Source organism: Coffea arabica, chromosome 3e (assembly GCF_036785885.1).
Source record: "Coffea arabica cultivar ET-39 chromosome 3e, Coffea Arabica ET-39 HiFi, whole genome shotgun sequence".
In the NCBI taxonomy this organism is placed as follows: domain Eukaryota; kingdom Viridiplantae; phylum Streptophyta; class Magnoliopsida; order Gentianales; family Rubiaceae; genus Coffea; species Coffea arabica.
Genome location: NC_092315.1, coordinates 41,373,425 through 41,445,513, shown reverse-complemented (window position 1 = coordinate 41,445,513; position 72,089 = coordinate 41,373,425). Strand labels below are relative to the sequence as shown.

General features: G+C 33.6%; 4 protein-coding genes and 1 non-coding gene across 27 annotated transcripts; 2 read left to right on the top strand and 3 right to left on the bottom strand.

Moving 5' to 3' along the window:
* Window positions 1–3,936: 3,936 nt before the first annotated feature.
* LOC113737068 (L-type lectin-domain containing receptor kinase IV.1-like) lies at window positions 3,937–6,182 on the bottom strand. The gene has a single exon (XM_027264315.2). The coding sequence runs from the start codon at window positions 6,119–6,121 to the stop codon at window positions 4,058–4,060; it is 2,064 nt and encodes a 687-aa protein (XP_027120116.1). The 5' UTR covers window positions 6,122–6,182; the 3' UTR covers window positions 3,937–4,057.
* Window positions 6,183–7,687: 1,505 nt separating this feature from the next.
* Window positions 7,688–15,780, bottom strand: LOC113737069 (uncharacterized). Of its 23 annotated transcripts, none has more exons than XM_072083448.1 (10): window positions 15,530–15,780; window positions 15,185–15,232; window positions 14,600–14,664; window positions 13,465–13,726; window positions 12,302–13,009; window positions 11,006–11,079; window positions 9,835–10,165; window positions 8,953–9,723; window positions 8,758–8,831; window positions 7,688–8,051 (listed from the first exon to the last, which is right to left on the bottom strand). In XM_072083448.1, the coding sequence occupies exons 1-4, from the start codon at window positions 15,567–15,569 to the stop codon at window positions 13,472–13,474; spliced, it is 408 nt and encodes a 135-aa protein (XP_071939549.1). In that variant the 5' UTR covers window positions 15,570–15,780; the 3' UTR covers window positions 7,688–8,051; window positions 8,758–8,831; window positions 8,953–9,723; window positions 9,835–10,165; window positions 11,006–11,079; window positions 12,302–13,009; window positions 13,465–13,471. The 23 variants fall into 23 exon arrangements, with proteins under 23 accessions (XP_071939549.1, XP_071939553.1, XP_071939547.1 ...); XM_072083452.1 differs by having other exon boundaries at window positions 7,688–8,001; XM_072083446.1 differs by having other exon boundaries at window positions 7,688–8,831; window positions 8,953–9,069; window positions 9,193–9,723.
* A 20,471-nt stretch (window positions 15,781–36,251) lies between these two features.
* Window positions 36,252–38,585, top strand: LOC113736857 (L-type lectin-domain containing receptor kinase IV.1-like). Its single transcript, XM_027264031.2, has one exon. It carries the CDS (start codon window positions 36,420–36,422, stop codon window positions 38,454–38,456), a length of 2,037 nt encoding a protein of 678 aa, XP_027119832.1. The 5' UTR covers window positions 36,252–36,419; the 3' UTR covers window positions 38,457–38,585.
* A 13,577-nt stretch (window positions 38,586–52,162) lies between these two features.
* LOC140038509 (uncharacterized) lies at window positions 52,163–56,662 on the bottom strand. Its single transcript, XM_072083887.1, has 5 exons — window positions 55,949–56,662; window positions 54,757–55,834; window positions 53,426–53,520; window positions 53,207–53,241; window positions 52,163–52,808 (listed from the first exon to the last, which is right to left on the bottom strand). Exons 1-5 carry the CDS (start codon window positions 56,660–56,662, stop codon window positions 52,163–52,165), a joined length of 2,568 nt encoding a protein of 855 aa, XP_071939988.1.
* Window positions 56,663–56,861: 199 nt separating this feature from the next.
* On the top strand, window positions 56,862–56,968 carry LOC113738307 (small nucleolar RNA R71). The gene has a single exon (XR_003460093.1). It is a non-coding gene; the product is annotated as a small nucleolar RNA R71 (small nucleolar RNA).
* The last annotated feature ends 15,121 nt before the right edge of the window (window positions 56,969–72,089 follow it).

Below are 72,089 nucleotides of genomic sequence, written 5' to 3'. Positions count from 1 at the left end.
TCATGACATCAACTTCCACTTTTAGATTGTTTGGATAGGATAGGAAATATCGAACCTGTAATAGAAAACTAAAACAATTATCATGGAGTCAATCACGTGCACATCATGACATCATGTAGACCTTTAAAAACAACTTGATCCGTTATCTTATCAATTTAAGCTCTTATTTCTACAAAATAAAGTTAATATCGGACTTTTAATAGAAAATTATAGAACCTTAATGGATACGGTAACGCACATAGCATGTGTACCATTAAAATAAAGAGGAGCAGAATTAAAAAAAAAATCCATAAGTTTCGCTCAGAATTCTGTCAATTTCCATCTCCTAACTTTCCCACATCCTTACTTAGAGCCCTTAACTCATAAATCTTCACTAATCTTGGAATATAAGAACGATTGATGTTGTAATCGTAGGACTAAAGCAGCAAGTGATTTTTGTCTATCCCATTAGCTCTACAGTTTCACATTCATAATTTTTGTACCACTGATATTTGATGGAAATTATTAATGAAGAGCTCTAATTAAGGATATAGGTAAAATCGGAGAGCAAAATCCATGGAATTGCTATTGGTGCTTGCGTATGCGGACTAGACTCCTCTCTGTTGCACTGGAGAGAATTTTTCTACAATTGTACCCCAATAAAATTGATTTGAAAAATGTTTTAAAAAAATTCACACCATTCATAATATGTTTCATCATTTTTATTAGCTAGACATAAAATTTTGTAACAATTTGACTAATTTTATCATCTAATTAATAATTAAAAAATTTTCTTACACTTTTGGTCCATTTTTCACTGTTCAATTTTTTTGTACAAATTGAATGTCAAAATATTCTCAAAATTATATCATTTTTTAGTATGTTGATCTAGACATCGAAAGTAAAATAATTACATAATCGGATGAATTTAAAAAAATTATAGTAATTTGGATATAAATAATTGGAAAGAAATCCAATGGAGAGAATCCTAACCCTTCTGTATGCATGTGTTTTTTCATTTTTTTAAATTCAAATCCTTTGTGTTCAAGAGTACACATACTGTATAACGGGACTGACTTCTTGGATTGATTTCATTTTGTGAAAAATGATGGTTAAATTGGTAGGCGGTCATATCTTATGGACCAAATTAGACAGATCTCAAAGATAAAGGATCAAAAATGATCATTTTGAATGATACACATATCCATTTGGTTTTATCAATCCAAGGAGTCAATAACGTGACATATCCATTTAATTTTATCATCCAGAATTCAAAAAAAAAAAAAAATCAATTGCAAGTCATAAGGAGAAAAGAAAAAATAATAAACATTATATAGGTTAATTTTTCAGATTAACTATTAAAATCAAGAAAAAAAATAAAAGGTTTGAGTTCAATTTGCTGGAGACCATATGAATCTGATACTTATTGTGGTGCTATAAATGATAAACATAGTTTCCATTGATTGCAGTCATATCTGGCTAAAATCACATTGCAGCTGGATCAAGGGATTTTACAATTGCCAATGATAATTGCAAACTCCAATCTGTGGCCTAATCTCAGTGGTGAAGCTACGATATTTTGTTTCGTATGTGTACCAAAAATTATATTTTTACTAATGTAATTTTATAGTTTTGGCTTGTATGTTGATTTCTTTTATTTTTTTTACGCTTAATCATCCAATCTCTGATCTAATTGCCCTCAAAGGAAAAGTTTTAAGTCAAATTTCTATATCAGCAAGTCATCTTGTATCATTATATTATTGTAACAAAACAATAGTAAAGGCAAGGGTATGAAACTTTTATGGAAGTTGTATGTCTACTGATAAATCGAAATATGCAATGGCTGTATACTGATATAACTACTCAGTTTTATCTTCTCATTCTTACAATCCTATGGGGAAAAAAATATAATTTGACTATTCTCCAGTATCACACTTTGAAGAGCAATCATAATTCAAAGTGCAAATCAAAAGTACACATATAATACTACTAATAGATGTAAATATTGTTTATATGTAGGATGCAGCGGGTTGGGTATTCTCGAAATTCCTTCTTACCAAACTCTAACCCGCTTATCTAAGTTTTTTATCAAACTTTATCAGGTAACTTTATGGGTTTTAATTACTTTTACCAAACCCTCTTACGCACGGATTCAGATTACCCATTGGGAACCTTCTATTTATTAATCTAAATAGTTTAAAGAAAAAGAAAATTATCTTTTATCAAACTAAATTAATTTATACATCATGGTAAATCAATGCACTATATTGAGTCTTAAATTTGGACAGAGCCATAGAACTTGCATATCAAAAAATGAAGAGTTAAATCAACATTCTTCCATTTTTAATCACAATTGTCTCCATTTGAGAATTCCAGCTAAATCATGCCTCTAGCTATTACAATTTCAACAAATATCGAAAAGAAGATTTAGACAATTGTTCACAAGGTCATTTCCAAATAATGAGTTTTATATAAAACATGGCACAAAACACTTCACAAGACAAATATGGAAAACAAAAATACAAACTAAAGAAAAGAAGAGGGTTATGGGTTGTGTAACGAGTTGGTTTAAAGTTATGTGCAATTATACTATAAAATTGAGACCGAAGAATATATATAGGGTATCGGGTATTGGGGTATCAAACCCTCTCAGGTTATCTATCTGTAATCTTTCATCAATACCAATCTCTAATGAATAATCCATTAGTCATTTAATTGAATTAACTATCGGATCGAGTATCCACGGGTATTAGGTTTTACCCTACCCATTGCCATTCCTATTTATATGTTTACAGAGAGAACAATTCAAGACATGCAAATCTTATTTGTTTAAACTTAACATATAGAAGATCACATATATAGAACCAAGTGCTTGAATTGAAAATCTCATACCCTAAAACTGAAGTGATTATTTGAATCTCGTACCCTAAAGCTGAAAATTATAATGAAATGATTATTTGAAAGGTGTACACAGTTTAAGTTTGAATTAATTTTTCTTGACGTAATAGATAAAGTTTTAACAAGTTAATATGTAATGCTAAAATGATTAATAACAAGTTGTATCTTATAGATCAATTAACTAACTAGCAAGGTTAAAAATATTTAAAGAACAAAAGTTCAAATTTGGTGGTGTTGGGGGAGGGGGGGGGGGTGGGAGCATCGAGAGAAAGACTCTTAATAAAAATTTCCAAAATCTCTAACAGGCTAATGGAAATTTTTCAGAACTCGGGAGCAGCTCACTCCTAGGCTCCTAGCTTAGACATTGCTTAAGCAACCAGCCTATGGCCAACAATTGTAGAAACCCTCGAGCCCTAACAAGCTCATCACTAATTTGAATGTACCCCTTGGAGGAGAAACGAGTTGGTTGGCTCAAAGAAGAGAATTTAAGTAAGAAAATTCGGCTTCAAATCTTTCCACTCACAGTATAATAATGAAAAAAAAAAAGTTTAAACATTTGTTACAAAGCATGTCATGTTCCTATGTCTTACGGATCACGGAAGCTGTAGACAACTCTTTGTTTCATTTACTAAGGATGCGTTTGATAAAACTGAAGTTTAAAATTTGAATCTATTAAATTATTGAATTGTTAAACATTAAATCTAATACATTTAAATGTATATCATATTTAGTGATAAATGAATAATTATCACTTAATTTTGGAAACAAATTTTATCCAAAAAATTCAATATCACTTAATAAATTTAAATATTTAATTTTTCATTATCAAACGATTTAAATATATTAAGATTTGAATTTATTAAATTTAAAAATTAAATTAAATTATCGTACAGACTTAGAAAAGTCTTCGGGCCATAAGATTCCGAAAACTTGAGGCATGAAAGAAATGTTGCAGGTCCACTCCCAGGTCGTCAAATCTCGAAAATATCTTCCCCCACTCAAAGGCCTCGCTCTCGGTCCTGTTAATCCAGTATCCCCTGGTACAAACCACAAAACATGTTCTAGCATCTGATACAAAATTTAGTGCTCATATGTCAGAAAAATGCATTCAACAAAATAATTACTGTAGTAGAAGCGCTTTTTTCCTTTTTCTTTTTTCTTTTTTTTTAAATTTACAAAATCAGAATGATGAGCATCTTAAGTGCCGACCACCAGAGAGAGTAGAGTCTGCCACAGAATGTGAAAAACGTTTGTCTGTGGAAAAAGCAAATGACGATAAAATGTCTTCAAAGCCAGCAGGATGGGCGAAGCCAAGACCAACAGCAGAAACGCCCATGGCTAGTGATGATAAATCTGGCAAGGCAACTGATCCCTCCAAGTACAACAGAATTTGCCTCATACTCGGCCTAATCTTTGGTTCTGAATGAGAGCATAACAAGCCTAGTTTCAACACCAAGTCTGCTTCCTCTTTCACAAACTCAGTACCCAACTTTTGATCAACCGCCTGGAGAATATTGCCTGCTTTCCAGCACGAAAATACCCAATCAACCAAAATGACCTCTTCTGGTGCTGCTTGGGGTTCTATTGGCCTTCTTCCGCAGGCAACCTCCAGCAAAAAGGCCCCAAAAGCATATACATCAGTGCTTGTTGTGGCCCTCCCTGTCCTGCTATGCTCAGGAGCAAGGTAGCCAAGAGATCCCGCTACATGGGTGGATTGAGGGAGGGTTCCATGATCGTATAGCCTTGCCAGGCCGAAATCTCCTAATCTTCCATTCAGTTCACTATCTAACAATACATTACTTGCTTTCGCATCTCGGTGGATCACTACTTGCTCCCATTCTTCGTGTAGATAGAATAATCCGGATGCTACACCTTTGGTGACTCGCAATCTTTGGCTCCAGCTGAGGATATACTTGGGTTGGTTGTACAAAAACTTGTCTAGACTACCATTGGACATGAACTCGTATACCAAAAGTAACTCTCCTTTACGCCGACAATAACCCAAGAGTGGTACTAAATTTCTATGGCGTAAGCGACCAATACTGACGATTTCTGCAATAAATTCTCTCATTCCCTGTCTTGCTTGATGAGAGACCTTCTTGATAGCAACCTCAACCTTGCTTGTTGGCAGAACGCCTTTGTAGACCCTTCCAAATCCGCCTTCCCCCAACATCTCCTTTTCTCTGAACCCCTTGGTGGCAATGTATAAATCTTTATACTTGAACCTGTGAGGTCCATAAGCAAGCTCCCATTCTTCCAGCACTTCTGCAAACTTCCACTTCCTGCTTAGATAATAAGCTACTCCGGATATTAGTATTAACAAGAAAAGCATGCAAATCAGGGGCAATCCCACAGTGAAAATTTCAGATACTTTCTTATGTCCAAACCGAGGTAGCTTGGGGAGCCGAGAGAGATCAAGAGCCTGCGCAACGCCATTCATCCTGAAGCTCCATCCAAGTATAAAATGAGATGATCCTATGTCGCGTGGACTAGTGGCTGCAGAAAAGCCAACATACATGCTTTGCTGAAAAATTGGCGAAAGATCATATGTCAAAGACAAAAGAGGAGTATGTGGTTTAGATGCCGCTACTGGAGCTAATGTAACATCGATTCTCCTCGCCACCCCGTCGTATTCGACCCAAAGTTGCATCTCTTGACCGCTGCTAAGAGTTAAGTTGTCAAATAAATTCTTGTTATTAGCCTGGTAACTTGCTGGCTGGGATACCTTGGAGGTCATAGAGTTAATATCAATACCAACATGGTTGTCATTGATATCTTCAAAATCTGGGTTTTGGATAGTGTCAAGCTCCACCGCAAAAACGTGATTTGTTCGATTTCCATCGGTGCTTGTGTTGAAGAGGCCGAGGAAACGAGTGGAGGGCCCTTCTGCAAGGCCTCTTGTTGGCGCAATCACGAAAGCCATTCCCGGACCAGGCATGCCTGGTACTTCAGCCACGATAGCAAACACAAATTGGGTGGAAAAGGAGAAAGCTGAACTATTAGATTTTGTCTTGAATTTGAGGGGATTAGGATAGAAGGCGTGCCCCGTTTGTAATTTGGTGGTGTTGGTTATCCTTAGGAGGCCATTTTTGGTGACCGTGGCTAATCCATCCAGACTTAGATTTGATGATTGAAATCCTTGATAGATGAACCCAAAATCGTTAGAAGCTGCTGCACCAACACCAACTCCTATGTGAACTACTACAAAATTGGCTAAGATAGCTGTTACTAGTTTGGATGACATGACTAAAGACTTGGATGCCAATTGCCAAATCCTTCTCAATTTTGTAGCCTATTTATCTTATTATCTAGCGTTGTAATAATGTCTCACACACCTTCTTGTTACGACAAGAAGTTTACTTAGTTTCCAACGTGCGTCAAGCAAACGTTAATTGTCTTAAAAGCCTTAGTCAAAGCTACATGACTCTACGCCATGTAGCTTTAATTAATCTTGGACCTACAACCTTCCAAGACTAGACCGAAGACTTTGTTAGCAGAAGTCGACGAATTGTCCAACACTGGACCGGACCGGGAGTAAGTGCGGTCTTACGTAATGGTTGGTGAAGTTTGCAGTCATGATTTGATTATTCATGCATAGAAGGTTACTAGTGGCTGGCCCAGCCTGCGTTTTACACCAACCATTATTGTGTTTCAGCATTGCTTATTTAATTGAAAAAACAAAAAAAAGGAATCCTTAGCATCCGGTTCCCTCACCTGCAATTATTGTACGCGCAAAAGCCCATCAGTCCTCTGAACTAGAGTCACAGCAATAGGACACCAAACAAGGAAAAAGTTTTATTCCAAGATTTTTGCTTTATACAGAATCCCTTGTGGAAGAGATCAAATAATAAATATGTCTGTGCAGGTTCACAGATTCTCGCAGCCAATTGTAACCAAGCTTCCTAAAGAGGAGGAGACACTCGAAGACGTGCAAAGCATCGTACTTTAGTCTAAACTAGGTGGTAACATCGCGCTATGCGCGGTGGTATACATGCCCAGTTAACGTTTAGCTAGTAATATAGGGGAGAATGAAAATTAGCAGCACAAAATGGAGCTATATTATATAGGAATATGAGCGAAAAATCAGTTGTACTGGAAAGGTGTAATTATACGGGCATTGTAAATATGTAAAGCAAACAAAATAATATATCACCGTATAATGCTGCCTTACATTTTTTATGTACACAAAAAGCTGTGACTTTGTAGCTCAAAATGAAAAAAAAAAAAAACAGCCCAATGTAGTATTGCATCAAGGCTTGGCCTTGTTATTAGAATGTGATACAACCAATCACCTGTTTTCGTAATTACATATCAACCTTAGTGAGATAAACTGCATTTGACCAAAAACGAAGGAGGATTACTAATGCAGGATGTATCCTGTCAATACATCAATAGCATAGGGGATGGTCAACTACTTAACACACACAAAAAAAGGAAAAAGGAAGTTACACAAGCCTGGATGCAATTCTACCCTTGATCATTGGATGGACGTCAACAGCTAGAATCCCATAAAAGGAAAGATGAGTGCATGAGATAATGTACATTTATGAAACTTGAGACCAGTAGACCGCAGTTCAGAGGTTCTCATCACATATCAAACCTGTTCCGGAAGAAAAAAAAATGCAGAGTGTAGTGTTGCATCAAGGCTTTTCCTTGTTATTAGAATCTTACACTTCAAACTAATCCAAGGACCAAAAAACACATTACTGTGTAGTACAATAACCAAAAAGGTTTTCATTAGCCTGTAACTTCAAGAAATTCGATGAAAAGAAACTCTGCTTACATATCACCTTTAGTGGGATAAATTGCATTTGACCAAAAAAGGAGGAGGATTATTAATATAGGCCACAATTCTATCCTCTGAATACATCAGTAGCAAAAGGAATGGAAACTCTTGGTACAAAATAACTGACCAAGTTGTACAAGATTTCAAACCAAACAAAAATATCATGATAACACCATCCACGTGAGATATAAAGCATCAAGAGCTGATATACATTTATAGTAGGTAATACAGAGATCACATAGCTACTGTTAGTGCAAAATCTAGTATCCAGGGTCATACGGTTCCAGGCTTTGATCTTGATAATGCTTCAAGGATGGCCGATTCTGCTTCCTACATAACTAAACACGTAGTTTTGCTAATCAGATGGCAGAAGCATTCTTGAGTGGTACTGCAAAAATCCACTTTATACGGTTAAATATTAGCAGCAATTACCATATTTTCCAAAAGTATATCATAGTTTTTTTTTTCTTTTATCATTAGCCCTCCCATTTTAAGCTAACTTTTTTCACTTACAGGAACATCAACATCTGTGTCTATCTATGCACCTATATGCCAGACAAGCTTTTTCCATATAATTATCCCTGAAGGCAAAAGTATGGGGCAAAGGTTTTTGTACAATTCATAGGTTGGGGCATACTGCACCAGTGTAGCCAAATAATAAATGAACAATCTTCAATTACAATATAAAACATGCAATAACTACAAATACACAATTTTCCATTACATTATTATATACACAATACAGACACCGTTGTAAAAAAAATTTCCATTCATAGAGATAGTTATATATATTAAAACGAAAGGTGAAATAAAAAAGGTTACAATCAGCACTTTAAAAGTAGTAGAAGGCCATTATTTGCTTTATTATATGTCGATAAATTTAATACCTAATTCCATCATGAAGAGCCCGGTGTCCATCTAATTTAATGCTAAATAAGGACACAAAGAAACCGTTTGCAAGTTAAATAGCAGAAAAGATAATCAACAGAAACTTAATCATTTTCTCTTAATCAACAGAGGTATCTACTAATTATTAGTATACAAGCACATCCATTTGACTAAGATATTTTGCTAAATAAAGTGTAACAGCTTACCTGTCCAAAGCTGAACTATGCTAAAAGCCCAAAGCTTGGGCTTAGACTGACTGATACAAAACAAAGCATTACCCCTATAAAATTCAACCCAAAAAGTGAACAACAATAAATATGAGCAAAAATAGATTGTTCATATGCAAAATGGAAACAAATAGAAAAAAAGAAGGTTATAAAATGTTACACAGAAATAATTACCAAGTTTTTAGCCAAAGACATTGTGCTTTGAACAACCCATGAATCCAAAACAACCAAAAAAATACACCAAGCAATTTTCCCATACATAATAGAAAATCACATAAGTTTGTACAGGTGCTGTAGAAGGCCAGGGAAAAAAGAACAAATAAGTAACAGGAGAACTATTAAAAATGCGTGTAAAAAAATAGTGAAAAAACTGAGATCTGGAAGAATGAAACTGAAAGAAGCAAAATCACATACAATTTTTCTTGATAATGATCTTCTCTTGACAGCCTCGGTCTCTCAAGAAAGCATGGACAGAAAATCAGATTTCCTTGTTTTTGGATTTAATTCTTCCAACCATACTCCTTGTTTTGGAGAGCGAGAAGGGATCGGCGAGAGAAGAGACGGCAACCCTTTGGGATTTGAAGGAGATGATGTCGAGATAGGGTTTCTGGAACTACTACGTGGGTCCAAAAAACTTATAAAATTTGTTAGTAAATCCTTTTTAATGTTTTTTGGGCAAGAGCAAAATCAAGATACAATTTCTTATAAAGGCATTAGATCGGGAAAAGTTCCAAGAAACTTTCTAAAATTTATTAAATCCTTTTTAATGCTTTTTGGCCAATAGCAAAATCAAGATACAAATATGTCAAAAAAAGGAAGAATACAAGGCAAAAAAAAGGGGAAAAAAGGAGCAAAGCTAACCAAGTGTTTTAGAACCCAATTAAAAAAAAGGGAAAAAATCTCAGAGTCTCACAAGAATGCTGGAAAAGATTCGAAAATTTTCACCTGCAATATCAAAAATATATACCAATTAGATTAGATTAGATTAGACAACTAAAGCTAAAAAGAAACACAAAAGGCTAGAGAAATTTAGGGAGGGAAAGGAAAAAAAAATACCATCTGTTTTGGTCCTGATGTTGCCGATTATGGAGAAGAAAAGAGATAGAAGGGCTTTGGGGACATTTAGGAAAATGAAGAAGAAAATAGAGAGATGGGCTTAGAGAGAGAGGAGAATGGCGATGAACAAGGAAAAGAAATGGGAGAGCAAGTGACCTTCTTCAATCAATCACATCTGCGTTTAAAAAGAATGAAAAAGTAAATGAAATGGGAACCTAAGAAAGGCTTGGACGAACACTCTCCAACCAATCACATGTTGCGGCGTCAGCAACACAAGCACCCTCTTGAGGCATTGCATTCCCCCTTTTATATACATGTTGAAGAAAACAAGCTATGAACCAAAATTTGAATACATCAATACATTGAAACTGCATATAAGCAAGCTAACAAATGAATTTCAAATCAAATATTAAATAATGTGCAATAAATGAAAATTTTCATAAAAATTTAAAGACTACAAAATTACAAGGATCTCATGGTAAAAGAAACATAAATTAAACAACAATACATCAAAAGACTAAACATACCTAATTAAGGAGAAAAAGGCTAAACATACAACAAACTTAAGTAGCATTAAAACTGGTGAGAATAATCCAAGCAGATTCCCTCCTGGTGAGACGTGTCTTTGGTCAATTTAGGATAAAAGTGAAAGGCAAGCCACCACTATCAACTGTCATCTCTAGTCATCCAGCTAAAGCAAATAAGAAAAGCATTATAGAAGCGCGTCTTAGCGAAGAGCTCGGCGAGACAGAGGCTTTGGACTAAACAAAGTAAAAAGAAGGAAACAATTGTACATGCCTTAGTAAAATGTAGCGTTTGAATGACCTAAAACGCACAAACAAAACCACATAAAAGTTGTTGCATTCTGGAAATATAAGCTGGACAAATATATATGAGACCCAAATTCATGCCTTAGTACAAGAAGTCACGAATGAAGTGGAAGGGAGGCATCCAACCTCTCAAGTGAATACAAAGATTTCTAGCCTCGAAGACTTAAAATCTTGGGGTTCTTGAGGCCTAAGTAAACACTTATAATCCAAAATAATACTCTCCGTCCCTTGGGTATGGCGAAACCTCCAAGATTTTAATCCACTTTTAATTTAAGAAAAAAAAGCCACTGAGATGTCAAAGTGAAACACAAGAAAAAGAACGATTGAATAACAAAGCATACCTGTTAACACCAGCTATTACTTCTCGAAGGAGTGCAGAAGAGAGGTTTACCAAATGCAGTGTTTGAAGAAGTACCTAAATCCACAAATAAAAACACATAAAAGTTTTGCATTTTGGAAATATAAGCTACTAACAGATGCAAGACTCAACAATTTAGAAATATCCTAAAAGTTGTGTACGAATCAGAATTGTTCACTTTAGTAAAGAAGCATTTTTCATGTGAGATTTTAAAGTAAATAAAACAGAATAACAAAACCACTAAACAAAAATAGGTTACGGCACATAAGTTGCCATCTTCACAGACAATTAAATACAAATTTATACACAATACACATCAAGTAGTCAGGACAACCCATCATTTACAAGCAATAATAGGCCCCTAAAGAATTATAGAATGACAGGTTTGACAAACAAAGCAAGGAAAGGGGAAAATGTATAAACAACAAATTATCCCAAAACTATATGCAAGCAAAGGAAAAAGAAGAATTAAAAAAATCCACAATATCATATAAAAATAAACGGCATTTGATTATGCAGGGAGCAAACAAAGAATGGAAGGTTGTTAGAAAACAAATTTAAGAAAATAAAATCAAGCTTCTAAATGCAGAAAGAATTCAGTTAAGATTTAAGAATATTATCGAATCAATTTGCCAAGCGGCCAAAAAGAAAGAGACAACACAAAATATTGCGTTAACGATGCCAAGGAAAAATATGCATTTACATGTGAAAAAAAGAGCATAGATTTCAAGTAAAATGAGAAGGAAAAACATGGAACAAGAATAGTAAGTTGGTATTAGGAATAAACCGACAAATTAAAATGATACAAATAACTAATTCTGAAAAACAAAATTACAGAACATGGAGAGGCAAGCCAAACAGGGAGGTTCAGAAACCTTCAAGATTTCTCAAGCCTAGGGTCAGAGACCTTGTTTCAGGATTTCCTGACTCATTAGCAATTTTTATACCTCAGAAATCATATACCCACCTTCCCTATCATTTAAGAGTCCTCAACATTGTACACTTAAAAAAAATATGTTTGTAGTAAGAAACCATTGATAATAATCCCAGCAGGGCCTCGTATGGTTCTACTTTGACCATCAAGTAAGATCACTTACTTCAAAATTTTTCAATACAAAAAAATTATACTCCAAGCAATTTAAACTACCAGTAATTTAAAGCAAATTATACTAACATAAGGATATTTGCAGTAAAAAAAAGTCATAGTTGAAACTTAATTAATCAAAAGTGGATTTAACAGATAAAAACGGACACTGAGAGAGAGAGAGAGAGAGAGAACCCTTGGGTATGATATTCTGGGAAGCTTTCATTTTTCTCTATTGTATCCTTTCCCTCCAAACCTACAAATTTACCGTCAAATTCGCCTATTAATTCTTCATTTATACCCTAACAATAACAAATAAACAAATGAAAACACAATAAATCAATTCATAGAAATACATAAAACGACACTTCAAATTGTTCTGAAAGATCCTAGATCTCTTGGAGCATATTAGTTAACAAAAAAATACAAGAAAATAGAAAGTGACAATTTTTTCCCATCTCTTTCTCACAAGCAGAAATTCAGTGAAACGAACTCTTAGTAGAAGAAATGCATAACTTGACTGCACCAAAAAATCTCTTGTTTGCATCATTATTTTCTTGTCTGCAAGTAGCATTCTGAAATTGAGCAATTTGTATTTCTGAACTTTTTAGTAAAGACAAGTCTGCTAATGAGCTGATCACCCTGTCACCCAGAACATACAGTCATTAAATTAAAACTATATTACCACCCATTGCTTGTAACCTAGAACCCATTAGCTACCAAGAAATAAGCAGCTTTCTCATACATTGCTGTAGTTGAGACAACTGATCACAACAAAACAAAGATGAAAAGCACGATGATGGCTCCTTGAACGGTAACTTAAAAGCTGGCGCCGTAGCTACAAAGGGTGCTATAGAAAATGGAACATTAGCAATGGCATCAGTAGAACCTCTATTCTCAAACCTGCAAATAGAATAAAAAGATCTCACTTTATCAACGGATACGCAATCACGCCAGTCAATAATATATGCGCAGACAGAGGTACAGCAAGCTCGGCCAATGATGTAAGAATAGTCATGGCAGTTGTAACACAGGGTGAATACATCAGAGCAAGAAATTTAAACGTTGATTATAGCCTATAACATTTTTGAACAACTAATGGAGCTTATTTGGGTACCCAACTAAAGGTACTTGCTCAAATTTGGGCTAATTACTTGTCTCCTTTCAAACCAGGACTCGTAACCTAAAATTATATAATCCCAAATTTCCTAAAGGTTCCTAATTCACGTACTCAGTATTTATACCATTTTGGCACAACGTCTGGCCATCTTTTAAGATGACAGTCCACTAGAATTAAAGGATCAAGATACATTTTGCAACAGAAACATTATTTTCTTGTATGAAAAAAGAAAGCTCACCATCAGACTACCAATTGAATGAAGGCAACACATATGATGGATAAGCATCATGTCTTAAGGCAAGAGCAACCACAGAAGAATCATCAGCAATTTCTCCGAAGGTATCAAGTCCAAGTTCAGTCGCATGGATCCCACCAGTGATAAATGCTGATGAGATACCAGTGGCATTTGCACCTTTTATGTCATGGTACAGAGAATCTCCAATGGCAACACACTGTGAAGGATCTATAGCAGCCATTTCCGCAGCTGCTTTATAGATGATCTGACATGAATTGACCATACATGGATTAGCACTTTGAAATCAGATTCAGACACAAAGAAAAATTGACAATTAAAAAGAATAACATGAAACTTTTTTAGCAAAAAAGAGACCAAATTGGCACTGTATGATATTTCTCTGATAATTGTCTCAAATCAAAACCCCAAAGACCATGTGAAAATCTTAGATTATGGAAAAACTACAATTTCCAAGTCATATAACATGTTCAATTTTCTTAATGTCAGGAAGGATGTTTCAGATGGTGATACCACTAAACATGACGCATTAACTAACTAATAGGCAAGGTTAGATGAGAATTAGAGAGGAAGGGAAAGCAGTAAATGCATTTAGAATATATCACGGTAACAATTCAAGGAAATAGCCTTGATTCACTCGCTCTCACCCCTCTACTTCATCACTTTTGTTGTTCTCTACTTCTTCGATAGGGTCAATAAAAAAATGAAAACTCCAAAATATTCTCTGACATTCACCCAGATTACTTACTATCCTGCTATGGTTCAAATTAATCAGCTTGCTTAATTTAAAATTTCTGAAAAAGTATATGCAACAAAATTTCATGAATGAACTTTTGAGTAATAATAGCTATCAGTACAAATAATGGTAAAGAAACTAATAAAGGCCTAATAATTTGCACTCTGAGTAGAATATAATAAGTTCAAACGTTTCCAGACAAAAGCAGATCTACTCAGTTGTTCTGCTTCTGAGCATTGTTCAGCATTCAAGTTAACCCAATGTATGCTGCAGCCATCTCAAAAATGCTTGCATTGATTAAAAAAAAAACCTCCACATAAACAAGTGGAAAGATGATTGAATGGAGGAACTCCTGAACATTTAGATCCGGCTGAATTAGATTACCTTATCAGGCTTGCCCATCCATTTCACTTTACCGCCAAGTTTCTCATATTTGGTTGCCAATGTTCCTGTTAGAAAAGTTACAGAAAACTCCTTTACTTGCAATCTCACAATTCCAATAAAAAAGACATGCACAGATGAAGAAAGGGATGGGAAGAGAGAGCTGGGATGGAGCTATACAGCCAAAAGCAGCCATGATGAATGAGTTGATAGCAATTGCTGTCAGATTTAACTCTAGAGTCTTTTGTATAACAAGGGTCAAAAGGTTCTCGTGTACAGAATGAGTTCATTTTGCTTCACTGAGAAGTAGTCCTTAGGCAAGAAAATGGGAAAAAGGGGTTTCCTTTCTAAAGAGAGAAAGAAAAGTAAAAAACTCTGACTTTTGCTTCTCCAAATAACCCATATAAAACATCAAGACACGAGATGGGGTTCCAAAATTCTAACCATAGGATTTATGCAAAATCTTGACAGTAAGGGCTTCTTTGGATCCCAAACTCTAACCTGAAAGCTCTTTAACATATACATTCCATGACCAGTTGCTCAAAAATCAGGCAATAACTTAGGAAGGAAATAGAAAAACAAACTCACTTTCATCGCGATGCTGGATGCTAAAAGACAGTTCCATTTTTTTTGCACCTACAACATCAAAGATATATACAAATTAATATATAAAAATTTGACTGCTAAACCCCCACAAAAAAAAGATCTAAAAGGCTAGAGAGAGAAAGAAGAAGAGATCAGAAACCCAAAAAAATCCCAACCATCCTCGTTGTTGTTGTTGTTCTCAATCAAAATCGGAAAGAAAAAAAAATGACGAAGAAGATGAGAGAGATGAGCGGATAATTGAAGAGAAAGATAAGGAAAAGAGAGACAATGATGAAAAAATTGAAAGAGAAAACAAACTGTTTCTTATTTTTTTTCAAGCCAACAAACCTCCAAGCAAAATATGGAACCATTTTTTTCTCTTCATCATTTCTTCAGGGTTTGATTAGATTAGAAGATAAAGGTAAAGAAAAGATGAAAACGAAGAGAAGATGAGGGCTTTCTGAAGAAAGAAAAAGGAAGAGATGATGATTGAGAGAGGCGATCGACGGAGAGAGAGGAAAGGACGTTCCTCTGAAGCATCGAGCCCAATGCGAGAGTCAAATCTCACCAAAAACTCTGATAACAGGTCAATCTATCCACTGGGTTTCTGCCCCCAAAAAAAGAAAGAGAACACGTTAGTGGATGACCAAAACTGACGCCTAAGCCACATTACCAACACACCCTTGTTAAAACAACGAACCTGTATAGATGGAAGGGTGTAAATAGGTGAAGGCCAGAGGGCTACAACCGTAATACTAACTAATCTCTGAGTCCAACGACCCTTTACCAAACAACAACTCTACTGTTTGACCAAACAAAGAAGCAACCGGGCACCACCAATGTCTGACAAGATCCATGTCATCAACAGCCAACCAATCACCCGGCGACACACTGGAGGACGACCACGCCGACGTGGACACCGGGCTTCCGCCCTTAGTCTATATGGTTAAAGAGACAACCACGTTTCTCACTCATGAAACATTCGGAGCTCCGAAGATTTCAAATCCACCCGATAAAAAATTTAACGGAAAAGACATGCGTAGTGATCGGCGCAATAATTTGTCCTATACTTATTGCATAATTATTGATGGACAATATTTTAGTAACGAAAGTTATGGTAACGAAATAGTTTTTACCTAATATAACAGATTGTTGCATTTTTAATGACTATTTGATTAGTTATTGGACATATCCACTTAAATAGGATAACACCTAAAAATATGGAAGTAAGTTTCTCATCTAAAATAGTAAATTAACCTTGATAGATTAGTAATTTTTATAACTCAAAAGGTAAATTGGAATAAAGATTAAACTTACTTTTTAAATAAAAAAATTACTACTTTATATCCCAAACTTACTTTTTAGAGAGTAAGTTTAGTTCAAATAACAATAAGTTTTTATACATAAATAGTAATTCTTACTAATGACATGGTAAATTTGATTAGTGATCAAAACTTACTGATTTTTGAAATACATGTACAATTTTACATTAAAAACTTATCTCAAACTAATATTAGGAAGTTTATTTGAAATAATGATAAAATGTTTTATTAATGATTAAAACTTAGTACCTTAGTAAGTACTCATAATATACCTATATAATAAATGATTATAGGTGTAATTTAAAATTTTTTTGTATTTATATATTTTAAAATACTATGAAAAGCAGTTTCACTTTTCAGATAACCTTGTAAAATATGTAATAAAATTTTGTCATATTGTAAGTTTTTAATCATTTTCAATTTTTGAAAAGTTTGAAAGTTTGGATAATAATAACAATAAATCTTCCTAGTTATATATATAGAATATCACTTGTTTATATATCACAATTTTTATAATTTAACACCTATGAATATAATAAGATGATAAAGTTTTAATAAATTTACATCTAGTACATAAGAATTAATAAGAGTTAAAGCCCAAACAAAATGAGAAATAGTATAACAATAAAAATGACAAAATTAGTATAATAGTTAATATAAGAAAATCAGTATGATCTGGACTTTTTACCTTGGGAGATTGTTCATAAAAATAAGATCCAACAATTAAATGAAAATTACTTGCATATATAATATATTGTATAATTTAAATTAAATTCAGTTCACGTATAAAACAGTTAAAAAATAATTAGCGCACTATGATACAATGTTATTTTAACAACAAAATTTTTTTTACTGAAGTCTCAAATATCCATGACATACATACGAGGGATATTTTACCATATTTGTATCTAACTGTAAGCACAAATTTTGTTGCTGAAAATAAAAGACATGAAAATTGCACAAATATCAAATTTATTAAATCAAATAATAAGAGAGTTACAATCTCTAAAAATTCTTTTTTCTTTTGATAATTACAATCTCTAAAAATTCTTGAATCCACGAAATTGAACCCCTAATTCTTCTCTTCAAAAGCACTCCTAATTAAATCATAATAAAATCAAGTTTTTTTTTTAACTTTTTAATGTAGTAGTTATGTTTACTAAAAAATTAGTAAACCATTCCTACAATGCATTGCTTCTCCTAAAAGTACTAATATTTTGTAAATAAATTGAAATAATTTTGTAAAAGATTTTATGCATTTACACTAATATAATCAAGAGAATTTTGCACCTTTAAAATAGAAAGAAAGGAAAATGGTATAAGTATAAAGGTGACCAAATGCAATATATATCACATCATGTGTTTAGATATGATTTGTTAAGTAATCAGTAATTTAGTCCTGGTCAATATATGATGTGTATTGATTTCTTATAAATAAAAATATAATTTAGCAATTATGCATTAACAGAATTCATAGTTTGAATGCAATCAATTGAGCACCTATTTCCTTTTTCTTAGTAGCTATTATTTATTTTATTACTTAGGTTATATATTTACATGTAAAATAACAACAATAGCATGCCAATCCTTGGACCAACAGAACTTCAATTATTGTTAACTAAACTAATTTTACATTGATAAAATTAGTCTAGAAAATGAAATGTTAATGGCAACAATTGGTAAAAAATAGCAATCTTTTAATTTTGGGAAAATAAAAAATAAGTTCCCAAAATAATTCACTTTTATTTTTTAAAAAAATCTCAACTTGTTAATTAAATTTAAAATGATTTTATTATAAAAAATATTCTTCCTCAAATTAACATCAATGATTAGACATGAGATACAAATATGGGAAAAAAAGAGATAAAAATATGGTAAAATATCTCTAATACATATATCATGGATATTGGAGACTTTTGGCAAAAAAAAAATTTTTTGTTGTTAAAATAATATGGTATTATAGTGTGCTAATTATTTTAGGATCATTTTGTACATGAACTAAATTTAATTTAAATTATACAATAGATCATATATGCATGTGATTTTTGTTTAGTGGTTGGATCTTATATTCGTGAACAATCTCTAGAGAAAAAAATTCCAGATTATACTAATTTTGTTATACTAATTTTGTTATTTTTATTTTTGTATTAATTGTTACACTATTTCTCTCATTTTGTTAGGTCTATATTAATACCAGTTTAATTCTTATTATTTCTTGTGTCCCAGACAATAAATATATTAAAACTTTATCATCTTATTATATTAATAGGTTTTAAATTATAGAAATTACATAGATAAGTGATATTCCATATATAACTAGGAAGATGTGTTGTTATTATTATCCAAACTTTTAAACTTTTCAAAAAATATTCAAAATTATAATACAACAAAATTTTATTATTTTATAAGGTTATGTGAAAGGTCAAAATATTTTCATAGTATTTTAAAATATATAAATACAAAAAAATTTTAAATTGTACATATAATCATGTATTATACAAGTATATTACGAGTACTTACTAACTAAGGTACTAAGTTTTAATCATTAATAAAACATTTTATTGTTATTTCAAATAAACTTTCTAGTATTGATTTGGTATAAGTTTTTTAAGCAAAATAGTACATTTGTGCCATAAATTAGTAAGTTTTGGTCATTAATCAAATTTACTATGTTATAAGTAAGAAATAAGAATTACTATTTATGTATAAAAACTTACTATTACTTGAACTAAACTTACTCCCTCAAAAGTATGTTTGAGATATAAAATAGTAATTTATCTCTTTAAAAAGTAAGTTTTATATTTATTCCAATTTACCTTTTGAAACACAAAAGTTACTAATTATTACCGTTAACTTACTATTTTAGATGAGAAACTTACTTCCTTATATTTAGACATTATCCTATTTAGGTGGATAGATCCAACAAGTAATCAAATGGTCGCTAAAAGTATAATAACCTGTTATATCAAGTAAAAACTTTTAGTTAGCATAATGATAATTACTACAACATTTTCCACTATTGATAACTAAAGGGCTAACTTTACTTTGTCCGCAAATTTTACGCATTATCTCACTTTGGTATCTGAACTTTGAAATGGAATACTTTAATTCTTAAATTTCAAAAATTGTTCCACCTAAGTGAAAATGTTGATGGAAACCAAAAAACTAACGGTGTATCAGTGGACGTAATGATCATGTGTCATTTTGTAGGTGTTAGCAGCCGAGAAGATGAGGGCATAGATGTAATTTAACTCTAAATAAAATATAAAACAAACAAATAAATAAAAGTTTAAGTTTTGAAATTATTTTCTCCTCACCTTTAATTTTTCTCAATTGGTTCCTAAAAGAGCAGTCTTCTTCCAGAATTGAAAGTTCGCCTCAGGCTGTTGGTGTTAGCAGCCGAGAAGATGAGGGCATAGATGTAATTTAACTCTAAATAAAATATAAAACAAACAAATAAATAAAAGTTTAAGTTTTGAAATTATTTTCTCCTCACCTTTAATTTTTCTCAATTGGTTCCTAAAAGAGCAGTCTTCTTCCAGAATTGAAAGTTCACCTCAGGCTGGCTATCTTGGTTCATCAAATTAAGATGGCTCGACTTTTATGACAAAATTCGATTTTGTAACAGGGGGTTGAAGAACGCTGGACCGTTATGTTTTAATAAGTTTTTTGGATGGGAAGAAGGGTTTCATCAGGTGGGATTATAATAAGCTTTCTAATAACTAGTTGGAGAATAAAGTTCAAGAGCCAATGTTACCGCTTATCCTTTTAATTGAAGATCATTTGCAAGTAGGTATGATACATCAGCTCAATTTCTGGAGGAAATTTTGCAGAAAATGTAGTCTTTTTCATATTTGAGTTTGAGCAGAGTTCTTTTTGAGCTATTTTCCATTTAAATTTCAGGCTAATTTGGGGGAAAAAGGTGGGAAGGGCTAAGGAAAAAGAAGACGCAAACAAGAAATGATGATGACAAGGTCACGGGACTACGTATTGGGAAAAAAAAATTTCCTTCTACTCTTCAACATATAGCATAAAATTTTGTGGTTTGAAAAACCAGTAGATCGTCCTTCAATACAAGTATGGTGCAAAGGCCAAAATTCAGAACTATCATCTAAACTTCAAATAAGAGATTAGAGACAAATGAGACAAAATAGAAGAAAAAAATTAGCTAGCAACTTCTGAGCTTTTTAAATTTTTGAAACAATCTTTATTGTTCACATATAGCATCGTGGTGTACCAGCACAAAGTTAAGGTATACATACACAATATAATGATAAACATTGCTAAAAGAAAACTTTTAAATAACCTTGTAATTATATATATATATATATATATATTTATGTACACTCATCTTCTTTTTATAGTAAAATTTTCATTTGACAGTTTAATCTGCAAAACCTGTTGCATTGGTAGGATTTGGTGAATTATGGTCAATTCGGATCAAGTAGAATTCAAGCAAAATATTTGACGCGATTGGAAGATGGATTGGAGATGACAAAACAAACAAGTGTAGTTTTCTACGTAGCAAAACGCGACCTAAATACGCGAGGCAGTCTACATTTTACCCATCATTTTGGATTGAAGCAGATAAAAAAATAAAATACAGGAGAGGCAAAAACGCGAGGCAATATGGAATCCCCATCCCTGCGTATTGGTGAGGCGGCTATGCAACTTGTATAGCCATTTGCTTAGTTTTTATACAGTTTTCTAGCTCAATTTTAGATTGAATTTTTTAGAAAGTTGCTCGACGAATATTGTGAAGCTCAAGGGGAAACTTTAAGTCATTTCAATTACAACATTTCCCAGCCTTTTCTTCTATAAATACACATTGTATTGGAGGATCAAGGGGAGTTAGAAGATAATCTTTAGAGACTCTAGAGAGTCTTGAGACAGGTAGTTTAGTAGAAGAAAAACTTGTGACCTTGGTAGATTGAAGCAAAAGTTATAAGATGACGGGCATGGGATATATATATAACAATTAGCTCATTCACAATCAAATTTTATATTTATAAATTTTTAAATACCCCACACACAATTTTTTGCAAATGTACGGTATAGGGTATTAAGGGTCAAACCCACAGAGAAGATTATCAATTGTTGATGATTTTCAAACTCCTTTATTATTTAGACTACTACAAATGCAAGAGATTAAATCTACTCTACAAACATGAGATAAAAGCAATAAAAATAACAATATAAAGCTCCTAGAGGTATGAAGTTCCTCACTATTCTTATAAATGAAATTACTGGTTAAGTGATTGCTATTATCTTGGCTAGTTATGTCGTAATTTCCTAATGCATGTGAAATCTATTGTTATAGTGAATCAAGTATACTTGTAACTAAGTCATACCTACTCTCGTGGTTATGAAACTAACTACAAGCTCATTTCATATGAAACAAGTCACTAAATCCACAAGATGCACCTCCACTCTCATGAGTGTACTCCTTAGGTTTATCACTTGTTTGAACTAGTGTTAAATTCTAATTTTCATTGCAAACTTAACACCTTAAAATTATCACATTAATGACCGATTGATCATAATTAGATAAGTAAAAGTGATAAATAACTTGCTTAAAATAATATCACCAAATAACCAAGTAAATATTACAAACAAGATATAAAAAGTTCATCCACACTCTAGACATAAACTTTAGGAAAGCGTGACAAAAAATCCAAACTTGTATTATAGCTAAACATGAATTCAATTACAAAAGAGAAAATAATAGGAGAGAAGTCACTCTTGTCACATGAGGTTCAACTTCTCCATCGTTGCTCCTCAAATCTTCATCCAAATCTAACTATAAGTATAAGAATGAATAGCTACACTAACTATACTAATCTACCCTAACTAATGAACTAAGGAAATTCTAGTGAAGACTACATTTTTGTGGAGTTTCTCTAGCCTTCCAAAGTTGTTAAAAATTTCCTCCAAGGCTTCTATTTATAGAGAGATTGAAGTCGCAAATAAGTTGTTTCCAATTGGCAAAGTTGGCTCTTGAAACTCACAAAAAGTTGTTTCTACAAGATTCCACACTTGCTTGCTCATTTCTAGGGGTATTTCTTGTAGAAAAATTGGTCAAAAAATTTGTGTGAACAAAGCATAAGTTGTAGAGCAAGTTGCAGCCGCAAAACACGAATACGCAGCCCCAAAAATGCAACCTAGCTCGCGTTTTGTACCCCATGTTTTGCCTTTTGCAGGTTTGGTCAATTTTGGTCAGTCTTCATCTTTGCTTTGTTTTTGCACCAATTTCAACTGATATTTTCTCGATGATGGAGGCTGAACTAGCTCTTCTATAAAGCATGAAAGTTGTAGCTCTTTGAGCTGGATTTCCAATGCATCAAGAATCATCCAATTTAGAACTCTATAGACTCAGAAATGACCAAAATACTCTCAACTGGTCAAAACTTTGTTTCAGCATTCGACAACAACGTTGTACTTCTGTATTTCGACATTTGACATTGAAAAATTGTGAAATGAATTTTCATGTCTTCATAAGAAATGTATAGATATGTTTTAGCTTCAAAATATAGTCAAAATAATCACCTCAATCTGATACTTGTAACTCAAGATATAGTCAAAATACCAACAGGTGTCAAAACTGGAAAACTCCCTTAATTGCATTTCATCTCTTGCACTTCATATTATCTTTAAAACCACTTCAAATAATAAAAAATCATCCAATTATCTTCTCAACTCACTCCATTTGATGATTGAATCATTAAAACTATAAAAACATGAAGTTTTCACCATTAAATTTCATAGAAATGCAATTTTTGATATTTAAACCACAAAATGTATATTTTTTCACTAGAAATCTAGTTAATTAGCTATAAAAGTAAATAAAACACACCAAAACTAAATAAGAAAACACACTTAAAATGGCTTAGGAATCACCTCAATCTGATACATGTAACTCAAGATATAGCAAAAATACCAATAGGTGTCAAAGCTGGAAAACTCTCTTAATTGCATTTCATCTCTTGCACTTCATATTATCTTTAAAACCACTTCAAATCATCAAAAATCATCCAATTATCTTCTCAACTCACTCCATTTGATGATTGAATCGTTAAAACTATAAAACATGGAGTTTTCACCATTAAAATTCATAAAAATGCAATTTTTGATACTTAAACCACAAAATGTATATTTTCACTAGAAACCTAGTTAATTAGCTATAAAAATAAATAAAACACACCAAAACTAAATAAGAAAACACATTTAAAATACTCAAAATACATACTTATCATAAGACGAAGCTTGTGGAGCTTATTTCAACATATAAAAATTTCTAATCCTTTGCTCTTTAAATTCTTGTTATGAATCAAGCCTTGTTTCATGATTATACTATGCTTAAACATGCTTAATCTTATGTTTAGCTAAGTTACTTTCTCCTAAGGTAAAATAAACTTATTTGTATCATGATATGAAGTAATTAATGGTTGATTTGTACTATTTTGTGAACTTGTTAGTTCATATCTCTACGCTTTTATATTTATAGTGGCTTGATCACCAACTATAAATCACCTAATCATTTGTTGTGCATTAAATGTTGTCATGCAAGTGTAGATCAAGATTCGTGAACCCTAAAGGTCATGTTTATGAAAGTAGGAGATATATTTAGATGGATTTGATTTTAACTACTTCATTGATCTTGACGAACTTATATCAAGTTAACTCATCAAGCAAATAGGTGAATGCTTGGCGTGAGTATGTTTGGGTAATGGCAAGAGTGTTATTTGAATATAATTGAAGGTTATCTTTGACAAGTCATAAGTTAAAGGCATAAATCAACCGAATTATTTCTTAAACTTGAGCAACAAGGGATTCGTAAATCCTAAGAAATTCTTCTGCAAATTTCTCCATTGTCATGTTATTAGTTTTAATTAGTGTAATTGGTAGTAAATTGCTTTTATTTGATTTCTTGATTGTTTGGATAATAGAGTAAGTTAAAAAGTCTTAGTAATTAACCAATTTCCTATGGGATCGATCCTAATTATCACTATACTCATTTGACATATATACTTGCAAAAAATCAAGATTATTGAGCTTAATTAATTATATAATTAGAAATTTTTAACTTGAAAGCCTAGACCATGTCAAGGACTTTTGATAGTAAGCCTCTTATTTAGCTTTCAAGGCTCCATTCTTTTTTTCCTGCTCAATTTTTTGATTTATTTTAATTGTTTAATATATCATTAGTACCTTTTTGTTTGATTGAATCCCAAACTATGCTTTTATTAGTTAAGTTTAGTCCCTAAAATTAGATTCTTCCTCACATTGCATATGAAGAAATAGGAAAGAGTGCCTATGATTTTGCAATTTAATTTTAATTTTTATTAACTTTACCAAAATAAAAGATGATCATGTTTGAGATTGGTTAACTTTACAAAAATTAAAATGAACAATTTAAATAAGGAAAACTTCCCCAATCCTCTTAGTCTTTTATTAACCTTAACAAAAATAAGTTTGACCATTTAATACCTAGAAAACAAAGTTAAGGAAACATCTTTGCAATTGATTAATTATACTGAAAATAACTATTAACATATTAATGGTTTGAATATCAAATTAAGAAAATATGAATGATCAATGATTTGAAATAAAAAATTATAGAAACTTCCCCACTTTTCATGATATGAACACCACATGTGATTTTAGTAGAAAAAATGATATGATGGCAAACCCAAATATTTTTCATTGCTTTGCTATTTCTAGCAAAATCTATTATTTTATGAAGAAACCAACTCCATCATAATAATGAGGTATGTTTTTTAATTCTTTTTTTCTTTGTAGATGGGGTAACTCGGAGGGGATTGAACCACCATCGCACCACATTTTAAAACAAGGCCACATTTAATTGTAGCAAATTGGTGAGAGGCAAGGTTTGAACCCTTGTCACCCACCCCACCAAACCTTAATGCATTGGTGGTGGCCACAAACCCAAAGGCTGGTGGTTATATTTTTCAATTCTCTCTCTCGCTCTACATATAAGATATTTACTATACTAATTTTAAAATCTAGTGATAATTTCTCAAAATGGACCACAAACAACTAAATGTATGTTGACCTCTTTTAAGATACATAATTAAATTAAGCATTTTGTATGTTTCATATCCAAAGCAAGTCATGTATTTCTTTTATTATAACATTTAATCTTTTATTCTTTGAATTCTTAAATCTACATAAGAAAATGTTTTATCAATTATATGTTAAACTCTTAAGTCAAATATATATATTTTTTACAAAACCAGGTGCTAATAATCATTAGGCAATCACAAAATTCAGATCTAATGTGTAATCATTCAAAAAAAATTTGATTTATCGATAGCCTAAAAATATAGTCTCAGCTTTTTCTTTTTATAATGATTTTATATTTGGCGACTTTACTTTATTTTTTATATTCATGCTAGTCGATTAGTTTTCTTTTAACTCTAATATCCTTAGTTGGAAAGGAGAAGTTAGCTCCTTGTCCTCTGTTAGCAAGTTCCAAAGTAACCACACAATCCAAATCATTCTTGTGACTGTTTAGTATCTTCTTTTATTTTTTTGGTATTTTTTCTTTTTCTTCCACTTTGATGTTTGACATCATTGTAATTATATTAGGTGCTCACAATATTTTTTAAAAAATATATCCAATATAATACTCTTATAATAAGGTTAAGTTTTAAGGTGAACAAATTTTATTGGTATGAATTTATTTCTTAAATAAACAAGGATGCATTTGAATGGTTAGTTTTGAAAGTGCTTTAGGAATTCTTAAAAAAAAAATTTGAATGGCAATTTATAAAAAAACTCCAAAGATGGCAAAATTTTGTGGAATTGACATCCGAATTTTGATTTTCCCATAGATCACAATTTTCATCTTAGATTTGGACAAAATAATTTGAAAGGTGAGTAAATGGGTAATGAACAGGGAAAGGTGGCGTTGGGATGTGGAAGGAAGGCAATTTGTAAGATGGGAAAAAGACACCAAGAGAGTGATAGATAAGATTGCGAGGATAAGTTGGAGATAAGATTGTTGAATAGGAGAGGGAGAATGTGCGGCTTACAAGGTAGGGGAAGGGAGATTGTAGAGATAGGGAAAAGCAAGTCTATTAGGTAAGAAGAGGGTAGTAAATAAAGGGGGATAGTATCAAGGATGGGGAATGAAGGAGGTAAGGCTGCAGATGAAGGGAGTGTAGCGAAAAGAAGTGGGAGAGTAGCAGGAAGGGCATGGTCATAACTAGAGGTATCAAAATGAGTGATTTGGGTGGGTTTGAGTTGGATAAAATAGGTAATGGGTATAAGTGAGTCAATCCATTTATACCAATTTAATTAGATGGGTATAAATGGGTAAGTCAAAAAATGAATTGGATAACCCAATTACCCATTTATAACCCATTTATTTTAATTTTTTGTAAACTCATTTATATTCATTTTTGTAAACTAAGTTATCAATTTATACCGTTCTTTGTACCCATAATTTATTTTAAATATTTACTTATAATATTCAATAAGCCTAATTACCAATTTTTTTCCATTTATACTCTATGTCGCAAAATTACATATTATTTAATAATTAAATAATAAGCATAAAAAAAATTTGAACTAAGTACTATAAAAGTTAATATAAAAACTTAATCCAAAAATTTTGAACCCCTAACATTTTTTTCATATATAAATTTAAAATTTTATTTTAGAAAGATAAGAAAAGAGGCTAAAACTTATCATAAATTGGTAATGCTAAAAAATGAGCAAGTTAACAAACTAAGAGAAAATAAAATAATAAAATAAAACCAACAAATAATAATAATAATGAAACAAAAGTAGTTAACATCATGACAAAATGAAAAATTTGGAAAAAAAATGGGTGGGGGAAGAGAAGAGACTTGGGGGAAGGGAATTCTAAATGGGTTAATTGAATGGGTATTATTGGGTAATCCATTTAAATCCATATACAAAAATTTAAGATACCCATACCTATCTATTCATGGACGAGTATGGATAAATTTAATTAAGTGGGTTGGTTTACCACCTATAGTTACAACGTAGGAGAAATGGCAAAGAGGGGAATAAAGATGATGGCAGTCAAATGCGTGTTTGGTTTTTCTTTTGGAGCTTATTTGGTGTTTTTCTATTTAAATTTGTAATATTTTTTTATCTTTTTTTGAAAATGTAGCTATTTAAAAATAAATGTTATCTAATAACACAACTAAGTTTGCTTTGCATTTGGACAGACTGTCAATTCCTTCTGTGAGGCTTTGTGCTGTCTAGAAATAGTCCCACGTATATTAGTTTGGTGTAGCGTGTTTTGTTGGCTCTTTGTAGTACTTATCTTTGTTGGGTAATAAAATTTGGGGTGAGTGTTTCCCCCCTTTTTTTTAAAAAAAAATAATAATAACACAGCTAAAATTAGATTTTTTTTTAGTTATTCTTGGAATCATAGGTAGTTTGAAAATATACAAATTCTCAAGGAATGATATAATGATAGAAAGGAATTTTTATAAGTAATTGTAAGAATATATGACAATTAAACACAATTTATAGACAATTTCATAGATTTTTTCAAGTTCATGAGTAGTGATTCTTTTCCTTTGCATTTATTAAAAAATTAACACATTTCGATAGAAATTGACATTGAAATTGACACCATCTTGATCTTTTAGCATTTCATTGCCAAATAAACTTTTTAACAAAAATTATTTTACTATTTTGATTTGAAATATTAACCCACGCTAATTCTAGTTGAACTGTAGTATAGTGATTACTCATTAGTAGTTTAATGCTCTGGTCGTATAAGATTCTAACAAGGCCTTACTTAACTAACTTTTACTAAATTGAACATTGCGTTTTACCAAATGCAACAAGTAAAACAATGTAACTGTAGCTCTAAGGACCTACTTTTTACGACTATACCAAAAAAGAAAGAAAAAAAAGACTTGTTGTCAATGAGTTACTTTTTAATGTTATTGATATTCTAAATGTTATATTTGGATTTCACTTGAGTACTTTTTACTGACCATGGATACAACGGTTTCTGGTTACTTTAACAAAAGGACACGGCGAATTAAATTATTTTGTTCACACGGTTATAAGATAATAAGATATTGTATAAGAATACAATATTGTATTCACATGGTTATACAATATTTGGTCGACTAAAGATGTTAAAACATTGACTTGAAAATATCCATTATAGTAAATTTATAGGAAATATAACTTAGGGTCAAATAGTAAAGCTCTCCCTCAAAGAAAAAGAAAAACTCTCTCTCTCTCTCTCCACAAAAATCTAGCAAATGTAGTTGGAAAATCAACTTGATAAGAAAAATAAATTAACACATTTTTTTACTTTTTCTTTAATTTAATTTTATTTATAGTAACTCATTTTTCTAGAAATTAACCCTAAAATGGCTCTTTTTTGAACTTTTGTTTTTTCATACAACATATTTCCATTTATTATTATTATTATTATTGGATGCAATACGTGAACCACATATGCATGTTAATAGGTAGGGTTTGACCTAGATCTACATGATCTAGACCTAGAATCACCAAATTTATTAACACCCACCCATCTTTGGACCTAGAGACTTGTGGCTCTTGAAAAGAAAATATAGATCTAGACCCTCATAGGTTTTGGTATTTAATGAATATTCATGTGTATCTCTTAATGTGTAATTAAGAAATTACATTCAAAAACAATAAAAATATATAAAATTTCAAAGATAATAGCAATATAGTCCAATTGCAATTTTTAAATATTAGAATCAATATTGAAAAATATTATGTGCAAAAAATATGAACTGAAAGCATGAAATGTGATAAACTAATTCTATTTGCTTGAAATTTTTATATATTCAAATTGTTTCTCTCTATATAAATACGTAATATTTCTTATGTTGTAAGGATAATAAAGTCATTTGACCATTCATGAGGCAAGCATCGGATCCCATAGGGAACTTAAGTGGTATTTAAAAACTTCATGAGAGAGGGTGAAATTGTCAGAGTAGGGTCTAAATTATCCCTATATTTAAACGTCCTCTACTTTTTCTAATATATTTATATGGATCTAAGTAGGGTCTAAATTTGGATTTTATTTTGCGCATGAAACCAATAAAATCAGATCCCGCACACAGACCCATGATTTTTCCATAGAGTTTGGATCTGGGTTTGTTTTCCTAATAAGCATTTTAGAAACCATACTGCTATCATTTCAAACCCATTATCAAACTATGAAAGAAAGAAGAATTAAGAAACCACTGCACATATATATATATATATATATATATCTTTGCAAATAGAGAGATTTAAGGAATGCAAAATTGCTAAATATGCAATGATTCTTACGTGATGCGAATTGTGCAATAGAGAATAAAACTTAAAAGAATCAGTTTGGCTAATGGGTCCCAATAAAGGGGATTCAGGTGTCAAGATTTCTTAAAATGTGTTAATTAATTGAGAAAAATATCTAAATGATATTTATCCAGGATTAAAAAAAGTTAACCTGATGAAAAACCAATCTTGAATTAGCATAGAGAATTTAGTAGTCACCCACTACAAGAGTAAAGTTCACATAGCATACCGTAAATGTAACATGTTTCCTGCATTCTTCATTTGAAGTCCATTGACACAAAGACAAGTAAACAACTTCATGAATTGTTGTGTTGAACCTTCGACAGCATAAATTCGATTTGCAACATCATTATTGGCTAGGCAAAACGAGCTTCTTATCTAAGATAAGGGGTACATTAATTATGATTGTATGTATTAACATGATAAGTTAGGTGTGCTTTAAGTGTCTTTACTAGTGCCCAATGGGCATCAATTAAAGAAACCCTACAAGAATATGTCGAACTCTATGCCACTTGAACTCTTAAACATCGTTTGGTTGCTATATTAGAGGTAACTCGAGGAAAGAAGAAAAAATTGGAATTGCATATTGGAGATTATCCTTCATCTTCTTTTTTTTTTTTTAAAATATCCTGAAGAATGAAACTTTATGATAGTTGCAACAATATAACTACAACACAGGTGATTATTGAAAGTAATGAGCAATTATAGAAGTTAAGATGTCATTGACTATATATATATATATGTATACGTATATGGTGCCTTAGAAGGTAAAGACTTTAGGATGTGAAGGAGGAGGAAAATTAAGGACAGGATGATTCTGGAAATATTTCGGATATGAACTCCCGAAATTAAGGAGGATAGAAAAGTTCACATTATATACTCCTTTTTCAATTCAAAACTAAAAATGCAGTTTCTTTGAAACCTTCATTTTCACCCAAAAAAAAAAATCGTAAACTGACAGACATTAAGTAGGTCCACACTGACAGGCATTGAAGAGGTCCACATGGTTGTAAAACCTTGGTTCCGTCTATGGTGGAAAGCTGACCTGCCTATGCACGGTGGGAAGAGCAAAGGAAATTAGGACAACACAGCACTGTGGGCCTGGATCAAGAAAGGTTATTAAAAGTAGTGACCGGAACCTGGTAGAAGAAGTTTCACCATGTCCATTGTACGTTTAGGATAAATAACATGTATGTCCCTCAACAACTTATGGATATTTGTATGCACCCAAAAATTATCATTAATTCCGGAGTAGCTCCCCATGCTTGATTGGCGGGAAACAAGTTGCGGGCATTAGCGGGAAGATTTGGAAAAATTGGTCAAATGCAATAATCCTTGGGACTATTGATTAAGCGCATTTAGTCCTATTGATTTAAGGACTATTAATCCTAGGACTATTAATCATATTCAACTTCGTTTTTCATAATGTGCGTGCAATCAAAAAATAGATAATATTTATGATAATATATTTTAAATAAATTTTTTTTATTGAAACAAACTTTAATGTTTTAAATAATTTTCATAAAATAATTTATATTAGTAGTTATAATATTTAGGGGTAGTTATGTTAAAAACATATACTTAAATAGTTAGAAGTAAAAGCAGCGATGAGTAATTATAGATAGTTAAAGTAAAATTAGTTTTTATAAGGATAAAAAAAGTTCATAAAATGTTAACTCCAAATTCCTTCCTCAAACTTTATATATAGTATAGATAACAATGCACCTACATTCACTAAGTATTCTATTATACTAAAATGTATCTACATTTACACAATCTTCACATTTGTTGTACCTTCTTCTTTTTTTTCCCATTTTTTTAAAGTAATTTATCCAATTTTTGCCATTCTTTTTTTTTTTAAATTCTGTTCATTAGTTCAAAAGCGATTTTTCTTTATTGCATTTACCCTTGGTAAGTTAAAAGCCCATAAATGTATTTATGTGTACTCTAATCTCAATGATTAAATTTAATTGTTAGTTCACATAGATAAGTAATTATATACATAAATAAATAAAAGGAATTAATTTGTATAAAAATTTTATTTTTCACAATAATTTATTGAAGAATTTTGGTTCATAAGGTTATAGTAATTTACTAATTACAATACTTAGGGTAGTTATATTGGCAAAATGTGATTAAGCAATTAGAGGAAAAATTAAAAGTTTTTCCCTAAGGATAAAATTGAAAGTTTAGAAAATGATTTTAAAAAGTTTATACTAACAGCGATCCCTCTAACTAAGTGCTCATAGATAGTGATTTTTTAATTGGAATCAAAATTGTAGATGAATAATTAGAAACATAATTAACATAGTGTTACAAAAAACCAGAATCATGACATAATTGACCTAGTAGATTTTAATTTTAATTTAGAAATTAGATAAGTAATCTTATACGTAAGGTTGCTTCTATGGTGGAAAGCTGAGTCAGGCTAGAACCGGTAATGAACAAGGGGGCGTAGTTTAATTTTGGCACTTCCTTAAGATAAAGCCTGTTTTCGTGAAGGAATAAAGATGCTGCTTTCGTGTCTTCAGTTTGAGCATCCGTGAGATTTTTTTGACCCAATGCAACATCCCCAATTATTTTAAAATGATGTCTTTGCCTCTTTAGGAATTCGAAAGACATTTTAAAGTGGTCTTTTTTTCTATTTTGTTTAAAGTAATTTATCCAATTTTTGTCATTTAATTTTTTAATTATATTTATTGGTTCAAAAGCATTTTTCCTTTATTGCATTTATCCTTTTTAATTCTTTTTAAATATAATTTAACCAACTTTTTCTTTTTTCTTTGAGAAAAATACTATTTCATTTAACGAAATGTGAAAGACATTTTAAACGATTTTTTCTATAAATATTTATTATTCAGTATGCAAGAATTGAATCTTTTCCAATTATATATATTTTTTGTAATAATAATTAACAAGAAACAAATTTCACAACCATAACCCAGCTGGTACTAACATGGCATGTTGAACTCGGGATAGTAACTCTGAAAACTGGACTGGTATGTTAAATACCTTGTCAATAATAACTAATAACAAAACTCAGGTTTTGATGCAAGAAAGTCATTAATTCACTCGAGATTTCCTGGTTCCATCTAGAGGTGTCAAAATGGATGACTTGGGTGGGTTTGGATTGGGTAAAATGGGTAATGGGTATAAGTGAGTCAACTCATTTATACCCATTTAATTAAATGAGTATAAATGGATAAATCAAAAAATGAAATGGATAACCCAATTACCCATTTATAACCCATTTATTTTAACTTTTTATAAACTCATTTAATTTCATTTTTGCAAACTAAATTATCAATTTATACCACTCTTTGTACCCATCATTAGTTTTAAATATTTACTTATAATGCTCAATAAGCCTAATTTCTAATTTTTTTTTCATTTATACTTTATGTCACAAAATTACATATTATTTAATAATTGAATAATAAGAATATAAAAAAGAGGCTAAAACTTATCATAAATTGGTAATGCTAAAAAATGAGCAAGTTAACAAACTAAGAGAAAATAAAATAATAAAATAAAACCAACAACAATAATAATAATAATAAAACAAAATTAGTTAAGATCATGACAAAATGAAAATTTTGAAAAAAAATGGGTGGGGGAAGAGAAGAGACTTGGGAGAAGATAATTCTAAATGGGTTAATTGGATTTGTCGGATTATCCAATAATTGGCATCAGCTGGGGAGCAGCTCCCAGGCCAAATTGGCGAAAGACAAAATTTGAAGGGCAATTTTGGTAAGTTAAAAGCCCATAAATGTATTTATGTGTACTCTAATCTCAAGGATTAAATTTAATTGTTAGTTCGCGTAGATGAGTAATTATATACATAAGGGAGCAGCTCCCAAACCAAACTGGCGAAGGACAAAATTTGAAAGGCAATTTTGGTAAGTTAAAAGCCCATAAATGTATTTATGTGTACTCCAATCTTAAGGATTAAATTTAATTGTTAGTTCACGTAGATGAGTAATTATATACATAAATAATTAAAAGGAATTAATTTTATAAAAATTTTATTTTTCACAATAATTTTATTGAAGAATTTTGGTTCATAAGGTTATAGTAAATTGGTAATTACAATACTTAGGATAGTTATATTGGCAAAATGTGATTAAACAATTAGAGCAAAAATTAAAAGTTTTTCCCTAAGGATAAAATTGAAAGTTTAGAAAATGGTATTAAAAAGTTTATACTAACAGCGATCCCTCTAACTAAGTCCTCATAGATAGTGATTTTTTAATTGGAATCAAAATTGTAGATGAATAATTAGAAACATAAATAACATAGTGCTACAAAAAACCAGAATCGTGACATAATTGACCTGGTAGATTTTAATTTTAATTTAGAAATTAGATAAGTAATCTTATACGTAACATAGTGACTTTCAAATTGATATCAAATTTGTATAGAAGTAATCATAAATATAATTAACATAATACACAAAGAAACTAAAATTGAGATTGTAGATAAAATAATCATAAACATAAATCACATAATACAAAAGTTTCAAAGTTTCAAAGATTGAACGTTTGAACTATTGAAATAACTAGATGGTTATGAATTTAAATTCTTACTCTGCAACTAGTTGTACTGGATATGACAAACTATAAATCACAAATTTGACCAATAAATTAGTGTCAAAATTTGAGAATTTTTAAACATTAAAATGATCTAATGATACGGATAATCAAATCATAGTAAAAATCAAAATTTACACTTAAAAGTAAGTGCTAAATTAAAAGATTTTGTTGTGATAGGATTATCTAATGATAGCAAATCCATTGAAACAAGCAAGCAAAAAATGCAATTGATGATAAAGTAAAAAGGTGAAACCCAATTATGTTAAAAAACAATTACAATGTAAATAAAAATTAGTTGCTTAGTTTAAAATAACAATTTAATTTAATGTGAAATTTTTTTATCCGACCTTCTGTTTCCTCCGCCTCTGATGATAACAAATTCAAAAAGGACAAACTTGGCTCTTATTGTTATTCCAGTATAGCATCTATTGTTTCACTAATTTATTTAATCACCCAACCCAATTTATATTAGTATTTGCTCTTAGCTCCTTCAGATGATAAAAAGGCTTTGCCCGTCACCTACTCTCAACTGGGCCCCAAAAACATGGATAGATGTGCTTGTGCTGAGCTGTCCTTCTAGCACTCTTTCTGCCTACGGTGGACAGGTCAACCTACTTTCCACCATAGAAGCAACCGTAAAACCTTGACATAGATATTGTCGAGGGAAGGTCTTGAACTATACCTATCAAGATTGCACTTTGAGAAAGATTCATGTAATATAATGCTTTTAAACTCAATTTTTAGTAAGTGTTAAGTGAATAAATTTAAATTTTTTATTAATTTAATAGTAATAAAATAACATTATTTTTTATCAAACAACATGTAACAAATAAAAAATAAGTAAAATTTTAAGTGATTTATAAATAGGTAATTGAATATATTCATATTTATTTATTTAAATAAATATAAATAAGTTGACCTAATTAAACTCATTATCCAATTATGATCCGCCCAAACTTGTCAATATTGCACTTTGTTGTTGATTTTTATTTTGTTCTATTTTTCTAAAACTTGGCGTGTAGTTTGTAACTGATTTGCAAGGCGGTGTAGGTTTCTATAGAATCAAAGGACTGTCTGAGCAAGGTAAAACCGTGCATTAATAATATGGCTGCTTTTTAAGGTGGTAGGTCTTAGAAATTAAGGGACTCGTACCATAGCAAGGACAAAACGAGAAGAATAAAAGAGAATTGTTGGGGAAAAACGAATCACCGGATTTTAAGTACGTGTCCCGAAGTTCACTTTCTTGAAATAAAAAATTTAACACTCTAATGCTATTCATGCTCTATATCTAACTTTTTGCACTCGGTTAATGAGCGGCACGGATAGCGTGCTTGATGTTGGTGCAATTGATGTTCTCGCTGTCAAGTATAGCATACAATGATACTATACTGTGTTACAAGCAAATACATGAAATAAGTTGTTTATAGCATTAATGTTTTTTATATTTACAGTTTACACATAAACATAGTGAGTACATGTTATATGTGTAAAATTTTAAGTTTCAATTAATTAATTGAGTAAATCTCATATATACTGGCAGTCCATACATACTCTATCATGATTGGATAGATGACACATGAGTAAAATTTGGATTTTAATTTTTAATTTAAATGAGTTATCATGCATCCATCGGTGATAGTGTATATATTAATTGTTAGTGTATAAAAAATTAATCCTAATTATTATGTATCGGAGCCTGTTAAAAAACTTTTACTTCAGAGTAACATTAATTTATTGTTTTCTTGTATATCGGAAAATATAACAATCATCCTACAATTGAACAAAACCACTACTGTAGCGGGCAAGTCCCTTACAGACTATGTAACATGTCTACTATAACTGCTCGTCATTTGGCTTTAGTTAAAAAGCAGTCAAAGCTTGTGTGAGAAATTAGAAAGGAGTGCGAAGAAATCGCAACAGCTAGATAGCAACATGTAGGCTACTAAATTAAGAAGAAGCTGGCAATTGACATCAGGTCTTTTAGTCATGTCATTCAATCTAGCAACAGCAATCTTAGCCTATTTTCTGGTCCACACCGCCGCTGGTGCAGCAGCTTCTGATGATGCTGGTTTCGTCTATCAAGGATTTCAATCATCAAATCTAAGCCTGGATGGATTAGCCAAAATCATGAGCAATGGCCTCCTACAGATAACCAACACCACGAAATTAGAAACAGGGCATGCCTTCTATCCTAATCCCATCAATTTCAAGAGCAAATCTAACAGTTCGGCCCTCTCGTTTTCCACCCAATTTGTGTTTGCTATAGTACCCAAAGTCTCAGGAGTGACTGGTCCGGGAATGGCTTTCGTGATTGCACCAACAAGAGGCCTTACCAGAGGGCCTTCCACACAGTTCCTCGGCCTTTTCAATAGAAGCACCAATGGAAATCAAACAAATCACGTTTTTGCAGTGGAGCTTGACACTTTCCAAAACCAAGATTTTGAAGATATCAATGACAACCATGTTGGTATTGATATTAACTCTGTGAGCTCCAAGATATCCCGGCCAGCAAGTTACCAAGCTAATAACAAGAATTCATTTGACAACTTAACTCTTTGCAGCGGTCAACAGATGCAACTTTGGGTGGAATACGACGGGGTTGAGAGGAGAATCGATGTTACATTAGCTCCAATAGCGGCTGCTAAACCACATACTCCTCTTTTGTCTTTGAGATATGATCTTTCGCCAATTTTACAGCAAACCATGTATGTTGGCTTTTCTGCAGCCTCTAGCCCAATCGAAATAGGAACATCTCATTATGTACTTGGATGGAGCTTCAAGATGAATGGGGATGCGCAAGCTCTTGATCTCTCTCGGCTTCCCAAGCTGCCTCGGTTTGGACATAAGAAAGTCTCTAAATTTTTAATCTTGGGATTGCCCCTGATTTGCATACTTATGTTGTTAATACTAACATCTGGAGTAGCTTATTATCTGAGGAGGAAGTGGAAGTTTGCAGAAGTGCTGGAAGAATGGGAGCTTGCTTACGGACCTCACAGGTTCAAGTATAAAGATCTATACATTGCCACCAAGGGGTTCAGAGAAAAAGAGGTGTTGGGAGAAGGCGGATTTGGCAGGGTCTACAAAGGCGTTTTGCCAAGAAATAAGGTTGAGGTTGCCGTCAAGAAGGTCTCTCATCAAGCAAGACAGGGAATGAGAGAATTTGTTGCAGAAATAGTCAGTATTGGTCGCTTACGACATAGAAATTTAGTACCGTTCTTGGGTTATTGTCGGCGTGAAGGAGAGTTACTTTTGGTATATGAGTTCATGTCCAATGGTAGTCTAGATAAGTTTTTGTATAACCAACCCAAGTATACCCTCAACTGGAGCCAAAGACTGCAAGTCATCAAAGGTGTAGCGTCAGGATTATTCTATCTACATGAAGAATGGGAGCAAGTTGTGATCCACAGAGATGTAAAAGCCAGTAATGTACTGTTGGATGGTGAACTGAATGGAAGATTAGGAGATTTCGGCCTGGCAAGGCTATACGATCATGGGACACTCCCTCAAAGCACCCATGTAGCAGGATCTCTTGGCTATCTTGCCCCGGAGCATAATAGGACTGGGATGGCCACAACAAGCACTGATGTATATGCTTTCGGGGCCTTTTTGCTAGAGGTTGCCTGTGGAAGAAGGCCAATAGAACCCCGAGCTGAACCAGCAGAGAATATCGTTTTGGTAGATTGGGTATTTTCGTGTTGGAAAACAGGCAATATTCTCCTAGCAGTTGATCAAAAGTTGGACACTGAGTATGTGAAAGAGGAAGCCGAATTGGTGTTGAAACTGGGCATGTTATGCTCTCATTCAGAGCCTAAGATCAGGCCAAGTATGAGGCAAGTTCTGCTGTACTTGGAGGGGGCAGTTGCCCTGCCAGATTTATCACCACTGGCCATGGGCGTTTCTGCTGTTGGTCTTGGCTTCGCCCATCCTGCTGGCTTTGAAGATATTACATCGTCATTTGCATATTCCACAGACAAATGTTTCACACATTCTGTAGCAGACTCTGTTCTCTCTGGTGGTCGGTAATTGAGATGCTTATATTATTTTGTTGAGTGCATTTTCTGACATATCTGTTCTATGTTTTCAATCTTTCTACCCCGTAGAACCCTTTGTACTATTTATGAGTGTGGTTTTATGAACTAGGGCGTTTCAATATGCACTGTTTTAATATTGTAAGTTTTTGTTCTTTTCTCCTATTTTGTGTTATTTAGTTTCATGTCTTGTAAATCAAACAGATTCTTTAATGGGCTAATATCAGAAACCTCCTTGAGGCTTCTCCTATCACTGGGCATCCTGAGATTTTAATTAAAAAATTAAAAAAGAAAGATACAGAAGTCACTTTCTTCTCTCTTTTTTTTTGAACATTCTCTCTTGCTCATTTTTTTTGAATGACAATAATGTGATCTTTTATTTGTAAATTTTTGTAAACTGAATTTTGTCTTGTATTTTTAGTGAGCTAAAGGGTAGTTTAGAATTTTTTAAAATTTTGTCATACAAATAACAAAAGTAAGGGAGGTAAATAATATTTTTAAAACTTTAGATATGCAACGTGATATGAAGGGAGGTTCAGGGAGGTTTCTGACATTATCCCTTCATTAAGACAACCTATTCATTAACATCTTTTCTGAGAACAAAATGAAATTGCTGCAATAATACATTTGGAGAAGAATCCGGTTAAAGGCTAGGGAAATCATCCATCCCACCACACCTATGAATGAGAACAAAGATAGCCAAGAGCACAGGAGCTTCACCCATCAAATGCCCAAAGATTGTCTTTACATGAAAAAGATTCACATTTTTCTCCCATGTTGAAGAACTCAATGGATCTTTCAAATATTCTGCCACTGGACTAAAATTTTCCTCCTTTACTCATGCTTCTTTACCTGCTAGAAATTGTTGATTTCATTTAATTCTTCCATCAAACTTCAAAATTAGCTTGATAGCAATTTCCTGGCTGCTCATTATATGTCTAAAGAGCTAAAAATACAAGAATGGACTTCAGAGTGTAAAAGCTTAAAAGATGTCCATTTAATTTGCCTGGAACAAATGTAAAAGAGGCATCGCATATTTATTGGCTGGCATTTATTGTTGTACTACGAGAAACGACAAGTAGGATTTATTGCAGTGCACCTAACTCTAGTTACCTAACAAGCTGGGTATTTGGACGTTTCCCCTGTAAAAGTGCTATCCCATTTTCCAGCCAGCATCTTACGGATCACCTAAAAGTGCTAGGCAATTCATATTGTGATTGGGATGTTCACCTAAGGAGTTTTTGGCTAAAATAATCTACTTTTCAAAAAATAATCCCAAAGTAATGCTCTTTCAGTTTTTATTTCCTTATTAATCTAGTTATTGTCATGTACACTCTCCACGAAAGGAAAAAAATAACTTGTAAATCTTTTGTTTATATATTACGCAGTTTTTCTTTATTTAGTGCTTTAAGGACATTGTGTAAACAAACTAAAAAAGGAAAGTGGATCCATAATTAGTATTTTAAAATTGTTGATCACCCTCCAAATTGCAATGATTTTGCTGAAGAACTTTTTTTTTTTTTCCTGCCATTATTCCTTCCTAGCTTTATTCTTGATTATTATATCACAAGTTCCTTTCTTTTTTTCTTGTTACTTGCAATTTTATATATCGTAGCCTCCTAACTTTGTAAATTTTAAGATTGCAAAAACTCAAATTGTTTGAAGTACGAGTAAATATTTCAAGATACATAATAATCATAATTTACATGAACTATAAAAATTCCACTATAAGGGGAAAGAAAATTCGAAAAAAATTCTCTTGCATTTTTTGACTTATCAAAAGAGAATACATTCCAAAAAAATAGGAGAGAGAAAATATAACTAGATCAGTGTTAGTATCAAAATTAACACGCTACATGAGCCAATCTAATGTGAGAAATACTAATAAACTCAAAAATAGATAGAGAAATATTTTTATTTATCTTTAAGATTGTACATAAGTAGCAAAATTTCAACTATTGAAAAGGTATTAAAAATCTATTGATGTGGTTTGTACCTCTTAATATAAGATGGAAATGTGAATACTTTCCATACTGAAGGTCCACGTGGCAACAAGTAGATTAATAAGGGAATATATTTTGAAAGTGCATTAGTTTGGGAATAGTTTTCAAGAATGAGGTTATTGTGGAAATAAACTCTTCACCTAAGACAGTTTTTGGACCGGGACGGCTCCTCTATATTTAATGAAGTCTTATTAACTCATAAATGAATGGTCTACAGCTAGGACGATGGTAGGTACCGAATCTAAAGTCGTATTAGCACAGTAATTAATAATTAATTACTGTAAATAAGCCTTAATCTAACTCATGACATCCAAATGCATTTCCTTAATTGGGTTCTGCTCTTCCTTTGTTCAAACAACTTTTTTTTTTTTTTTTGGCAGGGTTAATCACACTTTGTCCCCATGAACATGAGTTTTGGGGTAGTCACACCTGCATGTGGATTGGTCAAACGTTTAGGAAAGTTAACTCCATCCGAAAAAATGATTAAAATGAAATTATTGGTCTTCTGCTGTTGAAAGCACAAACCTAGGTAGCAAAGTAACATAACATTATGATAGGAATTAATTATCCAAAACTCCAGTATGTAGGGCTTTAGCAGTAGTCAAACTTGAACATAGCAATACTACACACATTTTATATAATCAATTATCTCCATAAACGATTAAAAAAAATAGTTTCTATTTGCACTGATATTGCTAATTGTCTGAAGCAAGTTTTCGTATTTGTATTAGATATATTACTCTAAAAAATATACTTTTTCGCTACGGAGTATGTATTTTAATTTAAAACATATCCACATCATTTTTATATGACAAGAACAATATAGTCATCAATTTTTTACGATATTTTATTTACAATCATGTTTCGAAGTGCAAATCTCAGCAAAATGCTCTCAAACCCAAAAATTTTTTTGACACCAATTCAATTAACTTTTTTGACATACATATTTTTCATTCTTTGAGATCAAAGATCTTTAGGTCAATGCTCATAATTTTAAAAATATATGAAAACAAATAAAGTGAGAAATAATGCATTGTTAAAACAAATGAAAAATGAAAGATGCTAGCTATTTCTAGAACATATAAATTCTAACATTTAGAGAATTTTGAATTTATTATGAAACTATACGAAATTTATTGCCAACAAACCAGGTCGAGGCTGCTCTCAAGAAGAAGGTATCTCATCAAGCAAGTTAAACAAGATAATTTATTGCAGAATCGCCCGTGTTGGTCGCTTACGCCACAGAAATTTAGTATCGCTCTTAGGTTATTGCTGGCGCAAAGGAGAGTTACTTTTGGTATATGAAATCAAGTCCAATGGTAGTCTGGACAGGTTTCTGTACAACCAACCCAAGTATACTCTATACTGGAGCCAAAGACGAGTTATCAAAGGTGTAGCATCGGGAATATTCTATCTACAAAAGGCTACACAAGGCTGATAGGAACAATTAGTGATCCACCGAGATGTAGAAGCCAGAAATGCATTGTTAGATGGTGAACTGAATGGAAGATTAGAAGATTTCGGGCTAGCAAGGCTATACAATCATGGAACTCTCCCTCGAATCACCAATGTAGTGACATCTCTTGGCTATCTTGCCCCTGAGCATAATATAGGACAAGGAAGGCCACAACGAGCACTGTGTATATGTTTTTCGGGCCTTTTTGCTAGTGGTTGCCTGTGGAAGAAGGCCAATAGAACTCTGAGCAGCACCAGCAGAGATGGTTATATTGGTTGATTGGATATTCTCGTGCTAGAAAGCTGGTGATATTCTATTGGCAGTTGATCAAAATTTGGGTACTGAGCATGTGAAAGGGGGAGCAGAGTTGGTATTGAAACTAGGCTTGTTATGCTTTCATTCAGAACCAAAGATTAGGCCAACTATGAGGCAAGTTCTGTTGTCCTTGGAGGGATCAGTTGGCCTGCCAGAGTTATTATCCCTGGCCATGGGCATTTCTGGCTTTGCCTATCCTAGTGGCTTTGAAGATATTACATCATCATTCACATCTTCCAAGTGTAGGAATTTCCAAGATCCCAATATCTGATATTTGAATACAACTGTAATAGAAATGCATACCATTCTCTAACATGCAGTAGATCGAGAGATTGAGAGACACATGACGAGTTTGATTGGCACCTTGTGGTTCGCATGCTTGGCATAGATGACTCTCTCTCCCTCTCCCAGTTCTATATGGTAGCTATTAATGGGACATGCCAACCTAGCAATACGATGCTAGTGTTATTGATGGGAGAGAGGGACCTCACATTTTATAACTGTAGTGGGACTTCCCATTAAGGTAACTCTAATATGAATAACAGGCCCTACACCTTGCATATCACACCAAATAAATGATTGAGACACACCTAAACCCTAATTCTAATGGATCATACTCTAATGGGTTTTACTTGTCTTCATTTAATCTATTTTTTACAAAAGAAAATTAATCAGTAGAAACCCAAATTAGAAACTAATTCTAAATTCTCCTATTTGGGCAATACTGATTATTTTAAACTTGAGGTTGAAAGCATTTGAAATGTTAATTTCAAAATAGTTTTAGAAAATGACTCTTGGATTAAACAAAACTTTAGTTGCCACTATAAGAAAACATCTCAGTCTAGAATTTTGTCCAACGAGAGTACTTGTATCAAACTATAGATGTCTTTACATCATTTATTAATGTAGGACCTCCATAATTACAAACACTAATGCTTCATTGACACAAATTTCATAGTGTGATAAAGTGTAGTATGGTTTGAGTCACATGATCCAAGAGTAATATAATCAAGTCAAATCTCAATTCAAAACCATATTCAGTTCACTTTTTCGTCTTAAATTAACTCTGTACAGAACTTGCATTCCCTTTAATACTTGTAAATTGAAACCACTTCACAAAGGAAGCATGTATAGGACTTTCGTCCTCTTAACCGCTTCTAACTCGAAGCCATTTCACTTATGAAGCAATCACTGTACATCTTTTATTGAATATTTATATGATCTCATGTATGCAGTATAATCTTCTATTGTGAACATATATGAGTAATCATATTCATAATTGCATAAATTTAGGAATGGAAACTTTGCCAACTTGCATAATTGTAAACTGTATACATGAGAGTTATGAGTTATTTATAACTTCCACTGACCAAGTATAACCAGATAAAAACATCCCACACGTTTGACATACTTGTCAAACTATTACGGTGTAAGCAACTTATTCAATAATTACTGAACATTTAATCATTGTACTAAGTTCATAAACCACATTACACTTATAAACTCATTCCCTTATGTTACTTAAAAGAAATGTAAAAATTGTAAACATCCATGTCGGGCAATTCAAAATTTAGTGCTCATTATTGTGAATACAGCAGTGGAAACATCAAACATGATTTAGTGATGGAATAAGAAATCACAAACCCTTAACCCAAACTTGCTCAATGTGAGCCCTTTGAGCGTTAAGTTAAGATAGATACAACCAACTTAATTGTCCATAAGACTAGTATATATGTATGATATCTATCTAAACTACATTTAAGAATTTTGAATGTTCAAAGAAAACAAGTGATCTTTAGTTTCTTAAGTCTTATTAATTGATTAGCAAATACATAATCCATAGACCAATATTTGCCAAATTTATCCACCAACACAATTAGTATGTAGGTAATATTAGGTCTTATACAAGAAACTCATTACAAACTGTATCAAATTCCACATGAAATTTCTAAAGATCATTTTCATTGTATTGCTTTTAACCCCAATTTATCTTCACACAATGCATGCAATTGCTCTTGTATTCTACCAAAGTGAGAAGTTAATTCATCTAACCTTTCCTCGACCTTATCAAAATGGTCGAAGGTTGCATTAGTTAGTTTTTCTAAAGTTAACTCCCAAGATGGCTTAGAATCATTAGTTACCCTTTCTATTGCCAACTCCCAAGATGATTTTGATTAATATTGGACACATTCGGATTAGTAATCATAAAAACATGAAGAATTGCTATTAGTACGTTGATTATCCCAACCATAAGCATGAGAATTACCCCAATTAGGACCATATTGATCAACACAAAGATTGCAATGCCCTAATTCATCAAAATAATCCACATTTTGTGCTTGCCTACATGTATGAGTAGCATGATAACCTCCACACAAGTCACAAATCATATGATAAGAATTAAAAGCATTGGCATTCCTCCTATGCTCAATTTCATGCATAATGGTGTCCATTTGAACTTGTAACATTATAATATCAAGTTTTGCCTTTAAGCACCTTAAACTATCTTCAAATGACATACTTTCGGTAATTTCTTGGTTACCTCTATTGAAGGAGCTTTGTACATAATAACCATCCATTGCCGACCTTCTACTTCTCAAGTTTTGTCTTCTCATATTTTCTACTCTCCTTGAATCTCTAAACATGCTTTCAAAGTAACTCAAAAACACATTTAGTCAAGAAGAATAAGTGACTCTAAACATATAAAAAACCATACACAAAGACACTAAAAACAAAAATTAAGACACTAAACACAACAAACAGAAGAAAAATAAAGTAAAAATGTCTAAATTAATAAAGTAAAAATGTACATAGTTTTGGTGTGTTTTAGTCACTTTTATAACTAATTAACTAGGATTCTAGTGAAAATATGCATTTTGTAGTTTAAGCGGCAAAAAATTTCATTTCTATGAATTTTTATGGTAAAAACTTCATGTTTTTGTAGGTTTACTGATTCAATCATCAAATGACATGAATTGAAAAGATAATTGGACGATTGATGATGGTTTAAAGTGATGAAAAGAGAATATGAAGTGCAAAAGATGAAATGCAATCAAGAACAAAAGAAAGTAAGTTTCATAGCTTTGATACATTTTCATATTTGGCTATATCTTGAGGTACATGCATCGGATTGAGATGATTCCTGAACCATTTCGAAGTTAGGAGATAGATCTACATTTGGTATGAAAACATCAAGGTCCAGATTAGTCGTTTTCATTGTCAAAAGGTCAAAATACAGAAGTACAACTCTGTTGTTGAAAGCTGAAATAGAACTCTGACCAGTTGTGGGTATTTTGGTCATATCTTGGTCCAAAGAGCCCCAAATTAGATGATTCTTGAGGAATTGGAAAGCCAACTCAAAGGGCTACAACTTTTGTGTTTCACACAAGAACTAGTTCGGCCTCCATCATCAAGAAAGTAGTAGTTAAAGTGATGTCAAATTTACAGAAGTGAAAATGCTACTTCATGAATACGTGGCTTGAAGTTGCGTATTCTCGCCTGATTTCTGCAATTTGCTCTTCAATATGCCTTGCTTTCACACAACTTTTCCAATTCAATTCTAGCTAGCAATTCCGGCTGTATATGATCAAGAAAAGGGTGGAAATTTGGAGAAACAACTCATAGGAGTTTCAAGAGTAAAAAATAACAACTAAAAACAACCCATTTAACTCTTGAATTCCTCTATAAATAGCAGTATTTGGAGACCATTGGAACAACTTTGGAAGGCTAGATAAACTTCACAAAAATAGTCTTCACTAGTTTTTCTTAGTTAGGGTAGTATAGAGCAGCTAGTGCAGTGTGACGGGATTTTTTTTATCAATGCAAGTTTAATTCCGATTTTACACCCGTTGGACTGCAAGTATACAGGTCGTAATTGTAGTACAAGATGTGTATCGGGTCGATCCCACGAGGAGCAATTAAAACAATTATTAGATACTAATTTACTCTATTATTTAGACTTACAATTAATTTGAGCAGAAATTTCAGAATGTAATTCAACTACAAAAATTCTTAACTAGATAAATGCAATTTCACAAAAGGAATAGAATTCACTAAATATTAAGATCTAGGGATGTAGATTCCACTTATGATTCAAAAGATCTAAAATGAATTAATTCAACACTTGTTACTGCTCTTGTTTAACCAAGAATTCATTTCCAGAAATACCAAAATCACATTCTCATGATGATAATGGGTTAAAACAGATTAGTTTTTCCTAATCTCTTGGTAAATACTAAATATGTTCTTATTTACACATGAAATGCAGATTTCATCCACTTGAATGTATTTCTATTCTCATGAATATACAACTCAAGTTCTACTTGTGTCATTCCATTATTTTTACCATTTCTCAATGAGTAAAAACAACTATAAACCTGCCATTGGTGATCAAGCAACAACAAGTAATCCAACATACACAAGTAGATAAGTTAATACAAGACATAACAAGCATAAATCACAATCACTTCATATCATTTGGCCATAAGCTTCATCTACTCCCTAGATAAAGGAAATTAGCTACTCATGAATGATGAAACACTCATAACTTCATTAATGCAAATCATCATAAATTTACAAATACAAAAAGAGTAAAGAAAGTCTTAGCCAAGATATGGTGAAGCCTTCCAAAAATCTCCTTGTCTTGAACTTAGATGATTACAAGATGAAACCTCAATTGTCCCTTGCAAGTACCTAGCTAGAGAGACTATGTTTTTCTGTCAGAAACTAAGCTACGAAATGTTCCAGATCTCTCCCCATATCTCTGCATAAAAATACACTCCAATGCTCCATTTTTCCAAGTCAAATTCTATCCTTTGATTCCCAAATCTCCACTTTGTTAGCATAGTCAAAAACCAATATTTTTGACTTGAAAATAAGCCACTTTTCTTGCCCTTTTGTCTTCTGAAGCATGTGCACCGAATTCCCTTGCATCTTATAGCTGGAAAGTGGTATGAACACAAGAGAATTGGCTGAGTCAAATTGCAGAATTTCGGCTATAAAACGCGCCTACACAAAACGCGGTTACAAGTCACGTTTTGTGTACTCGCGTATTCACTTTGGCCTTACTTCATCTGCGATTTTCTCTATCATAAAGGCCGAACTAGCTTTTGTGCAAAACACAAAAGTTGTAGCCCTTTGAGTTAGCTTTCCAATGCTTCAAGAATCATCCAAATCGGAGCTTTGTAGCCTGAGATATGATCGAAATACTGTCACCTGTTCAAACCTCTGTTTTAACTTCCGACCACAGGGTGCAGCTTCTGTATTCCAACGTTTTGCCCATGAAGATGGCAGAAATGGATTTCGATGTCTTCATACGAATTGTAGGTCTCTTTCTTAGCTTTAAAATGGTATAAAAATCACCTCAATCCGATAAGTGTAGCTCCAGATATGGTCAAAATACTGAAAAGTGTCAAAACTGACTTGTATTGCATTTCCTCACTTGAACGTTTTTCACTTCATTCTTCTTGTTGCCACTTAAATTCATCACCAAATCTCTATTTTTCACCTCAATTGACCTCCTTTGGTGATTGATTCATTATTCCTGCATAAAAATGAAGTTTTTACTATTAAAATCAATAGAAATGCAATATTATCCACTTTTACCAAAAATATATAATTTTACCAAAAACCTCTTTATTTTAATTATAAAACTAAATAATCAACTCAAAATTAACTAATAAAATGCACTAAAAAATACGTAAAATAAACTCTTATCAAATACCCCCACACTTGAATCATTGCTTGTCCTCAAGCAATATAAAATTCCAACCATCAATGATCAAAAAATTTAAAATAAACATATGTAGTATTTCAACTCCATTTCCTTGAATCAAGGTAAATAACCCTTATGTGATCTTTCCATTAAGTTCAAGTACTCATAATATCAAGCAAAGAAGAGCCAAGTATACCATAATTTTACCAATTCAACTCAACTTCTTATTTTTATCCAATTTCGCAAGCAAGCAACTCCTATAGTCAATAAAGATGCTAACTAATCTCATGATCAACTTCTTATTTTTCTTAAAGAGGGATTTAATTTACTTTTTTTTATATATATATATATATATATATATATATATATATATTTTAAGGATTAAATATTACTTAAGTTGTGAAAAATGCCTTTTGACGCGAAGATCAACATTTTTAGATGCAGATCCCCGGTTACTCAACATTTCACATACTCAAGTTGCTTTGCATACTCTTAATTCAAGTACCTTTTTACGCGAATGTCGACATTTGTAGATGCCAACCCCCGGTTACTCGGTACGAGAATCATTGGAGTAGAATAACCATTTTTTTTTTTATTTTTTTTAACAATATATAATAAAATTCCCTCTAAGAGTAATCATGAGAAGAGTATGACACTTATTAACCATATTAATTTCTTATCTTATAAAATTAGATAAAAAGAAGAATTTTCATCAAATATACAAAATGTAGGCATAATTTTCTCCACTTTACTAGATATACTTTCCTATAGATGTAAAAATTATAATCACATAAAAATCATTTCCAAATTTCATGAGAAAAGAAGTATCAAAACCGCATATATTTATTTCAAAAGGATAAGTGACAAAATTTTATTTATTTATTATAGTTAATAACATATATATGTATAAGGTTTTGGAAAAATTTTGACAGAGTCTCCCCTTAAAAGTGGACTAAATCTCCCTGCCAGCAACCACAAGAAACACCATTTAAGCACAAGAATTATATCAAACACAACTAAAATCACAAGTACCACACATTTCTTCCCCCACACTTAGAATACACATTGTCCTCAATGTGTAGGGAAAGAAAAGAAAAGAAACAGAAGAAAGGAACAAGTGACTCCCCAAGTGAGATGACTGCGGTCCAGTGAAGCCTTGAATCATGAGTCATCGACCGCTCAACCATCCACAGTCAACGATCTACTAGTTACTGCCACAAGTTCCAATATTCAAAATAAGGAATGTAAGTTAACATTTTTCAAACAAAAGATAAAAATAACAAGCAAACAAGCAAACAAAAGAAAAGCCAGCCAAAGGGGCAGCCTCAATCATCCCCTTCATCGTCATCTTCATCATCATTGACAGGAGGTGGATGTACGCCCAGATGATGTTCAATGTGGTCTAGGCGAGTATCCAGTCGGGCTAAATGATGGTCGATGTCGTCCAAGCGACCGAAAAGCCGCTGCCAGTTGGTCTGTGGCGGAGGAGGAGGTGGTGCTGCAGTAGATGGTCCAGCTCCATCGCGACCATGTCTAGCCTTTTGTCTCCGCTCCTGAACAGGGCGTGGAATGTCTCCCGTGCCAATACCAAGGCGGCGAAGAGTAGTGATAGTCATCTCAGCACGTGGTGGAACATACTCCCGCCTCATTCCTTCCAACTGAACCTCAAAACGGGGAAAGATTAAAGTCAGTAGACGAGGAAATGATAGTTTGAAGGAAGTCGTCTTACGCCTCGCCGTAGACCGAATGTGGCTAATGATGATATTAGGCAGCGAAATACGAGCATATGGAGATGTCCGGTTATGGAACATGTAATCCAAGAAGTAGATATCGCTCTTGCGAACCTCCGTGTGCCCCGTCTTCTTTGGGATGACATTGTGAGCCATCATGTAAATGATAAGCCGATGACGAGGTTCGAAGACATTCGCCAAAATGGTCTCCTTCCTTGTAGAGCGAAAGGGTTGGTACTCGAGACCAAACCTAGCCATGGCCAATGATGGATCCCACCTCCTATTCGGGGGAACAAACTCCTTCTTCAAATCTACTGGACGTCCATCATCCATACACCCCAAAATAGCAGCCAAATCTTGCCGTGACAAGATGATTCGTCTTCCACGCACCCAGGACTCAACTATTTCTCCACTATGGCGCGCCTTACTTTCAATGTTGGCGTAAAACTCGCGCACCAGGTCTGGGTAGTAATGATTTGGAAGGGTGAGAATCGGAGCCCATCCAAGTTGAGCAAAAGCTTCCGAGATATTATACATCATTTCAACTGTCGGATTCACGTGCATCTCAAACAGGAATTCCAAATTAGCACGCGCCTCATGCCACTCCTGATTCCTGCGAGTGTTGAACCGAGCACTGTCAAATACAGACATTCCCGCTCCACGAGAAGTGCCCTCACCAGGTTGACGACTCACTGGCGGAGGAGAAGGTGAACTCTCCTCTTCAGATACTTCCATTTGTTCATTTTCCTCCCTCTCCTCACTGCTAGAGGACGAGGTTATTACACGTCTTCCCCTTGGCATAGTACCTATTGGAAAATATTGCAATTAAACTCATGTAATTGGACACAATTAAAAATTTAGCCATGAATATCCGAAAATGATCCAAATAATCTCTAATTTATTCCTTCAAGTGATAACACGTCCAATAACTAATATATATAGGACCAAATAAGAGAACAAAAATTTATGCCCAAAAATTACTCAAAATCACCAATTGAAACAAGATATGCAATAATTATAACCCAATCGGTAAAATTAGCAACAATTATGATTATAACTATTGAGAATTAACAATAATAATATGCTTTTAGTTATAATCATGCTTAGGCAAAAATTAAGCCAATGAACTCACCAAATCAACCAAATTACTCACTATACACAATGCACCTACTTAAACATCATCAAATTACCATTTTTAATCATAATTAAACATCACCAATGGCTAAAAAACATCCTAGTTCCTTTTTCCAATTTCATCTAAATATAGCAATTGTGAATGTTAAAGTACTTGAAAACCAATAAATTGCTACATTTAAACATTTAAACATGCTTAAACAATCATAATAATCATGAATAAAATCAACAATAGCCATGAATCTCATCAAATTTTCGAAATTAAAAGATGTCAGATAGCTCAGGATAAAAAATATGAACTTCTAAAATCAAAAGATTTGATGAAGAAACTTACCTCAATCACGTAGAAGGATGTTTGGTGATGCTAAAAATGTCAAAAGCCCTATGAAACAACCTCCAATTGACCTCCAATTGAAGAAATTAGAGTTTAAGAACCCTAACCTTCAATCGCTCAAAAACCTGATTTTAGGTGTTTTTCTTTGATTTTAATCGGTTAAAAAGGTTGTATGAAGCTCAAAAGGCGTTGGGGTGATGATTTCTAGCAAGATTATGGAACAAAATGGAAGATTTGTGAGTTGGGTAGAAGAGAAAAGGAAGAAACGCGGCTGGAAAATGGAAAAGTGAAGAAATGTTCTGGAAATCGCGTTTTTGAAGCAAAAATGTGAACTGAAAACGCGACTGAAAACGCGCCTTCAACGCGCGTTTTTGAAGTCGCGTTTTCTGCACAAATATTGTAGAATTGAAAACGCGTTTAAGCGTTAAAACGCGACTTCAAGTCGCGTTTTACTGTGTCGCGTTTTCTGTTTTTTGCTCAGGCGAGAAAACGCGACTTCCTAAAAAACGCGACTTCAAGTCGCGTTTTAAAGGCGCGTTTTCTGTTCTGCAGGCGCAGAATTGAAAACGCGATTCTGAGAAACGCGACTTGTAGTCGCGTTTTCTTGGAAAACGCGTTTTCTGCTTCGATTTTTAGCAGAATTTCAACTTTTGAAAAATTACAAAATGTACCCCCGTGACTCAAAACGCATCATAGATCATTTGTTTGCCAATTTTAATGACTGGAACAAATGTAAAACATTAAAAACCTGCATTTTACCCCTTTATAATGAATCAAAAACACCTTTAACGCAAATCGAGGGGTTGAGTTGCTTGATCGAAGTTTGCCCTTTTCACCTCAAATGGTCATTCTTACTTCCATTTGCCAACCCTATAACACAAAAACAACAAATTAACTAAAACACTTATTTAAGTCTAAAAATCACAAAAAATTAACACAAATAACCTAAACATTGGGTTGCCTCCCAATTAGCGCTTTTGTTTATAGTCGTTGGCTCGACTGAAACATTCAGTTTCTTAAATTGAAGAAGAGTCGCCCAAAAGACATATGAGTCCCTTGGGTACTATTTCACCTGCCAAGTAGGGTTTCAATCGTTGTCCATTGACCTTAAACCTTTCATTTCTTGAATTTGCCACTTCAACCGCTCCATAGGGAAATACTTGAGTGACTTCAAAAGGTCCAGACCACCTTGACTTTAATTTTCCTGGAAATAACCTCAGGCGTGAATTGAATAAAAGCACTTTTTGCCCTACCTGAAATTGTTTAGGAATAATGTGCTTGTCATGCCAATATTTGATCTTTTCTTTGTAAATTTTGGCATTTTCATATGCATGTAACCGGTGTTCCTCCAATTCACTCAGCTCAAGTAATCTCCTTCCACCTGCAAGATTAAAATCTATATTAATTGCTTTAATAGCCCAATAAGCTTTATGTTCAATCTCTACAGGTAAGTGACAAGCTTTTCCATAGACTAAACGATACGGCGACATCCCTAAAGGAGTCTTAAATGCCGTTCGGTAAGCCCATAGTGTGTCATCTAGCTTTGTAGCCCAATCCTTGCGTGATTTATTCACAGTTTTTTCCAAAATGAGCTTTATCTCACGATTAGCTAGCTCCGCTTGTCCATTGGCTTGAGGATGGTACGGGAGTGATGTCTTGTGCCTACAGCCATATTTAAACAATAAGGTATCCAGTTGTTTGTTACAAAAATGTTTTCCTTCATCACTTATTATGGCCTTAGGTATACCAAACCTGCAAAAAATGTTCTTTTTAAGAAACCTAAATACAACCTTAGAGTCATTAGTGGGTGAAGCGACTGCTTCTACCCATTTAGAAACATAATCCACTGCTACTAAGATGTACTTATTATTAAAAGAACTTGGAAATGGTCCCATAAAGTCTATACCCCATATATCAAATAATTCAACTTCTAAAAAGGTAGTTAGGGGCATTTCATTCTTTCGAGATATATTTCCAGTTCTTTGGCATGCATCACAATTTTTAACATATTCCCGAACGTCTCGATACATGGTTGGCCAATAAAACCCTGATTGCCATACCTTTGCTGCAGTCTTTGAAGTGCTAAAATGACCACCTGTTTCAAGATTATGACAATGATATAAAATATTACGTACCTCATTTTCTGGAATACATCTTCGTACCATACCATCGGCACAATGTTTGTACAGCAATGGTTCCTCCCAAAAGTAACTCTTCACATCATGCAAAAATTTCTTCCTTTGATGATAATTAAGCCCTTTTTGAATTTCCCCACTTACCAAATAATTAGCGAAATCTGCATACCATGGAGAGTTGCTAAGTGCTAGGACAAACTCATCCGGAAAATTCTCTTGGATCGGAACTTGATCTTTGACTGGGATATATTCCAAACGTGATAGATGATCTGCAACTAAATTCTCCGATCCCTTTTTGTCTTTTATCTCCACATCAAATTCCTGCAATAAAAGAATCCACCGAATTAGTCTTGGTTTTGCATCTTTTTTACGTAACAAATATTTAAGAGCCGCATGGTCCGTATATATAATAACTTTAGATCCTACTAAATAAGATCTAAATTTATCCAAAGCAAATATCACTGCCAATAGCTCTTTTTCTGTAGTTGCGTAATTGAGTTGTGCCTCGTTTAGCAACTTGCTAGCATAGTAAATGACGTGCAACCGTCCTTCTTTCTTTTGTCCCAAAACTGCTCCAACCGCATAATCACTTGCATCACACATCAATTCAAATGGTAGTGACCAATCGGGCGAAGTTATAATTGGGGCTGAAATCAATTCCTTCTTCAACCTTTCAAATGCAACCAAACAATTGTCATCAAATTGAAAAGGGATATCTTTACATAATAAATCACATAATGGTTTTACTATTCTAGAAAAATCTTTAATAAAACGTCTATAAAAACCAGCATGTCCTAAAAAACTTCTTATCCCCTTGACATTGCTTGGGGGTGGCAATTTTTCGATAACTTCTATTTTGGCTTGATCCACCTCAATTCCCTTGGAGGAAATCTTGCGTCCTAAGACAATTCCTTCTTTTACCATAAAATGACATTTCTCCCAATTCAGTACAAGATTTGTTTCCTCGCATCTCTGCAAAATCAATTCCAAATTATGAAGACAATGGTCAAAAGATGAACCATACACAGAAAAATCATCCATAAATATCTCCATAATTTTTTCAATATAATCCGAAAAAATAGCCATCATGCATCGTTGAAAAGTTGCAGGAGCATTGCATAAACCAAATGGCATTCTTCTAAAGGCAAAAGTGCCATAAGGACCTGTAAATGTAGTCTTCTCTTGATCCTCTGGAGCTATAGCTATTTGATTATATCCTGAAAAACCATCAAGAAAACAGTAAAATTCATATCCAGCTATTCGCTCCAATAATTGATCAAGAAATGGTAGGGAAAAGTGATCTTTTCTTGTTACCGTATTTAACTTACGATAATCAATACACACTCTCCACCCTACCACAAGTCTAGATGGAATTAATTCATCATTTTTACCCACGATTGTAGTCATTCCACCTTTCTTTGGTACCACATGAATTGGACTAATCCAAACACTATCGGAGATAGGAAAAACTATACCTGCGTCAAGCCATTTAAGAATTTCATTTCTTACCACCTCTTTCATGTTTGGATTGAGTCTTCTTTGTGCTTCCACCACTGGTTTGCAACCGTCCTCCAGTAGAATGCGATGCATGCATATAGAAGGACTTATACCTTTAATGTCTGAAATTGTCCATCCAATTGCCTTCTTACGCCTTCTTAACAATTTTGCACACTGCTTATCATCAAGGTCAGCACTAACAATTACAGGTAAAGTTTTATTTTCTCCAAGAAATTCATACCTTAGATGAGTCGGAAGTGGCTTGAGCTCTAACTTTGGAGGTTCAATTTCTGATGGTTGTGAAAACCCTTTTCTTTGGCCAAGACTTTCATACAAAGTTCCCCTTTTATAAGGTGCTTGAAAATCCAAGTACTTGGCCAATTCTTCAATTTTTTCACAAATATCTTCTTGCTTACCTAAACTCATTAAACAATACTCAAGAGGATCTAAGTCAAAGTTGACTTGACTCATCTCTTGGGTTAGTTTATCAACTGTGCCAATAGAATAAGCATGATCGGTAAAAGAAGGGTATTTTCCCATTTCATGCAAATTAAACTCTACCTCTTCTTCACCTACTTGAAACTTCAACTTACCATTTTTAACATCAATAATAGTACCTGCAGTAGCTAAAAATGGTCTACCAAGAATAATTGGCACAGATACATCTTCTTCCATATCTAATACCACAAAATCCACTGGAATGATAAATTTTTGAACTTTTATCAATACATTCTCCAACACTCCCAATGGATATCTAATAGACCGATCCGCTAGTTGCAAAGTAATATTTGTGCGTTTAAGCTCATGCAAACCCAATTGTCTAGCCACCGTTAAAGGTATTAATGATACACTAGCACCAAGATCACACAATGCTTTAGAAAAATCAACGTTACCTATGGTGCAAGGTATAGAAAAACTTCCTGGATCCTTCAACTTCGGTGGTAGCTTATTTTGAATAATTGCACTACATTCCCCCGTTAATGCAATTGTCTCGCAGTCTTCCAACTTCCTCTTTCTAGTCATGATTTCCTTGAGAAATTTCGCATAAGACGGAATCTGCAAAATAGCATCGGCAAAAGGAATGTTAATGTGCAATTGTTTGAAAAGTTTAACAAATTTTTCAAAATCTTTATCAAACTTATTTTGCTTTAATCTTTGTGGAAATGGAACTGCAGGGGGTATTGGAATGTTAGCGGAAGATGATGGTTGATTTTCTCTTGATTTCTCCCGGCTATTTTCTTCCACTATAGCCTCTTGGTTCCTCTGCTTTTCTTCTTGTTTTTCATTCTCATCTTTCTCAACTTCCATCATTGGAGGATCTTCTAATTGCTTACCACTACGAAGAGTAATGGCTTTGACATGCTCCTTAGGATTTACCTCCGTTTTACTAGGTAATTCTCCTTGATTACGATTATTCAAAGAACTAGCAATTTGACCAATTTGGACCTCTACATTCCTGTACATTGTAGTGAGTTGGTCCAATCTTCCTTCTACTCGCTCAAATCTGTCTGAAGTAACTTTGGCGAGCTTTTCCACTGCCATTTCCCAACCAGGTTTAGTTTCAGCTTGGGGTTGCCTTGGTTGAAATCCCGGCGGATTGGTTGGCCTTTGTTGATTGCCTTGATCTTTCCATCCAAAGTTTGGATGATTTCTCCACCCCGGATTGTAAGTATTCGAGTAGGGATTATTTGGAGCATTTCGGTTGTAATTATTGATAAATTGTACCTGCTCAGAATCAACACACTCATTAGTATCATGTTCACCTCCACATATAGAACAACATGCTACATGTGCATTAGATGAACTTGGACCAGCTCCACCTTGTTTACTTAGCAACTTCATCACATTATTCATTTGAGCACTTAGCATATTGAGAGTGTCCATTTCTATCATACCTGCGTGACGTCTTGTATTACCTCTCTCATTGGCCCATTGGTAGTTATTTGCTGCCATTTCTTCTATCAAATTATGAGCTTCTTGGGGTGATTTACCCATTAAAGCTCCACCTGCAGCTGCATCGATTATAGTTTTAGTAGAAAAAACTAAACCATTATAGAAGGTTTGTATGATTAACCACTCCGGCAGTCCATGATGTGGACATTTCCGAAGCAAATCTCTAAACCTTTCCCATGCCTCATATAATGATTCACCTTCCATTTGGCTAAAACTAGTGATATCCATTCTTAGCTTAGCAGTCTTACCTGGTGGAAAATACTTATTCAAAAATGCTCTTGATAAATCATCCCATCCGGTGAAAGTATTAGGAGCATGAGAGTGTAACCAAAGTTTTGCCTTATCTCTCAATGAAAATGGGAACAATCTTAGCCTTATAGCATCATCACTAACTCCATTCATTTTAATTGTATCACAAATTTCCAAGAATGTAGCTAAGTGTGTATTAGGATCTTCTACTGCATTACCTGCAAATTGAGATTGTTGAACCATCTGGATAAGTGATGGTTTAATCTCGAAATTGTTAGCATTTACCGTAGGCCTTACTATACTTGTTTGAGATCCTTGTGTTCCCGGTAGAGCAAAATCTCGTAGAACTCGCCTATTTGCTTCGTTTTCGGCCATTTCTTCTTCAAATGGTAGTTCTATCAAAATTTCCTCTATTGGTTGCCAAATCTCTTGTTCCTCTTGCTGTTGTGTGTGCCTCCTTTGTCTACGTAGTGTCCTCTCAATTTCTGGATCGAAAGGTGCGACTTCTCGAGACTCCCGGTGCATACACTACAAACAGAAATAAGGGATATTATGCAACTTCAATGGTAAAAAAAAAAAAAAACTGATTACAATATAAGATTAAAAATAATCTAAAAAATAAAGCTGTCTAAATTAATAAAGATGATTAGGCTCTAATATTGCCGCTCCCCGGCAACGGCGCCAAAAACTTGACGGGATTTTTTTTATCAATGCAAGTTTAATTCCGATTTTACACCCGTTGGACTGCAAGTATACAGGTCGTAATTGTAGTACAAGATGTGTATCGGGTCGATCCCACGAGGAGCAATTAAAACAATTATTAGATACTAATTTACTCTATTATTTAGACTTACAATTAATTTGAGCAGAAATTTCAGAATGTAATTCAACTACAAAAATTCTTAACTAGATAAATGCAATTTCACAAAAGGAATAGAATTCACTAAATATTAAGATCTAGGGATGTAGATTCCACTTATGATTCAAAAGATCTAAAATGAATTAATTCAACACTTGTTACTGCTCTTGTTTAACCAAGAATTCATTTCCAGAAATACCAAAATCACATTCTCATGATGATAATGGGTTAAAACAGATTAGTTTTTCCTAATCTCTTGGTAAATACTAAATATGTTCTTATTTACACATGAAATGCAGATTTCATCCACTTGAATGTATTTCTATTCTCATGAATATACAACTCAAGTTCTACTTGTGTCATTCCATTATTTTTACCATTTCTCAATGAGTAAAAACAACTATAAACCTGCCATTGGTGATCAAGCAACAACAAGTAATCCAACATACACAAGTAGATAAGTTAATACAAGACATAACAAGCATAAATCACAATCACTTCATATCATTTGGCCATAAGCTTCATCTACTCCCTAGATAAAGGAAATTAGCTACTCATGAATGATGAAACACTCATAACTTCATTAATGCAAATCATCATAAATTTACAAATACAAAAAGAGTAAAGAAAGTCTTAGCCAAGATATGGTGAAGCCTTCCAAAAATCTCCTTGTCTTGAACTTAGATGATTACAAGATGAAACCTCAATTGTCCCTTGCAAGTACCTAGCTAGAGAGACTATGTTTTTCTGTCAGAAACTAAGCTACGAAATGTTCCAGATCTCTCCCCATATCTCTGCATAAAAATACACTCCAATGCTCCATTTTTCCAAGTCAAATTCTATCCTTTGATTCCCAAATCTCCACTTTGTTAGCATAGTCAAAAACCAATATTTTTGACTTGAAAATAAGCCACTTTTCTTGCCCTTTTGTCTTCTGAAGCATGTGCACCGAATTCCCTTGCATCTTATAGCTGGAAAGTGGTATGAACACAAGAGAATTGGCTGAGTCAAATTGCAGAATTTCGGCTATAAAACGCGCCTACACAAAACGCGGTTACAAGTCACGTTTTGTGTACTCGCGTATTCACTTTGGCCTTACTTCATCTGCGATTTTCTCTATCATAAAGGCCGAACTAGCTTTTGTGCAAAACACAAAAGTTGTAGCCCTTTGAGTTAGCTTTCCAATGCTTCAAGAATCATCCAAATCGGAGCTTTGTAGCCTGAGATATGATCGAAATACTGTCACCTGTTCAAACCTCTGTTTTAACTTCCGACCACAGGGTGCAGCTTCTGTATTCCAACGTTTTGCCCATGAAGATGGCAGAAATGGATTTCGATGTCTTCATACGAATTGTAGGTCTCTTTCTTAGCTTTAAAATGGTATAAAAATCACCTCAATCCGATAAGTGTAGCTCCAGATATGGTCAAAATACTGAAAAGTGTCAAAACTGACTTGTATTGCATTTCCTCACTTGAACGTTTTTCACTTCATTCTTCTTGTTGCCACTTAAATTCATCACCAAATCTCTATTTTTCACCTCAATTGACCTCCTTTGGTGATTGATTCATTATTCCTGCATAAAAATGAAGTTTTTACTATTAAAATCAATAGAAATGCAATATTATCCACTTTTACCAAAAATATATAATTTTACCAAAAACCTCTTTATTTTAATTATAAAACTAAATAATCAACTCAAAATTAACTAATAAAATGCACTAAAAAATACGTAAAATAAACTCTTATCACAGTGTTTCCTTCTTGTATTTGTAACTAAACTTAGATGAAGTTGAGGATGAAGATGGAGAGCATGGAGCTCAAGTGACATGGGTGACATTTCTCCTATCACTTTATTTCTTGTATTGCATCTTATGTTTAATACAAGTATGGATCTTTCTTTTATTTTCTTCATGTTTAGTTAAAGTTTATGCCTAGAGTATGGATGAACTTTCTATATCTTGTTAGTGATGTTTACTTGGTTATTTGATGATATTATTTTAAGCAAGTTATTTATCACTTTTGCTTTTCTAATCATGATTAATCGGCCATTAGTTGTGATTATCTAAAGGTGTTAAGTTTGTAACGAGAATTAGAATTTAACGCTAGTTCAAGGCAATGATAAACCTAGGGAGTACACTCACGAGAGTAGGGGTGCACCTATGTGGCTTTAGTGACTTTTTTCATGTAATTTCATAGAAGCAATGAGTTTGTAGTTAATTTCATAACCACGAGAGTAGGTATGGCTAAGCTACAAATATAGTTGATTCACTACGAGCGTAGGTTTCACATACATTAGAAAATTACACCATAACTAGCCAAGATGATAGCATTCTCTTAACCGGTAACTTCATTTGCAAGAGTACCAAGGAATTCCATATCTCTAGGAGCTTTCGAGTGTTATTTTCATTACTTTTATGTTTATAGTAGTTTAGATAATAAAGGAGTTTGAAAATCATCGGTAATTGAAAATCTTCTCTGTGGGATCGACCCTTAATACCCTACACTCGCTCACGACCTGTATACTTGTAGAAAAATAGCTTGTGGGGTATTCAGGATTTTATAAATGTAAAACTTGATTGTGGATGAACTAATTGTTGTATGCATACCCCACGCTTATCAAGTTTTTGGCGCCGTTGCCGGGGAAGATTTGTCAATATTGGTGCTAAGAATAACTTTATTAATTTGGACATTTTTACTTTGTTTTTCTTGTATTTGTTATGTCTAGTGTCTTAATTTTTATTTTTAGTATCTTTTTGAGTCTTTGTTTATGTTTTTTATATGTTTAGAGTTGCCTATTCTTCTTGAATAAACATGTTTTTGAGTTACTTTGAAAGCATGTTTAGGAGTTCAAGGAGAGTAAAAAACATGAGGAGACAATGCTTGAGAAGTGGAAGATCGGCAATGGATGATTACTATATACAAAGCTCCTTGAATCGAGGTAACCAAGAAATTACCGAAGGTATGTCATTTGAAGATGGTTTAAAGTGCTTAAAGGCACAACTTGATATTATAATGTTACAAATTCAAATGGACACCATTATGCATGAAATTGAGCAAAGGAGGAATGCCAATGCTTTCAATTTTATCATATGATTTGTGACTTGTGCAGAAGTTATCATGCTACTCATATATATAGACAAGCACAAAATTGGATTATTTTGATGAATTAGGGCATTGCAATCCTTATTTTGATCAATATGGTTCTAATTGGGGCAATTCTCATGTTTATGGTTGGGATAATCAACGTACTAATAGCGATTCTCCATGTTTTTATGATTACCAATCCAAATGTGTCCAATATGAATCAAAACCATCTTGAAAGTTGGCAATAGAAAGAGAAACTAATGATTCTAAACCATCTTGGGAGTTAGCTTTAGAAAAGCTAGCTAATGCAACCTCTGACCGTTTTCATAGGGTCGAGGAAATGTTAGATGAATTAACTTCTCACTTTGATAGAATACAAGAGTAATTGCATGCATTGTGTAAAGTTATTTCTTCTAATGATATGTACTATGACTCTAGCATGAATGGTGGGAGTGTTGTATGTGAAAATGGATTGCATTTTGATCAAAATGATGAATCTAATTCGAGTTTCAATGAGCAAATATCCATTTTACATAATAGTACCTTTAGAATTAATGTTGAACCTTAAGATGTGAGTTTTAATGACTCATTTTTCACTCCTCTTAAGGAGTGTATTGAATGTATAGATTCTAAAGGTATTGTTGCCCAAGAAGCCCTTATGGCATTTCCTTTGGTGAGTGCTCAAGTGGTGCATATTCAAGATAATATCTATGAATCACTTGAGATAGGTAAGTCACTTCTACATCTCACATTATTAGAATATGTGGCTTTTGTCATCAAGCCACATTTTAATAATCCACCACGATCTAAAACAGTGGATTATTCATTAACCAAATCTCCTTGAAAAATGAGGCAAAATAGTCGAGCCAACGACTATAAACAAAAGCGCTTGTTGGGAGGCAACCCAATGCTTTAGTACTTTATGTTAATATTGTGTGATTTTATGTTTAAATTATGTGTTTGAGTTATTTTGTTGCTTTTCATTTGTAGGCATTGGAAATAGAAGCAAAAGTTACCAAATAAGGTGAAAACGGCGAAGTTTGATCAAGGAACTCAATCCCTCAATTTGAGTAATTGTTATTTTTGATTCGTTCGAAGAGGTTAAAATGCATGTTTTGATCGTTTTACATGTGTGTATATTGATTATTTTAACAAAAGAATGACCTAAGATGCATTTTTAGCAAATGGGATAGCATGTGTAATTTTAGAAAGTTAAAATTTTTTGCAAAATTTGCAGAAGAAAACGCAAAACCCACGAATATGCGACTTTGACTCGCGTATTCCTTGAAATTGCGTTTTCATTTTTGCAGCATTAAAGCAAAAAACGTGACTTCAATACGTGACTCAAAGTCGCATATTCATTGAAGTCACGTATTGTCTTTTGCAAGCTTCAAATGGAAAATACGGGTATCAAAACGCGACTTCATGTCACATTTTCCAAGTCGTGTTTTGCATTCTAGAATTTTTCATTAGAAAATGAGGTTACAAAACACGTGACCCCAAGTCGTGTTTTCAATTGCCGCGTATTTGATCCTGCAATATTTGAACTGAAAACGCGAGTCCAAAAACGCGACTTCAAGGCTGTGTTTTAGGGTTCGTTTTAAAGAAAAATGCAGGTTTCTTGGTTCCTTGTTCAATCTCTTATTCTTCTTTTCCTCATGTATTTCCTTATATCTTGAGTAGTTTGTTGTTTATTTTCTAAAGGTACATCACCAAAACAAAGGCTTGAAGTTACGGATCGCCGTTTTATTTTATTAAGCCTTTGTTATCACCTTTGTTTCTCATTTTCCATTCTTAGGTTTCTATTACTAATGGTTATCCAATGGAACTTATGTAGTTGAGGAGATAAGTGGACAATTATTTGTGACATTTCATGACACCTCAACCGCAATATAGGAGAGTATTACTTTTTTTATCTTGGTTTCCTTTTTACACATTGAGGACAATATGCATGTTATGTGTGTGGGGGGGGGAGAATTGAAATTATATACATTGTATGTGATTGACTTGTTAGTTGCAAAAATTGGGCTTGTGTTAAAATTCAAAATTTTTTCAAAATCTTGCCCAAAATTGCAAAATTACCCCAAAAAGTTTCAAATTTTTTCAATTTTATCCAAGGGCTAACAAGTTCCATACCATTAGTAGTTCAAATTCTTTCTACTTTTGACATAAATATATGTGATTTGAAAACTTTTTTTCTCATTTAACTTGGACTTGAAAATAATGAATGAGGGGAATAAATATTTCATTGATCCAAAAGAATATATACAACAGGTTTCAGCCTATATTAGGAAACTATACACAATTATATCCTTAATCCTAGGAATAAGATTTTACACCAAATAAGCTCCTCTACAGCTAATATACAGTTATAGTTATATAGAATTTCTCTCCACTAATCTCTCCTAATTTACACGATTTTATTACTCAATATTCTACTTCCCAAAAATACAGATTTTCCACACTCCCCCTCAAACTGGTTTGAAGATATCTTTCATCACCAGCTTGCTCACTAACAAATCAAACTGTTTTTTGGGAAGACTCTTTGTAAGCAGATCTGCCACTTGGTCTCTAGTTGGCATATAGGTCATGCAGACTGCACCTCCTTCTATTTTTTCTTTGATGAAGTGCTTATCTACTTCAACATGTTTCGTTCGGTCATGAAGAACTGGATTGTGAGCAATAGAAATAGCCGTTTTATTGTCACAATACAATTTCATAGGAAGTACTTCTGAAACCTTCAATTTCTGTAATATTCTTCTAATCCATATCACTTCACAAATACCTTGAGCAACAGCCCGGAACTCTGCTTCTGCACTGCTCCTTGCCACAACATTCTGCTTCTTACTTCTCCAAGTTACCAAATTACCTCCCACATACGTACAATATACAGAAGTTGATCTTCTATCTGTTATACATCCAGCCCAATCCGCATCGGTATAGGCTTCAACTTGAAGATGTCCTCGTGCCTTAAAGAAAATACCTTTGCCAGGTGTTCCTTTTAGGTACCTTAGGATTCTATGAATTGCTTCAAAGTGCTCTGGGCCTGGTGAATGCATGAACTGACTAACAATACTTACTGGAAATGCTATGTCAGGCCGAGTATGTGATAAATAAATAAGTCTTCCAACTAGTCTTTGAAACTTTTCTCTGTCTCTTACTTTCTCTGCACTAGATGGTTGAAGTTTCAAATTTGGCTCCATGGGAGTTTCAGCTGGCCTGCATCCCATCATATCTGTCTCTTTGAGCAAATCAAGCACATACTTCTTTTGACTTACAACAATTCCCACCTTGGATCGTGCAAACTCCATCCCGAGAAAATACTTTAAGTTTCCCAAGTCCTTGATTTTGAATTCCTTGGCCAGAAACTTCTTCAAATTCTCTAATCCTCCACAATCATCCCCTGTTAAAATAATGTCATCGATGTATACAATTAAAATTGCAACTTTAGCTTCTTTTGAATGCCTATAAAACAAAGTATGGTCAGCCTGACTTTGTAAGAAACCAAATTTTTTAATAGCTTTGCCGAAGCGTTCAAACCAAGCTCTTGGTGATTGTTTAAGTCCATAAAGAGATTTTTTTAGTTTGCAAACTTTTCCAACACCATATTTGTCTACAAAACCTGGAGGAAGACTCATAAACACCTCCTCTTCTAGGTCTCTATTAAGAAAGGCATTTTTCACATCAAGTTGGTACAATGGCCAATTTGCATTAATAGCAAGAGATAAAAGGACCTGAATAGAATTTATCTTGGCAACAGGGGCAAATGTTTCTTGATAATCTATTCCATGGGTTTGTGTAAAACCCTTCGCAACTAATCTGGCCTTGTACCTTTCTACAGTACCATCTGCTTTGCTTTTAATTGTAAACACCCATTTGCACCCAACAATCTTTTTCTCTCTAGGAAACTCCACCACATCCCACGTATCATTCTTCCTCAATGCTTCCATCTCTTCAAACACTGCAGATTTCCAGTTCTGATCATCCAACGCTTCTTTAATGTTTCTAGGAATCACAAGTTTTGAAATTTCAGTGGTAAAGGCTCTATATTAGGAGAAAGGTTATCATAGGACACATATTTGGAAATTGGATGTCTAGCACAAGTATGGGTTCCTTTCCTAATGGCGATGGGAAGATCAAGATCAGATTCTTGAGTAGAAAGAATAGGGTTTAAAACTGGGTCAGATTCTGGAACAGCAGAAGAAAAGAAATGTGACATATTACCTGGTGTATTTGGACAGACTTCACTCGATGACTTCTCATGAACAGGAGCTAGACTCATCAATGGACCTTCACCCTTTTTAAAGGTATTTTTCCTACTGTAGACCACAGGCTCAAGATTGGAACGATTTTTCTCTCGTCGTAATATTTCCATATCTGATAAACCAATATCAGTTTCTACACTATCAAATTGAGGGATCTTCGTTTCCTTATCTGTTTCAAAAATTATATTTGGTAAAGCTTCAGTTTCCCAAAAATTTGATTCACTAGAATTCTTCCCCTGAATCAAAGGTTTGTTAAAGAAAGGAAGACCTTCCAAAAAAGTTGCATCCATAGTGATAAAGACTTTTCATGTGAGAGGATTAAAGAATTTGTACCCTTTTTGATTTGGAGCATAACCAACAAAGACAACTTGGACCGAGATTTCTTTGGAATATGCACATAAGCAGTGCATCCACATATTTTTAAAGGCAAATCTGAATTAACTCTTGATTCAGGGAAATTTTTTTTAAAGCACTCTAAAGGAGTACTATATTGCAAGACCTTAGAAGGCATCCTATTAATTAGATATGATGCTGTTAAAACAGCATCCCACCAAAAATATTTTGGTAAGTTCATATAAAACATCATGGCACGAGTGACTTCCAACAGATGTTTGTTTTTATGCTCGACAATTCCATTTTGTTCGGGGGTATCAGTGTAAGAAGACTGATGTAAGATCCATTTTTCTTCAAAAAATGTTCCAAGGATACTATTATAATTCTCTGTTCCATTATCAGACCGCAAAATACTTGCTTTTGTTTGAAATTGATTTTCTATCATGTTATAGAAATTTTGAAAAATGGTTACTACTTCTGACTTCTTATGCATTAAGTATACCTAACATAGACGAGTATGGTCGTCTATGAACGTTACAAACCACCTTTTTCCTGAAATAGTAGTAACCCTTGAGGGTCCCCAAACATCACTGTGAAACAAATAAAATGGTTTTGATGGTAAATAAGACCTTGGGACAGAAGATTTTTGTTGACTTTTAGCAAGCAAACAACTTTCACATTTTAGTTTCAGGGGGGTCACATTCTTAAAAAGCAAAGGAAACAAATATTTTAGATAAATAAAACTAGGATGGCCCAATCTGTAATGCTGATAGGGTGTTAATTGTTAGTAATTTTATTGTTAATTTCCCTCTTTGTCCTTGCCAAATATTGCTTAATTGTTAATATCTACTTATATTTGGTATTTGGACTCAATATCAGGGAGTGGAGCAGAAAAGTACACAAAAGGATGGACCTTATGGACAAAATTGCTCCACACGTGGGAGACTTCTTAAAGCTCAATCAACCTGGCCCACAAGGAGAAGAAGAAAACGATTTCCTTTTCTTCGTGCTGATGAGGAGTGCATTGTACTAGCTAGTTGACTAATGTAGGTTTTATTTTATTCTTCCTGGTTGATGCGCGACTCTTGTTCGACATTATTCCCCTTTGAAAAGACGGCTTTACATGATGCTTTTGCAATCAATTAATTTGCGTGGAGATTTATTTATGCGGCGTGGCTAAGCCTTTCATCTAGTCAAGGAGCAGCTCGACGGCGCAGTCTCGAATATCTGTGAGATCTAATTAGTTTTCACGCGTTCCTTAATTTGTTAATATTTGCACAGTGTCTATTTGAATTTTCATGAGATTATTTTGTTAATTGGATGTCAAGGGTTCGATGTTCAGTGTGACTTATTAATCTCCTGCCAAATTAGTCAATTAAATCCGTAATTGTTTGATTGATTAATATTAGTGACAACTGGTGTGTTTACACACTAGGGGAACGTGCAATCTAATTTAAATAACCCTCATAGCGTGTTATTGATTGGGGTTAGGTTTTTCTAATTCTTAATGCAATTGGGGAATCAATTCATACGATCGTACCTAGAAGTATTTTCTGGTTAGGGGTAATCAATGGTCGTACCTTGGTTATCAATAAATTAAGGAAAATTTGGTCGTTAGAGTTCATCGGCCACTATAACTAGCCTATTAATAAATTAAGTGAACCTCCTGTGACGCCTCCACTTCTCCCTAAGGCGCACCAAAGGGTATCCGTGGAACGCCTGCCTAACTCTCGCCAGGACTCAAGCAATAAACGTTCAAACTTATAGCGATACTAGATACCACAATCAAATTAGTACAAATACATATAGTGCGGAAGCGTTCATGCTTAACAATATCCATCCATTATCCAACCCGCACGTCGGGCGTTCATAATACAACTTAAATTCCAAAATATACATCACATATATCCGAATGATACATTAAACTTCCAAAAGTACAATCATAAAGGGGTCAAGCCAAAATACACTTGAAACCCTAAAACAAAATATATCCAAAAGGAGATCTCTCCGCGTTAACTCCATTTCCATTCCTGTTAAGGAAAACAAATCTACAGGGTGAGCAAAACACTCGTGAGGCCAAGGACACACATGCAAGCACGTAGTTCAAGTAACAATCCCAATTACAAGCTAAGCAATAATATGTTTCAATAATTAACAATTTACCGGAAAGTAAACGGAAACAATTCAAGGATATAGGAGCTCTCAGGAGCTATATTCCACTTGCATGATCAATAACCTCCACGAATTGACACTCCGTCAATCGGGTAGGTTTTGTCCGTAGAACTCCACTTAACCTGTCCCCTTTCACCTTACATACCCCTGTATCGGACCCGCCTGTCATTTGTTTGTGACGATACTACTCGAGTATGCCAAGCAAGACCTCTCATTAGGTCAAGCTTATATATCTTATGGCTCGCCAAGGTTCCCGACCAAGCTCATGTCGGCTCGAGTCCAAGGTCGGCCAATGAGATGTGGGCGTCCCCATGTGCAATTGTGTGTTGAGGAGATTCACTCCAACGACATATGCAGCCATAACATACCATATCATGTATCAAGCATTGATATGTACAAGCAATCGATATATTCAAGCAATTTGAGCATGAGTTAAATCATTTCGAATGAGAACGAGTGCGATAAAGTACACACTCGACTCCATTTCCCAAAATCTCAAGTATCAATAACAAGTAATCACGTATCAAATTCACAGGAGTTCAAGTAACATACACTTGACACTCACCAAGTAAAACGAGAAGAAAAGGGCACTCAAAGTTTAAGCATCCACCGTGGGATCCTTTTGTGGGTCCTCGTGTGCGCCTGAGCAAATAATAGTGAAACATCACTCATATATCCCAATTGTCAAGGAAGATTGTACACTAGTACAATCTAAGGAAATTTCATGAAATCGAACCTCAATTACTCGTAAATCGAGATTCAATTAGAGTTTCTTAAAATATAAGAACGATCAAGTTTTCATTTTAGAAAATCAGGTATAACATGTTCAAGTAATATCGAAGGAATAAGGAGTGCTTGAAAACTCCCTTCCTTTGGAATTCGGAAAATTTTCAGTTTTGATACGATATTTTGAAAAATCGTATCTCACATTCTACATATCAAAAATTGGAAAACTTGGTACCGTTGGAAACCTCTTTGAAAGTACTAAAAGTTCTTAGAAGACACTTTTCCATGAATCTAAGTGAAAGATATTCAAAAATGGGCTTAAAGTTGCTGTTCCAGAACACTCAGAATTGAGCCGGGGTTGGTTTTTCGCTAACTTTGGAAATTCGGCAAAATTCACACATTGCAAGCTAGCCTCTGAAATTTGTAACTTAATTAGAGTTACAAGTAAGGTTTTTAATAGAAAAAGCAGATCAAGGATCGGAGTTTCGAGCACCGAGATACAGTAGCTCGAAGTTTGGGAAAAATTCAAAACTGGTGAACAAATTTCCAGATTTGAGCTTCCAACTTTGGGACTTTAGTTAGGTATCGAAATGGACTTGGATTGGGTCAAAATTCGGCAGTATAATACTCCTATATAAAGAGTATCCCTCTATCAAATTTCATGGAAAAATACCTTCAGGAAGGTAGTCAATCAAACACCCTAAGTTTCAAAAATACTAAGACAAAACTGCCTTGAACCTTTTGTTTTCCATTTCAAACATTTGGTCAAGGAAAAATTCCTCAAACATGGCTCATTAGTGTAGGCAAAACCTAAGGAATATTCATGGTACATTTGGTAAGTGTTTAGCACCAAAATATTCAGTTAGCAAGTCTATACCAAGCCTTGCATCAAATCTGTCCAAAAGTCAGGGTTTTCAAGAGCAGGGCAGGTTCCGTATTTTGATCACAAATCACCCAAATTAACTCAGAATTGAGCATGGTTTATGGCGTTGGAAAACACATTCATAGAGCTATAATTTCACAGAAGAAATCATTTTGAAATTCGGCACACAACTAGCTCGAATTCGAGCCACAAGTTGCAGCCTCAGCATTTCGTTCCAGTAAAATAGAGAAACAGAACAGCCGACTTTAAATGGTTGGTTCGGCTCAGATACATGGAACCAGAACGTGCATTTTATACCGTCGGAAAGGTTGGAATGTCTAGTTTCAAATTCCACTGACAGCTCTTCATTTCGAAGTCGGAGCACAAAATTATGGCTGAAACACGAAAGCTGGTCAGAGCATTACGGGAACAGTTCCAGATTTACTAGCTTTGTGAAATCAATTCATTTGACCCACCAAACCTCAATATTTTTCAATGAAATTTTATACACCATCAATACAACATATAAACAACATATATAAGTCATTACAACCCCAAAATTTCGTAGAAATAGATACGTTCAAAGCAGGGGCAGAATTGAAACTTTTTCTCTCATGCATTTCTTGAAGTTCATACTACTAATACACCATTAATCTACCATTTTGAGCACTAAACCAACATTAAATTCATCATCAATCATCACATCAGCCATCAAGACAAAGGGTGGGAGTTCATAGAGCCCACCTTCCAAATTTCCAACAATGACAACCACTCATATGAATATCCAAGCTTAAAGGTGTTAAACAACCTCTATAAACCAAGTTTAGAGTGTTGGATCATTACCTACTTTGGTTTGATGTTCAAGCAGAATTTCGGCCCCCCTTTACTCCAGCAAAATCGTGATTTTCAGCTCCCCTTTTGCAACTCAAATGATCCTTAAGTGTTAAGCCACGTGTGGTTTAAGTTGGGTGTGAATTGGATGAAGATTTTTGTAAGATTTGGAGAAGGAATTTGTAAAACTTGGAGTTGTTTTGTTGCAGCTGATGTTTCGGCTAAATGAGAAAGAAAGAGGCGTATGATATGCTGAAATAAAGCTTCTAAAGTAAGCTTAAATGTGTGGCCACAATTCGCCGAAAGTCAACTCTCTCTTGCGCGTGTACGCTCGCATTTTGGGCTCGATTCCTTTCGAGTTTATTTCACTAGTGCACTAAACCTCTAATGCACTTATATTCATATAAATATTATTCACACTTAATTGTCCCAAAATAATGGTTTAAAGTCCCTCAATTAGTCGCGCGCGTGAAAACGCGTATTTCCAATTTAGGCGCGATAAAGTGAAACTTTCGAGAAATTCTTATAACGATCGTACCCCTAACTATCACTTGAGCATTTAAACCTAAATTTACCTATTTTAAGACCATTGTACATGTCTCCAATTTTCCGGACTTAATGTACTCCCAATTGGTTAAATTTTCCAAACGCGTTTTCACTTTTTCACTAGACAAGCTTCTAAGAAAATAATTTTTGAAACGAGACACTTTAAAAATATAACGAAACTATAATACCATGTACTTAGGTCTAATATGGTTATAAAATATTATTCGTGGCAAAAATTCAAATAAATAATTAATTAAGCCAAAATTAGGGATTTAAAAATAATAGATTTTCGAGTCCTCACATCCTCTCCCTCTTAAGAGAATTTCGTCCTCGAAATTTTACCTTGATTGGCAAACAAGTCCGGATACTTCTCTCTGATCGTTTCTTCAACTTCCCATGTTACTTCCTCAACTCCTTGGTTCCTCCAAAGAACTTTTACTAGTGGTATCTGCTTGTTCCTCAATTCCTTCACCTTTCGATCCAGAAGTTTCACCGGTTTCTCTTCATAGGTCAAAGTCTCATCAATCTCAATACTCTCCGGTTGCAAAATGTGAGAAGGGTCTGGATGATACTTCTTAAGCATAGATACATGGAATACATTATGGATTCGAGATAAACTCGGTGGCAATTCAAGCTTATAGGCTACATTCCCCACACGTTGGATAATCTTGTAAGATCCTACAAATCTTGGTTGTAACTTCTTTCATTTTCCAGACATCACGCCTGCTTTCAAGGGCGTGATTCTGAGAAATACCAAATCTCCAACAGTAAACTCCAAATCTTTTCTCCGATTATCGGCGTAACTCTTTTGGCGGCTCTGAGCGGTCTGAATTCTTTGGCGTACCAACTTTACTTTCTCATTAGTTTCTTCAATCCAAGACACTGTAGTCGGATCTAAGATTTCCCGTTCACCTATTTCATCCCAACAAATCGGAGACCTACATTTTCGACCATAAAGTGCCTCATACGGGGCCATCTGAATAGAAGAATGGAAACTATTGTTGTAGGTAAATTCTACTAAAGTCAAAAACTTACTCCAACTCTCCCCAAAATTCAGAACGCAAGTTCTCAACATATCCTCAAGGGTCTGAATTGTCCTTTCAGACTGTTCATCGGTTTGGGGATGATAAGTAGTACTAAAATTCAATTTAGTCCCTAACACTTCTTGCATCTTTTGCCAGAACTTCGAAACAAATCTTGGATCCCTATCCGACACGATACTGACAGGTATTCCATGCAACCTAATGATCTCATCCAAATACAGCCTGGCCAGCTTCTCTAACGGGTGTTTCATATTAATCGGCAGAAAATGAGTCGATTTGGTCAATCTATCCACTATTACCCAAATCGCATCATGGCCTCTCTGTGTCCTTGGTAATCCCGATACAAAATCCATGGTGATATTCTCCCATTTCCACTCAGGTATTTCT

What these genes read in the sequence shown, in the direction of transcription:
- LOC113737068 (XM_027264315.2), bottom strand. Translation starts at nt 6,121, where the DNA reads ATGTCATCCAAACTAGTAACAGCTATCTTAGCCAATTTTGTAGTAGTT.
- LOC113737069 (XM_072083438.1), bottom strand. Translation starts at nt 15,569, where the DNA reads ATGATGAAGAGAAAAAAATGGTTCCATATTTTGCTTGGAG. An exon ending in GTTCCATATTTTGCTTGGAG is followed by an intron (nt 15,233 to 15,529) that starts GTTTGTTGGCTT and finishes TTGATGTTGTAG; the next exon opens with GTGCAAAAAAAATGGAACTG. An exon ending in CATCCAGCATCGCGATGAAA is followed by an intron (nt 14,665 to 15,184) that starts GTGAGTTTGTTT and finishes CTTTTCTAACAG; the next exon opens with GAACATTGGCAACCAAATAT.
- LOC113736857 (XM_027264031.2), top strand. Translation starts at nt 36,420, where the DNA reads ATGTCATTCAATCTAGCAACAGCAATCTTAGCCTATTTTCTGGTCCAC.
- LOC140038509 (XM_072083887.1), bottom strand. Translation starts at nt 56,662, where the DNA reads ATGGACACTCTCAATATGCTAAGTGCTCAAATGAATAATGTGATGAAG. An exon ending in CAGATTTCGCTAATTATTTG is followed by an intron (nt 53,242 to 53,425) that starts GTAAGTGGGGAA and finishes ATCTTGAAACAG; the next exon opens with GTGGTCATTTTAGCACTTCA. An exon ending in CTTCAAAGACTGCAGCAAAG is followed by an intron (nt 52,809 to 53,206) that starts GTATGGCAATCA and finishes ATATGGCTGTAG; the next exon opens with GCACAAGACATCACTCCCGT.